Source organism: Erpetoichthys calabaricus, chromosome 11, assembly GCF_900747795.2.
Source record: "Erpetoichthys calabaricus chromosome 11, fErpCal1.3, whole genome shotgun sequence".
In the NCBI taxonomy this organism is placed as follows: Eukaryota; Metazoa; Chordata; class Cladistia; order Polypteriformes; family Polypteridae; genus Erpetoichthys; species Erpetoichthys calabaricus.
The window spans coordinates 67,561,859-67,633,947 of record NC_041404.2 but is presented as its reverse complement, the minus strand read 5'-3'; the positions used below and the strand labels follow the sequence as shown (position 1 = coordinate 67,633,947).

At 39.0% G+C, this 72,089-nt stretch overlaps 1 protein-coding gene across 2 annotated transcripts; it reads right to left on the bottom strand.

Annotated features, from left to right (window-relative positions):
• Positions 1-29,577: 29,577 nt before the first annotated feature.
• Positions 29,578-70,610, bottom strand: LOC114660528 (uncharacterized). 2 transcript variants are annotated; one of them, XM_028813276.2, is made up of 8 exons: positions 70,160-70,610; positions 64,861-65,196; positions 64,533-64,631; positions 56,357-56,475; positions 55,765-55,909; positions 53,039-53,131; positions 40,527-40,636; positions 29,578-30,599 (listed from the first exon to the last, which is right to left on the bottom strand). In XM_028813276.2, exons 1-8 carry the CDS (start codon positions 70,467-70,469, stop codon positions 30,516-30,518), a joined length of 1,296 nt encoding a protein of 431 aa, XP_028669109.1. In that variant the 5' UTR covers positions 70,470-70,610; the 3' UTR covers positions 29,578-30,515. The 2 variants fall into 2 exon arrangements, with proteins under 2 accessions (XP_028669109.1, XP_051789464.1); XM_051933504.1 differs by having other exon boundaries at positions 70,371-70,513.
• Between the last annotated feature and the right edge of the window lie 1,479 nt (positions 70,611-72,089).

Genomic DNA, 72,089 nt, shown 5'->3' with positions numbered 1-72,089 from the left:
GCGTCCGTTTTAATTGCAAATATTAAGTATTGTGGTATAATACTGTTTATATTCAGAAGAACAAGAAAAAAAGGGGTACGTGTTACAACAGCAACTGCACTTGCGTAACGGCCGTCCTGTGCCATTTAGTTGGACCATACTGCTCCTATGCACGGCGTGCTATGGAGTATGTGAAGGAACCTCGGTAACCTGTAACGCAAGGTATGACTCTGGCCCATGGGCACGTGCTACTGTCCCATGACACCGTTCCTGCGTGCGTGACAGACACTGGCCCGGAAAACATCACAGTACCGTACAGTCCGCTGCTGCAGTGGGAAATCGAATAACAAAGGAAAGACCAGCTACTGCAGCTTTTGTCTGTGTATATGAAATGAGGTTGTTTAATTAAAAATTAAACGGCTGTTATACTGAATGTAGAAATGTTCTGCAGGTTGTAAGGTGAAAAGCCAGTCATTTGAAAAGTGGAATAAAGAAGCGATTTGCAAAATACCTTAAAGCAAGCATCCAGTTTAGGAATTAATACCATTAATTAACATACGATCTTATTCTGAAGAATCTGACTTTGTCAGAGTTTCTGAGCTACGTAAAAATGATCCTTGTATTATTAAGCCCACTAACATTTTAAATTTGATATAAACATGTTCATGAGAAAAATAGAAAGCTTTGGATTTGTTAAGGTTCGCAGTGGATGCAGAGAATTAGAATTTATTCTGCAAAATTAAATTTCATAGCTCGATTAAACTAATATGCCCGATTGAAGGTTGTTATTTCAAAGATTACACTTAAGGTACTAAAATGAAGTGCACAGCACTGTACTTACCTTTGACCAGAAGGTTCTTTCATGATATTGTTGTTAACTTACGTTTTTGGTTGCTGAATGTGACTGCTACTGTTGGAAGACTCATGTTTGTGTCTTTTCCATATGCTTACAGAAACAGCTGTTCTGTTTACATTTACTAAGTTTAAAAGGCTGCTTTAAAATAGTGCTCTGCTGTATTTAGCAGTAGTGCAGTTTTTTTTAATCCTGATCATTTTGGATTCCTCACATTAGTTATTATTTAAATCTTGGACCATATTTCACATGACTAGGATAAGATGTGATTGTTTTAAAATTGTATTATTTGATAAAAGTATTCCATAATATGTGGATTTTATGAATGTGTATAATTACCTCTCATTTTATTGCAGAAATTCCCCATTCAGGGCTCTTTCAGTTAAAATATTTGTTAGATTTCATAGACTGCGAGGGTTCTTGCACGCTAAATGTACAGAGAAATTCACTCCTGTTCTGGGTCAGCTAAAAAATTTGTTCTTGTAGAAAATCCAAACTCGTCTTTATTGCCTTCAAAGTCTTGGTATAGCCCCTACTGACCTAGGTGAACTCCTTTACCCTCACCCGGTATTATCTGGCCCAGGACTACTAATGCTCCCAAATGAAACTCACTTTATCAGTGGGGCTGGATGGTCATTCAGTGCCATAGGCCCCACATTCTGGAACTCTTTATTACTGCTGTGCATTTGAAACGACCCCTCAATTTCTTCTTTTAAAAGTTCTAGGGGGCTTTGCCCCCTGCTCGTTTTGCTTACCCAAGCCTGCACCACGCACCAACCACTTCGCGTTTCTGCCACGCGTTGTGAAGAGGGGGGCTGAACGCACCCCAAGGAGATGTGATCGCTCCTCCGACACCCCCTCTTAAACGGTTATACAATGGGAAACACATAGTTTTTTTTTACCTCCTCTTTTCTCGATCAGCTGCTGGCTTGCTGCTGCTGCCATGCGCGTGATCTGCATCTCGCGTAGTGCACTTGTGTCATATCACCTATGTCTATATATTCAATCTCTTTTCGCTGGTACCTTTTCATCAATATCGCATTGAATTTTGATTCCATGTTTGGAATTACATCATGACAACGCAACATATAACTGCCTGTGAGTGAATATCATTTCTTTCTCTCTAAAAGAAATGTGTCTGACATAACCATGCAGGACTTTTCCAAATCTCTTTGCATAAGCTCTTGTCTCACGGGGCTTCCAGCCCCAGGCGTGGTTACATCACTTGGCACGAAGACTCGTCTCGTGGGACGTGAAAGTGTCTCTGAGACAATTGCGTCTTGTCTCCTTCCAAGATTTTTTTTTATAATAGAGAGAAATTGGCAATTTTTCTATGTTTTTTTTCTTTATTTTTTTTTCTGTACCGGTATTTTACTTCGGTTTCTACTGTTTATTTCAGCATTTTCACAATTTGTGTAATTTTGTTTTTGTTTGTTTGTTTTTTTGTTGCTTCATTGCTGGTTTTAATGTTTGTCACAATGTTTTAATATATATTATTATAAAGTGCATTGTGATGGTATACGTAAGTTACTTAAATGATAAGGATTAATTGATATATACATAGTATTTTAATTTTCATACATTATTTTTTGTTTCTGATTATTTGATCATGTATTGATCCAGTCAGTGATAACTGTTTAGAACAATTGAGATAGGAACTGGCCATTCAACCTAATTAGCGGGCCAAATAGTTACTTAGATTCTCCAAAATAGCATCAATTGGAAATTTGAAGGGCCACACTACTTAGTAATTTATGTGTATTTGGTTCTTTGTGTGAAGAATATATTTTAACTGTTGTGCACAATTTTCTTTTAACAAGTTTCCAACTATGTCCCGATCTTGCTTAATCTGAAATGATTCAGTATCAGAATCAGCCTATTGCTCTCCTCTGAACTTTCTCTAGTGTTTCTATGTCTTTTTTGCAACATGAAGACCAAAACTGTACACAGTACTCTGATTCCTCACTAGTGCATTACATAATTTAGCCATAGCCTCCTTTGACTTGTACTCCACACATTGTGCCGTATAATATAACATTATATTAGTTTTCATGATCACTTCTAGGCACTTTCTGGATGGAGATACTGATGAGTGTATTATGATTACTAGAACCTTCTCATAACGTGTACTTTCAAGTTTCAAACTCCCACTGTGTATTCAGGTCTAACATTTCCACTTCCTACATGTAACACTTCACTTTTACTTACATTAAATTTCATCACCTCCAAATCTGCCCAAGGTTGTATGCTGTAGACATTCCTTTTTAACAATTTATCTGATTTTGCATTACCTGTTCATCCACCAAGTGTGGTATCATCTGCCAATTTAACCAACTTGGTGTTTAAATTCTTATCTAGGTCACTTAAAGTAGGTATATTTAAAAGGACAGTGGTTCCAGCACTGATACTTTAGTGACACTACTTTAACATCACCTATTTCAGAAAAAGTTTCCCATAACACTTTTCCTTCTGTGTTTTAGTTAATTTTGTACCCAGCTATGCAGTGTAATTTGAAATCAGAATCTTTCAGTTTTATCAATAATCTTTTATGAGGTATCTTATCAAAAGCCTTCTAAAAATCAAGATAAATAAAATCAAATGTACCTTTCTAATACACCCTCTTCTAGATATATGTTGCTCGATCTTTTCCTTCATAATTTCTTCCATGAATTTACCCGTGATGTATTTTAAGCTTATAGTTACTTGATCAACCCAGTTCCTTTTTTATATGGTGGGATAATGTTTGCTAAGTAACTAGTTGTCCTTGGTACTTCTGTTTATGAGGTGGTATGTAAGTATGAACATATTCTGTATCTCAGTCAAGTGTTTTCACCTTGTTGTTTGTTTTCTGCTCCAACCGGACACCAGTTAAGACCGGATCTCCAGACTTTAAGTGAGTAATCCTCAAACTCTTTGTTATATGTGCCATATTTCTCTTTCTCTTCATTTGATCATCAACCTTTGCCCCATGCAACGTGCAGATTTGCAGATGAGCATAGAAAGGTGCACATAGTGTGTAGGTGTCGCCTTTGTGGAACACTGTGCATTGTCTTCTGCATACTGAGTGCCAGGTTTACAAGATTTGCTTACTTTATACTGAATTATTTCAGCTTCACTGTGTTCTATATTAGTTGCCTGTTGCTTGGTGGTGGATCTCCACTCCAAATTGTTAATTTCATCTCATCTCTGATGGAAGGGTATCTGTTGACTTGAGTTCAGAGTTTTGTTCCTGGAATCATTCCGGGACTTTCCTATCTTTATAGTGTGGTCCATTATGCTGATGAAAAGCCTGCTTACAGATGGGTACACTACTGCAACCTGATCAGAAATGATGTTCAGTGTTGAAGCAATCCAAATGAAGTAAAGATCACAGTATTCCTGGATAAATGTATAAACGAGTAAATCATGGTGCTCTTTTTGATTTATTTGTGAATGAACTGGATGACCGTGATATCAGTGAAGGTTATTTCCAGCAAGATGGAGCAACCTGTCACACGTCAGCTCACAGCATGGCACAAATGGAATTGTTTTTTTGGCAATTGGGTCATTTCAAAGGGACTATGGCCAACTCATTCACTGGGCCTGTCACCTTCAGATTTCTTGCTTTGGGGAGCGCTAAAAGGAAAGAACAAGCCTCACACGCTGGAACAATTACAGTGAAACATTGAACAGGAAATTGCTGCCATCATCCCTACAATGCTTGCAGATACATTTGCCAAAATGGAGCCCCATGTTGATCTGTGTTTGCAAGAACAAGGCAACCATTTCCAACACCAAATGTAATTGGATTGTTTACACATCAATCAAGGTATGCACTGTATTTATTTCATTTTTATCACTTCATTATTATGTGAGTAACACATCATAACTCGTGGCACCTTTAGAATCTCCCTGTACTTATATCAAGGAATACAATGTGTACTGTGAAAACATACCCCACACCTTTATATCACCAACAACTTACTTCTGTCACCACCAGAGTGTGTTGAGGTTTTCATCATATCCTGATCTTCCCTTCAAGTTGAATCAGCAGGAATTGGATATTTTAGACTAATATTTCTCTAATACTGTAGCATCTCTTTTGTATGTTCCATAGCTCACTGCAATTACACCTGCTTGTTTTTTACTAATAGAACTGGAAATACAGTAGTTTGGGTTATCATCTGCCACATATTACAGACTATTACCTGGTAGTTAATTTACAGGACTTTAAACCATAATGACTCTGGTTCAGCACCAGACTCTGACTCAGTATGACATCCTGAACAATGCACTCAAATTGCTTTGACCAATTTTTACAGTATCTTAATATTTGTAAAGTACTTTTTGATGGCAGTATAATTTTAATATGCTATAAATTATAAAATTTGTTCTTCCTAATGATGAGGAATTAAAGTGCCTTATGACTTTTAGTATGGTAGTGGTTCTGTGAACGATACTATATGTTAATTATCAGTTTATGGAAAACACGTGACATATTTTAAACTCATTCAAAAGCATATTAACATATCTTGATTAAAGCTGTAGAGCTTACAGAAATGGTTAATCTTTAAGTTTAAGTGAAGTAAGAACAATTATATATGACTCTGAGTAGTTTTAATTAAGTTTATTGCACACAGGTAAGTCATATCTAGATCAACATGTGGACACCTGAGGAAGGTAAATGCATTCTATATAAGGGGAGCTGACTACAAAAGTACAAGCACCACAACTAACAAAGATTTTCTATGTGTTAAAGATGACTGAAACCAATTTAAGACACAGCCTGAGAGGTCCACCCATTGTCTAAGGATATTTATAAGAATAATATGGTCTATGTCTAGTTTATTAGCTTACATAATAAGGTGGCAGTCACACGAGAGAGTTAAAAGCTGGCGGTTCCTTCAGTTGCATCCTTGAGTAGGTCTTATGTAGTGAAGTTATTGATTGTTAAGGTTTTCAATTTATGATAACACATTTTTGATTTTTATTTTTTTTTCTGGTTTTGATTGTGCTGTCATCCTTGTGTTTAAACTTGGAACATTTTGAGTAATTGTAAGAGGCATTGGAATTCTTTCTCTCATTTGCTTTTGCTCAAAGGTGTGCAATTTTTTGGCTTGCTAATTATTCTTAATTTTTGGGTGTTTTTATTGACATTTTCTTATTGTCTTGCTTTTGTTTGTCTCATTTCCCTCTTTAAATTTGACCTTCCTCACTATCAGTTTTTCAGTTTTTTTGTTTAGTTAGTCCTTGTTTAAAGTTTTTTTTGTCTTGATTTCTTTGTTAGATTGTTAAATACATTTTTCCATACTGTGTGAATTTGATTTTTTTAAATTTCTTGCCTCCCCTTGAGAGTAATGCATAGCAGAAGGTAAATAAATACAGAAGGGGTGGTAATAAGATTTGGAGAGCAGGGTGGGTATGAATCCACAGTTTTGCAAAGCAGCCTTTGTCTTTGAAGCAGAACGGGGATAGATGACCACTTTCCTTGACATGTTTCTCTGATTGGCTGCTGGAAATATTTAAGGAAATTGATATAATACTGACCAGTTTATATGGGCCTTTTCAGGCATGTAATAATCCAATTCTCAGTTGATTCAGGAATGTACACAACAGCTTTCATGAGGTTGCTCTGATGACATCACACACATTCTGGGTACAATCATCATAGCAACAAGCTATGCTAACACTATAAATTATTGCTGCCCATGACAAAACAAAGATGGCATCATGGAATAACATGAAATAATAATCATCTGCTCAAAAACTTATTTAGAGGAAAACAAATTAGAATCAGATTCGTCATTGTAAAAAAAAATCAAGTTAGATACATACTTTGTCTTAATAATTTAAAAGAAACTCACAAAAAAAATAAAGAACAGCACCGGTGATATTAGTATAAAGACTAGTCAAGGATGATTATCCCACTTACGGTCAAATAGAAGGCAAAAATCATTTAAGCACAAACATCCATGGAAGAGGAATACTTGAGTGTCACAGCTTACAAACAATCCCGCAGCAAGTTTCTGCAATTTTTTATCAGTTCAAGTGGTACATTAACCGCACCACAAGGAAATCAAAATACCTGGAAGTACTGAAAAAACCTCTTGCTGCTTAATTACTTGTGAATTGCTCTTTCATACTATGGCTTCAACCTAAAAAATCAATTTCCCAAAAATCAGAACTAGACTGCAGTGTTGTTGCCACAGCACAGGCTTGTTAAAAGAAAAACACTGCTTGAGCACCTGGTTAAAATGAAAACATCCATAGAGAATGACCAGTTAGACTTACATGCAGATTCAACAAAAAAACAGAACCACTGGTTGCAACAGCTAAGATGTTAAAAGCAGCATGATGAACATCTACTTTTGAACCACAAGATAACAACACACTTTTCCAGTTTTCTTGGTAAAATGGAAAATGAATCACTTATATTCAATACAGCAGGCACAAGGTGAAAAAACACATTTTTTACAGAAGTTGCTTTGTTATCATCCTTACATAACCTTTTGAATGAGAAATTTGTCAGTTTTTTATGAGAAATGTGCCAAATATATCTTGTAACAACTACTTTGTTAAAGTATTTTATAGACTCTTCTGTTCTTTTTTTTTATTTTATTATTCTATTTTTACTCTGTAGCACTTTGGGATTGCTAAAATATAAAGTGCAATATAAATAAAATTTATTATTATTATTATTAAGATAAAATAATAAATATGGATGTTAGAATCATCGGATGACAATGCAGGAAATATTATTGAGCTGTATCAACCCAGACTTTGAGTATTATTGTAACCTTAATTTAGAGAAAAGCCAAGCAAAATGACACCTTTTATTGGCTAACTAAAAAGATTACAATATGCAAGCTTTCGAGGCAACTCAGGCCCCTTCTTCAGGCAAGATGTAATACAGGAACTGGCGTTCCCTGCGTTTATATACACACTGTAGGACAAGAAACAACATTGGTAAATCTTTAAATGAGAAATTTTAAATGTAAAAAATTAATAGATTCATTCAGGCTAGGGTTAATTTAACAAGAGACAGAAGAACAATGTATGGTCAAGATCTTTGGATAACTGTCCAACAAAGTCTTTTGAAGTTTGTAATGAGTTTTTCAAAACAATGTGGATCTGTAGACAGGTTGCCTGTCATTCTGAGAGATGTAAACAATCCTCATATCTGGCCATAAAACTCTTGTCTTTATTCAAGCCATGTTGTAATGTATTCAATTTTAGCATGAGTTTAACTTTCCATTCTTTTCTCTGTTGCTGTGTTTTGAAGTTGCCTGTAAGCACTGTGACTTTAAAGTTCCTCTCACAGTGTCCATGGCTGTTGAAGTCGGCCGCTACAGGAACATCTGTGTTGCCATGTTTAATGTGGAACCTGTGTAAATTCATTCTCTGGCGGAGTGTTTGTCCAGTTTCTCCCACATAGAGTGCAGTGTCAGGACATTTCATGCAGAGAATTAGGTAGACTACATTAGATGATCTGCAGGAAAATGATCCCTTTACGTGATGTTCAAGTCGGCAGTGTGGTATAACTATATCGTCTTAACAGTTAATTGTAATTGTAACAGTTTGTTTCAGTAAGAACTATGGGTGATGATGAAATGGGATTGGGTAACATCCAGTAGCAGAATGGATCAACCCGGTTGGAAACCAAAGGGTGAACTGATTGTACTGTAGGCTGACAGGTGGTTGGTTCATCAAGAAAAGTCAGTCCAAGCAAATTTAACTTTTTATTGAAAGAGCTACATCAATATTACAGTCATTATTTTAAGGATTACACAGATAACACTCAATTGTTGTTTTATTTGCCTGCTTACATTCTGAACTTTATTTTGGAGATGTGATGTTATGTATTATGTAGGAAAAGCTTAATGTAGAAGTTTAAAAGTCACTGCAACTAGAAAGGTGTGATATATCAATATATCAAGAGAAAAACAATACATTATGGCATTGCTTTCATTATAAAGTTCTCAAGAGGTTCTCATTTTGTCTATTTACAAGGTCAGTATGTACTATACTTGCTTACCAAACTTATTTACCAGACAAGACTGTTTTTCACTTGTACTGAAGGTTTGAGTAGACTTCTTATCATTTTTATAGCTCTGTGCTCATCTTCTTTTTTTACTTTGTAACCTCCTGAGAGAACTACTTGCACTGGAGGATGCATTTTGTGCCCTGAGCTCCTCAGACCATGTGTTTAATAAACAGCACATGAATCTGTTGATCTCTCGGATATACTCCACAGCACATGCCCGTTTGTGAGTTTGTTTTTAGAATTTCCAGCATTTTGGATAGTCTTCTCACTGAAGGATATATGTTGCTAGACACGTGGTGCATACTCTACTTGATGTATTACATCCTGGTGTCCATGTTATAAAAGATAGCTATAACATAGTCACAATTTAAAGGAACAACTTCATATGATGAAGACCCTTGTATGGAATCTTTTGATTGCAAATGGTTATGGTAATTAATTTGAATGTAGCAGTCTCTCCAATTTGACATTTAGTGTTTATAACTTTGCTTATATCTGGCTTCCTATCTATATTATACTTAATTACATTTTATGGAAAGCAACTGGTGAAGAAAATAATTATCCATTTCTTGGGTCATATCAATTCATTATTTAAAATTTTAATGAAGTTTTTCTGTCAAAGAGTTTCAAAATCAATTTTTTTTTATTTTCAACCATTTCTGTATATTTTGTATGATACTCAAAAGATATTTACATTTTCATTGTAATTATTTTTTCTGTTAAAACATACTGTAAATCACCTGCATAACATAATTACTAGAAGAATCTAGGAGGTTAATATGGAGGATTGATGCTCGGAAAGATGACAAGCACTTTGGCAAAACACAAAGTACTATCAAAGAGAATAGATCACGTAACATTCATTTTGATTTGCTCTATAATTTAATGCCTGCTGTGATTATTTCCTTTGATCATCTTGCTGCTTTTGGCCAATATTACCATGAAATCATTTGTGGCGTTCAGCAGAAAGTGTAAGCAATCCTTCTTGCCAGCCCAAATTTGACCTTAAATGATAGTGTCAGTTTATCCAAGTTAACCTAATCTAAAAAAAATGAGAATTCTTTTTGATCAATCCATTTGATAAAAGACTGTAAAACGCATCTACATAGTACAAATTGTTTTGAGTACAAAACCAACTAAGTGAATGAAAAAGGTAAATCTCTCCATAGTGGATTAATATTGGCTAATTTTCAGTGGGGAATCTATTCTGCATGGGATATCATTGGGAACAGAGTAGTTGAAGTGATTAACGGCAGGATTAGCACGCATATTGCTACAGATATTTCCAGGCGACCTGACACACGGTGCATATTTTGGGTGTGATTTTTGTGGACCAATCTGCCATGGAATGGTCTGCCTACAACAATATGCTTCCTTCATTCTCTGAGTTGAATTGTGGATGGAATAGAATAAATTAACACGGCCAGAAGTGGACTGTCACTAGGCATACAATATTTAGGTCACTGCAATCAAATCAATGGACCAGGTTCTTCATACTCCAGAACATGCTTAGGCTGTATGTGAGGAAGATATATACCAGTGCTTTGAAAGACTGGTCTTCCTCAGGTTTGCCTTCACAATGATGAACTCTTGAGTTATACCCTTTTCTGCCATGGAATTCAAGCGTTCTAGCTGTAGAGGAGATTAAAGAGAGTCAACATAGCATATGATAAAGAAAGGAAAAATGCACTTACGATTTCTACATTTGATTCACTGATAACCTAATAAGGCAAAACAAGAGCAGTAGTCTTTGCTCATAGTTGTTTAAAACAACTGAAAGATTGCTATAAGAGGCAGTGTTCAAATTAGTTTTTGGGTTACTAATTAAGAGATTAAATCAAATATTCAATTAAGTTGGCAGGATAAAGCAAAAAAAAAAAAATCTAATTCCAATTAGGGGACATCCATTAGAATAATCATCTCTGAAAATGGTTGGTGAAATGGTAGCCTTGCAGTCCTGACATTTAAAAGTGAAAAACTATATATTTTTGAAAAGAGGAGAGTAACATAGTGCACAGCACATGTTAAGTACAAAATAAAGTCACTGATCCTTCTTAGAACCCACAGTTCTCAAGTTCCTTATGTGCAGACAAAGGCAGCTGCCTCCTCCTGCACTCACTTTGCTCACTAGACTCCCAAATGTATTCCCAAACAAGTGGCAAGCTGCCATGCAAGCTGGATTAAGGGATGTCTTTATTAAAATGGATTATAATGCAGAAATTACCTGTTTTATGACACATAGCTAATGAAAGTCATTAAAGGTTTCACTTCCCAGATAATCTTAAGCATAGATAAGCATATAGCTGAAGTTTCAACACTAATGTAATGATTCAATACTTGCATTCTAAAACCACTGGAAAATGATTATAGTGAAAGCTATATTGGCATTAAAAGACTATTTTTCACAATTTCCTTTTGGCACTTACATTTACTTTCCTTGCCAGCAAACAAGTTCCAGGCAACCATGCTGGAAGCAAAATGTTAGGGCCTGCTAGAATCATGTTTATATTATAAGGACCCTATAGAAGTGTACAGTATGTTATATTATAGTGTCCATTGACTCAAATGATTCATAAAACCAGCTGAAAAAAAAGCAACTGAATCACTATATCACCTCATATTGCTTTTGTAATCTCTTAAACAGTGCCTGATCCAAAGAAGTCTTTTTCTTTTCAAATTCTTCTTTTAATTTCTTCTTCAAGCGAACTTTCTCCAGCACCTTTTGTAACTCTGATACCTTCCGCATAGGCAGCCCCCTGAATAAATTTATCAAAAGAAAGAGTGAAAACGTGAAGGAGACAGAGAGAGAGACAACTGATCAAGTAGCTAAACAATGGCTCAGTGGTATCAGTTATCCTCAAAGACAAAAGACATCTTTCTTCCACATATGCAAATACCCATTAATAATTACAATGTTTTTTCTGTATTTTCTTTGTTTTCTTCTAGTATTTTCTTCTCTTAGTTACTATTTTTTCCAGACCATTACAACTATATCATTCAACTCTGCCATTCATCATGTACAATGTGTATTTATTTCTTTTTTTTAAGTTACTCAGTATGTGAAAGTGGTGCTTTAGTCTAGAATACTAGTCTAGAATACTATCAATTTAAAATAGATCTATGAAATAAGCCATTCACATTCTCCTCACACTGACTCTTAAAACCATGCGCAAGCACTTGGATCAAGAGTCCGATAGATTATTTTATCACAATGAATGTGACACGTATTTGCTGTTTTCTGTATATTCTTTCAAAGCTTATACATCAATAAAGAGTAACTCAGTTAATGTAGAATTTTCAAAAAGTTTGTGCATGAAACATTCTTTGCATCATAAATCACAAATATATTTACCCTTTTCAAAACAGACGGTAATTATTAGTTTTGGTAATTTTATGTTCTGTATTGTTATAATTTCACAAACTGGTACGAGGGACGTTCAAAAAGTTTCCGCACTTTTATATTTTCGTTGGAAACAGTGAAGACGGTAGAAAAGTGATGCAATTTGTTTTTGAAATTCTTAATAGTCAAAAAAAATTGCGGAAACTTTTTGAACATCCCTCGTACATGGAGAATATGATTATTAAATCTTGGTGTTGTTTTACATTGACTAGAATAAATGAGGTAATGCTAGCCAAATTACAATCAGAAAAGCAAGCATAGGTATTAAGAATCCATGTTGTGTCCTCATGAACACTTAATGTATTTTGGGTGCATTATTACTGTATGTATTATTGCTGTTATATATCTTTTTTTAACATGTGATACCATTTTCTGTATATTTTTCAACGGCACCATCATATTGTTGTTAGCTGGTCACATGACAAGACAACTTGACATTCCTTATGCACACTTTGGATCAAAGAACCTTTTTTAAAATCGCCTTTGCAATTAAATTCAATTAGGGAACTAATAACCAGTTAGTGTATAGGATTCTGGTTTTGCTTATTTTTGACTTCTCTTTCTGGTTTTGTTGTTTGGTTGTTTATTTTGGTAACTGTCTGCTTTAAATACTATATAGCATTAACCTCAGCTTGCCATAAAAATATTCTTTTAGTTATTCCTTAGAAGATATCGACATTTTTTTTCTTTTGTATATAACAATGGGTCAAGACTTTTATGTCAACACTGAGTTATAATATGGATTCATTTAAAAAAATATTCTCATTTTATTGAGCTCTGTTAGCTCAAATAAATAAATACAGGTTTTTAGGGCCATATTAACTCAACATTGGCAGTAGTTTTCTGATTGTAGTCAATAATAAAGTTTTTTTTTTTACAAGCCGTTTTGTTTGGGCATCACTGTTTTGAGTGTCAGTGTTTCAGTTTGGTATGGCAATGATATGAAACAGCCCTTAGAGGTGGGCTGTGCTGGCGTATTAACACAGTGGGATAAAAGGTGTGCACCATCATGTACTTATCGGACATCCCAGTTTGCAGCTACACTTAAAGATCGTGCTGTTTGATTGTTATTATTTTCCCTTTAGGATTGATGAAGAAAGGAGAGATTCTCAGTTATGATGTTTTTTGGCTTGTATTCTTTGATTTCTCTTCTCAAGGCCACCTCAATTTTTCTAAAAATCTGGCCTTTGCTTTGGCAGACTTAACATAAGAAGAAAACAACTCTATACAGTGGGTTGGAGGATGGTGCAGATCAAAAGGTATTACATTTTCCTAGTTAATTACTTTGCTTGAACTTGCAAAAAAAAGCAGCGTTTCATTTGTATACAAAGTTTAAACAAGGATCACACACACACAGCTCACAATTAAATAGCATGGCTGCTGTGATGTCACCCTGGAAGTTTTTAATTACAAAATCATACTGTATGTTACTCCAAAAGTGCAAAGTGACAATAAATCATAAAAATAATCAGATCATTTTTATTGTAAGAAACAATGTTAAAAATAAATAATTTTATGAAAGGGTCTGATCCAGATAGCAATTTAACAGACTCTATTTAACAAATAATTTTTATTTTCTTAGTTCACATAACTTATTCTTACTTTATCTGATGTGCTTAATTGCTTCATAAGCAGATCCAGTTTAGGGGGGATTTATCACTTATCGTACAATTTTCTACTTGTCAGCCATTAAAAACCCTGGACCTGGGTTTGCCCCATTAGAGGACCAACATGCAGTAGGGCTGCATTGGAGCTCTGATCTATATTAAGGTAATGTGACAGATTAAACAACCTAGCAATAGTGGTTCAGCCAATAGGAGAGTTGACTAGAAGGTTTACTGGGAGTTGAAGAAGCTCTGTACTAGTTTACTGATGAATCAGTAAGCTGCCAAACTGGGAGGTAGGAGTTCAAACTCCACTGTAAGTTGGCCCATAGAGGCAATTTTAATTTTCATCATTTCTACTTAATCTCCCCCAGATGTTATTTTTCTATCTCTGCCTTGTGTACAGTATTTTTAAAATCATTAACATACATTGTAGGTAATTTTGGTCATTTTTCAGTTTTGAAGCATCCACATACTTCAGTTTGGACTATTTTTCAGTATAGTCTCTAGTCCAGGCATCGTCAATCACGGTCCTGGAGGGCCGCAGTGGTTGCAGGTTTTTGCTGCAACCCAATTGCTTAATAAGAAGCACTTATTGTTCAAGTAACACTTCTGCATCATTTTAGTTGTCTCGCTTATTAAGATTTTGAACCCTTATTGCTTATTTTAGTCTTAAACAGCTGTATTCTTGATTTTTAATTGCTTCTTATTAGCAATAACATGCAAATGACAACAAAGAGCAGCATTTCTCCATTTAGCTTGTTACCATTTACACCTGTGTGTATTTATCATGCACTATTGGGTTTAATTAAATACTTGGAAGGAAAGTGAAGAGAAAAAAATGAAGGACCGAGAATTACTCATCCGTTTTAGACTTTAAATCATTTGGATGATATCCTTAGAAAGGGGAAGAAAATATAATTACTTGACATAGCAGAGTTAAATCACTAACAAGCCATGAAATTAAATTATTGGCAAGAATTGCTAATTAAGCAACCAGGTTAGAACAAAAACCTGCAGCCACAGCGGCCCCCAAGGACTGTGATTGAGGACCCCTGCTCATTTTGTTAACTTTTCTTTGTAATGCTATTAAGTGCTTTGTAAAACACTTTGAAACTAAGCTCACTTCCAGTTTTTCAATATAAAATAAACTTTGTGACTAAAATACAATGTAAATTTAGAGGATGTATGTAGCAATTTAACAAGGTGATGTCACTCCTTTGACACTCCCTTGAGCACAAACACACCTTCCCCAGAATCCTACCTCCTGTGCGTAAGAAGAAGCTCCCTGTGCAGCTCCTGCTGGGTCGGGTATATCTTAACAGGAATAACTGCTTTGGTGGGTGTAACTGGAATACTGGGTGTTGGAATTGTGTCGTCATTAACATTGTCTGATGCTGAAAAGAAAGGTATTTTAAAAATCTGCAGTGATGTTTTTCCATTCTTCTTATAGCAATGTGTGTGTCACATCTATTATGGCGGTCTCTTGTAGACTGCTGCCTTATACATTATTGGCAGTTGCTTTACTATGGGCTTACTGCACATCTCTGTGGACATCCATCCATCCATCCATTATCCAACCCGCTGAATCCAAACACAGGGTCACGGGGGTCGGCTGGAGCCAATCCCAGCCAACACAGGGCACAAGGCAGGAAACAATCCTGGGCAGGGTGCCAACCCACCGCAGGACACACACAAACACACCCACACACCAAGCACACACTAGGGCCAATTTTAGAATCGCCAATCCACCTAACCTGCATGTCTTTGGACTGTGGGAGGAAACCGGAGCGCCCGGAGGAAACCCACGCAGACACGGGGAGAACATGCAAACTCCACGCAGGGAGGACCCGGGAAGCGAACCCGGGTCCCCAGGTCCTCTGTGGACATTCACATTTAAATTTGAAGTTTTCTCCAACAATATCTTTGAATCTGATCTTTTTCAGAAACCTGCTTATCTACTTGGCCATAAAGTTTTAATGTCTGCAGCACAAGAGTTTTGGAGACAGTCTCTAACATTTTGTTTCTTTAGAGATGGATGGTACTGCTAATAAATATTGAGGTAGACATTCAAAACATAGGCACTGAGCAGAGGAAGCAAGGGCAAATTAAAAATGTAACCTGTTCTAGAGTGTCAAAAATAACCAAAGAAAAGGAATATTGTCTCATATTAAAAAAACACTTAAATTAAAATGGAAGCATTTCTTTTCACAAGTTAGTTGAAATGTAGTGCCTGGAAAGGAGAAAACCAGGTTATGGCTAAAGTTAATAGCTATTTTAACATTTGTAAAAGAGGAGGACATTACTTTTGATGGCCACTGGTTGATCAACTTCGGAGGAGATACTGATGTCTTGTACTTCATCTTCTATTGCAGGGGGAATACTGGTGTCTTCTTTTTTGTCCTCTGTTGCAGGGATGCTACTGTTACCTTCTTTTTCATCTTCTGTTTCAGGGGGGATAGTGTTGTTAATTTCTTCATCTTCTTTTGCAGGGGGAATACTGGTGTCTTCTATTTCTTCTGTTGTACAAATCTGTTGTTCTTCCATTGATCCTAAGTCCTGAGCTTTTTCTGACTCCCCTGGCTCCTGTGACATCATGGAACTGAAAAGGTCTAAAGTAGGCCTAATTAGGCAAGGGCATTTAAAAAAGTTAAGCATGTTCAAGAGAAAACAAGAGAGTATGCATTTTTGTCAGTCAAATCACAGCTTATACAAGCACTATTCTGTATGTATGTACCATACAGTGGGACACACACAAACAAAAAAATCTTTACGCTAATCTAGGATTCGCTACTTTATGAATTTAACAAATCAGCTTAACTTCAGCACAGGGTTATGGGTGGGCCAGAGTTAAATTTTTTTTAGCGTACTAAATATTATAATCCATGCTACCCAATTACAGTGGAGCAAAATTCTCTATGCTATATTCTCAGTAGATGTCTCTTATTGCCAGTGTAAACTGGAATTTGACTTTTTGTAGACTTTCCATTGACTTTATCTTTGGAAATTTAATTTGTGTTTCACCGTTCTAATTTTGTTTATTTTTGTTCATTTCATAAATCTGCTTAATTCAGTGTCTAAAGGAGACAAATGTAGAGCTGGCAGCATTAGATCTAAAGTAAAAAACCAGTCCATAGTAGAACACCAGTCCATCAAGACACTTTCACTCACCACTGAATGTAATCTGCTACAAAATCAAAGCATTGCCTGACCCCCACCAACATCTCCCACTGTAAAAAATGAGAAATTATCAGTTAACAGCATGTTGTTAGAGCCATCCTGGGCTATTAGTAACTTTAGGTAAATAAGCAATTGCAGTGCATGCACATTTAAATTGACTGTTCTTGGTTGAATTGTTATGGCTATACATTTTCCACACGTTTATAGCCCAGAATGTCGGTCATTTAAAAACCTCATTAATACCTTTGACCTTTGGAGTTCTCTGTGTCATGTGGCAAATGTCCATTAGACTTTGAAGACAGCCAGCACACAATGCTAAGTTGAACTGAGGGCATTTTTTTTCACAACCCATCATTTAGTGAAGCTGAAATCAAGCCCAACCACTTTTGAAATGTAAAGGGGGGTTTGGAGAAATGTGAGAGGCCATTATTGGGCCTTCATACAGTGAATGCTGTTCTACTCAACTCCACTGTTCAGGAACAATTTAAAGCTTTTTGTAGTCATTAAAAATTCTGGATTTATTTCTTTGAGAATAGGACTTTTGCAAAGGTTTTGTTTGCTGTTTTTAAGAATAATTATGGAGGGGTGAAAAGTTATTAAGAAAACAATGGTGCATACCTACTTATTAATTGTTTGAAACGGATATTTTCCTTGGATCATGACCTTTTCAGGATATTGTGACCCAATTAGCCTTAGAATATGCTGATCAGTCTTGTGCTATGATAGTATTACTGTTGAAAGATCTCTGTAAGGATAATAACCAGGTAAAGAATGATCCAAAAGTGAATTCTGGGTAGTGTCAAAAAGTTAAGTCAAGTCAAGTGGGCTTTACTGTCATACCATAGATACATATACATTATACAGTGATATGAAGTTATGTTTCCATGACCACAGTGCAATATTTAGGCAATGACATTATAATTATACAGAGGGGTGATTCATTTCACATAAGGGAATGTATAGCAAGAAACAACATCTGTACAGACCAACATCATATTGACAAACAGCATTCAATGATGATAGGTGATGTACAATGGACAAGGAATGCAGAACAGAACAGTAATTAGGTATTTGCCTATGATAAGGGTGCCAATGCAAGGACAGGGGTAATATTGTTTTCTGGACCCTGTGGGAAGAAGCTGTTGTTCAGGCCGGCAGTGTTGGTCTGCAGACTGGATACCTACTTCCTGATGGAAGAGTGTGGGAGAGGTGGGAGGGAAACCCCCCACAATGCTGGAGGCATTACAGAAAGGTGCACTTTGTGAACATGCTTATGACGGAAGGGACAGAAGTCCTGATGATGATCTCAGCAGTGCGCACTATCCATTGTATAGACCGGATGCATTACAGTTCCCATACTAAACAGTGATGCAACTAGTCAGGATACTGTCAACAGAGCTCCTATATAATGTAGTGAGGATATGGCATGGAAGGCTTGTCTTCTTGAGTCAGTGCAGAAAAGTGGAGTCACTACTGATCGTTCTTGGTCAAGGAGGAGGTATTGATAGACCCCGTCAAGTCCTCTGCCAAGTGCACATCAAGGAATCTGGTGCTTTTCACTTTCTCTACCACAGTCTTCTTGATGTAAAATGGAGCATGAGTAGGGTCCTTCCTGAAGTCAACGATCGTCTCTTTAGTTTTAACAGCATTGAGAGACAGGCTGTTGCACGTGCACAAGTCTACTAGCAGCTCCACTTACATTCTGTACTTTGTCTCATCATCATTGTTGATGAAATCGTTTACTGTCATTTCATTGCCAAACTTGATAATGCTTTTGAAGCTTTACATCACAGTACAGTCATGACTGAGCAAAGTGAACTGAAGCCCATTAGCACTCATTCCTGTAGTGCTCCAGTGCTCTACATTATGGTGACCACAGCCTGTCTTATTATCAGGAAGTCCAAAATCCAATTGCAAAGGGAAGAACTGAAGCCCAGGTTGTACTAAATGATTAAATATAGTCAATAAAGAACATTTTAATGTAGTCTTCTGGAGCAGTCCCATGTGCTCCCCACTTACAAGGCAGAGAGTGTGGGGGTCTGACAAAAATACCAGGACATATTTAGATGAGCTAGGTCATAGCAAAGACAGTTGGATGTTGGGATTTCGACTGTCACCCCACTGAGGTGGAAAAAGTCAAGAGATAAAAAGATCACGGCGACATAAAGGTATCAACAGTTCAGTGTACTACTATACAGTATATTGGTTTGGGAAGCAGACTTCTGGAACCCGGTGAAGGGCATTTTTTCTTTCTTACTTTTCTTGTATCCTGAAGGTGAAGCTTCTTTTGGGGGTACACTATACTTAGAAATTTGTAGCAGTGGATGTGAAGAGCATCTCAATGTAATTTTAAGTTCTAAAAAGGAAAATTTAATTGCGCTTTTGAACATTCAGTACACCTATCAGCTCTTCAGAGAACAGTGTAGAAAACAACCTGACAAAAATGAAGTCAGAACATGTTAAGACATGAAGTCAACTCTAGAACTCATAGGCAGATACCAATGACAAGGAAACCCTTAAAATTTAAGAAATCAGTGCTCCATTCAGTTTAGTCCCAGATTTAACCTAGTGACTGCAGCAAGGAAACAAACAGCTCTGAATTGACCAAAGCAAATGTCTCATCATAAACCCAACGAATGCACTCTTCACAGGGAAGCAAAGTGGAAAGCATCTTTTTATATTGGGATCATAGTATATTTGTTACTGATATGGGAAAAATTATTAGCTGCTGCAGTGGCAGATTAAATCTTGATGGAAATGCAGAGAAACCCAGATGCTGCAAGATTTTCCTAGTTAGGAAAACTTTTATATGATGATGATGCACTGTTGGCTTCTTCTGACTGTGATCTCTGCTCTTCAGTGGAGCAGTTGGCAGTCAGTCTAGAGCACTCTGGATGAGAATCTGAATTTCAGAATTTCTAATAGTCCTCTCCAGGAAAAGAAAAGTTTATGATAATGGAGCAATGCAATTTTGAAACTGGTAACAGATTTGTGGGCATGATCTAGATCAAGTGTAGCAACCTGTGGTGATTGAATTTACATAATAAGCAAAAAAATGAGACCAGGGTTACAAGCAGTACTGTAAGGAAATTCGTGTACATGACTTCTGTGACAGGGTAGGGAATTTGGGGATCTGGGAAGACCTTGGATGAAAGCTGACAGTTGTCCAGACTGACAGGCAGAAGGAGGGATAGTTTGGCCATCGGATGTGAATGCCTCATGGGTGTCTTCCACAGTGAGAGAGCCCTGCTAACCTGGAAGCTTATATTTCTTAGCTGGCCCAAGAAATTGTAGGATCAGTTGAAGACAGTTGCTGATCAAAATGATGTCTGTGGTGGACTTTGCTCAGACTGCTGCCATATTAGTTAACAAAAAAAAAAAACAAAACATAATTTCTGACAAAATAAATATACATCATTAAGCCAATCATAAGTTTTCACCTTAATTTATCAAAAAATGCCATTAATAAGCCATATCTGTTTATTAATATTTAAAAAACATTTTAGCTTTGTTGCTCTTCAAAAATGATTTTTTCTTGTGATGTGATTTAAATGTAAGAAACGACCTAGAGAGTAAAACACATTTGTTAAATTACACATAAAATTTTCTCTGTCTTTATATGAAAGCTTCATTTTTTGCCACTGTGACAGTACTGTTCTTTTTATTTATAGTTTGCTTCAGGACTAAAATTATAATTTTAATTCAGTTATTTTATATAGCGCTCCTTATTGAGTGCATGTTCAGAGCGCTGTTACAATTCCACAGGTAAAATGCAATTAACACTTTACAAATTACTGTACATAATGCAAATACATAAAGATACAGATGTACTTAAACACACAGTAAGCAAAGCAGTTGCAAACTAAATAACATACATGGAACCTAGCACTATCTCTCCAGAAACATTATTATTGAACTATGGAGGACCTGAAAATGGAGGAGAAGAAAATAAAAACTGCAGTTGTAGCATCTCTAGAGAAAATAAACCTCAGGGATGATGGGGGTTCATGTTCATATAACAGACTAAGTACCAGTAAATTCATTTGTCACAAAAATCTTTTTTTTTCCCTGGTAATCCCACAGATTCTGCCATGTTTTTTTTTATTGTCAACACATAATTAATGAAATCTACCCCTAAACCAAATAATTTCCATTTTGAATATATTACTAACTTCATATATAAGTACATGTATAAGTTCATGTATCCTGAATAATAATACTAAGTTCATGTCTCTGCACGTTTAGATTGAGTGCCAGTGTTTGTCCCATCTGTACAAGCTCAAATCGATGATTGATTTCAATATGTATGCTTTATGTTGGCCTGTTTTAAACTGTCCCACATCTATCATACAATCATGAATTTCATGCCAGTGAAAGAAATATACTTGTGTATTGAGTATTTATCTTGGAAGTATTCATCAATATTTATGTTTTGTGTATTTTATTCAGCATACACTTTTCTATAAAATTACTTTTCAGTAGCAAACGGAAGAACACTTAAAAATACAGCATCTAACCGTTTGAATTCAGAGAGGAAAGATCTGCAGGGTTCTTATAATGTGATTGAGCTTTTATAGCTCTTTACTAAATTAACAGAAATTGTTTACCACCTTCTGAAATGTTTTCCTTCTAAATAATTTACTTTTTTATTACAACCTAGTCCCAGGCAACATCCCATAATTTGATTGCACAGTGGTGAGTGTACACAGATTTGATCTTAAAACATTTTGGTATGCCATCTCTGACTCCGCTGCTTTTCTGCCTATTTACTATATTTACTCATTGAGAAGGATTTATTTTTCACTTACTAGACAGACGTATACATTGCTGAAACAAACACTGCATTTTTTTTCTCAACCTGTTGTGGAAATTCAGCTCCAAATATGGCAGTAAGGAGACTGTGGAAGATTGTGGGTTCGCTTCCCGGTTCCTCCCTGTGTGGATAGCGCTTTGAGTATTGAGAAAAGCGCTATATAAATGTAATGAATTATTATTATTATTATTATATGCCCCTAATTAATGACTTGTACGATTCCAAATATTTTTGACTTGCAAATTATTTTAATCTTATGTTTCCAAGACTGCAAATAAAACATACCTTTCAGGCCCACCGGTTCATTTTTATATCTGTATGTGTTTTGACACAAAAGTAAGTTATGTTGTAATAGGATAGAACTGTTCTGCTTAACCTCCATCAGAGCTATGGATAAAAATGTAAAATATTACCCCTCTATCTCCCTTTATTTAGCAAGGAATTGCAGCTTACTTAATTGTGAAGGTGATGTGAACAGTAGGGTATTAATGGCTACCAGGGAGGCATTCATTTCTTTTTTTGTGCTCTCATTATTATGTGTGTTTCCATGAAGTGTGAAAAATATCTATTGTGGTTGTCCTATCTGTCTACATAAAAGAACTCGGCTCTTGTGGACTAATTTTATTTAAATTTGGTAGTGTTACATATGAAGGAACCCTGGCTGGGGTTCAAATTCCTTTTTCAGGTATTTTTTGTTAATTTGTTATTCTTTTGTTTATGGTATTTTGTTGTTCAGGTGTTTTATTTGTATATTTATGTACTCTTCTTTAGTAATGTTGATTATTTAGTTTCTATGTGTCTATGTATGTTTAATCATCTTCTTTGTGTTTTGTAGATGGCTTCCCAAGAGGCAAGGATACCCGTCCATTACCATCAAGGAAACTGTTGCTGAGGAAATGGATAATCCCTTGCAGTTCAACATGCTGATGTTGGTGAATTCTCTGACAATTTATTACTTATTTCTGATTATACATTTGCTGAACTTTGATGTATGTGGTTTTTTGATCATTTTTGTGAATTGTGTATTGGGACTTGTTTGTCTCTGAAATCCCTAGTTATTTGAAGGTGACTCCTTCTGTGACTTTTGTGCTCCTCTAAGCTTTTTGTGCCACAGAGCATTTTGTGATAATCTTTTATTCATAAAGATCCTGTATTTGCTCTTTTGTAATAAGCCAGGGTCTGTAATCCACCCACCAAAGACCCCACTGGGCATTTTTAAGGTATTTTTGGAGTCTATTTGCTTTGTTAAAGGCTTAATCCAATTTCAATAAATTTGAAGGACAACAAGTAGATTAACTCTTCATGGAAATTGGTTATGGATGTTAAATTTTCATTGAGATATCTCACATATAGCATTCTGTAAACATTTCTGAGATCTGATAAACTCTTTTTTTAAAAAGCACTGGTGAATTTTCAAAATTGTCTTTCTTTAAATAGAGACACTGTAACAGATAGAGGGCGCTATCACTCCCTTGAACCCTTGTTCCAGACACCAGATAAATGTCCAATTATTATTTATTTTATAATAATAATGTGCATCAAGCACCCTTCTCTCCACAATCCTCATTAACTAATCAATAAACAATCAATACAGAATCCTCCACTCCCAGTCGCTTAGCCACCCTGCTTCCCAACTCAGCTCGCTGTCTGGGATTTCCCATGGTCCTTTTATAGTTTCCAACCCCTAAGTCCATGTGACTTTCCATCACTTCCGGGTCAGATAAAAAGTTCTCTTCTTCTTCATCCCGGAAGCATGTCATTCCTCCTGTCGCTGTGACTAAGACATACTTCCGGGGCGTAGGCCACGTAATAATCCTTGGGCCTCCCTGCAGCGTCCTCTAGCGGCCCCCATGGTATCCAGCAGGGCTGTGGATAAAAACCCAATTGTCCCATTCCCTGCTGGCCTTTGGGGCACCTCCATGCTGCAGGGAGAGCTCCACCTGGCGGTTTGGGGGTATTGGCCGGGATGAACGGCTGGCCATATTCCACAACACATTCAATGTTACATCAGCTAATGGCTAATTTATTCATTCATATTTACCCTGACAGACGTTATCTTAACTTGTATATTTCCTCTTTTGCATGTCCAATACTTGCTATTGACAGTAAAACAGATCCCCAGTACAAATGATTAAAATACCAGCAGCGTTTTACCTTCACATCAACAGCTCGTTTGCGCCTCTGCAACACCAGCGCACTGCTCCTACTGCTTGATTTTGTCCAGGTAAAGTTAAATGATTATCATAACTATTAAAATAAAACATTGTACTCAACTTACATTATCTAGAAATCTATGGAAGACAAAAGACAGTATTTCAGCGAAGCTCTGTAAGCTTTCATGCATACAGCGAATAATCGTGTACTAAGTATTTACATTTCACTAAAACAATCTCATAGTGGCATTATCGTCAAATTTTCAGTGAAACTGTAATTTACCGGCACAGCATCACAATGACCTGACATTTTTACCTAAATGATATTGTAAAATGCTATTAAAACATATACAGTACTTAATGTACTCAACCAATACATTCTGGTATCAATTATTTATGAATAAGACTTAGTTTATTAAAATTTTATAAATGAAAGACCTGTGTGTGTGTGTGTGTGTGTGTGGCGCAGTCTGCTTTGCTCATGCTCAACCACAGCCACGGGAGTTGGTGTGAATACTACAGAATATTCCCTTTTTAGTGTGATTTGCACTTGGTGAGATGGCACATGCATGCACTTTTACATTTTTTCGGCACTTGCATGCAATTTTACTTCTCATTCAACCCAAGCAGACAAACTCAGCTTTGTAGTACATGCAAGTTGTACATTCACACAATGAGCTGCCATAAGTTTGCCTGAGACAGGGTCCAGCCTCTCCCGCTCAAATTGTGCCACAGCTGCACTTGACTACACGTCCGTCTTGGACAAGAAATGACCTGTTCTGGCCCACTTCGTTCTCGCCTTTGCAAGTTCATCAATATAATAAAACTGCTGGGGAGTCTTTGGGTTGTTTTTTGTCCCGAAGACCACACACAGCTAGTTACAAATATTTAATAAACAATACCTGAATCTTTGATTACATAAATCAACAAAAATTTAAATGCTTTGACTTTCAAAAAAGTTAATTAAATCTCTAAACATACTGTACTTGAATGTGTAAATTTCTGAAGTTGTTAACTTTATAATAAACAAAGACCAAGAAGAAATTTGTAATTCTGCATTGCTGTGCATTAAGGCTTCTGAGTTAATGACAAGCAATTGACCTGTTGATCGCATGATATGTAAAGTTAAAGTTCTTATGACAGACTTTGAAAACACTTTCACATGTAGAGTAGGAAGAGTGTCCTTTATCAAATCTGAAAGATGCTGTTTTTAAAGTTTTTTATTCAGCTATGGATATGAAGAATGGCAATAGTCATGCATATATCCTCAGTTAAAGACAGGGAAAATGCCAACATGCTTTAATTGAACGTTAAGTGTATATTTAAAATGAAAGAATTAGAGGCTATTGTTTTTATAGTGTCAAACACGTGTGTTTAGGAGACAACTAAAGGGCTTGAATAGATGTAATTCCACGCTGGGCCAGGGGGTGGCGAAGTGTACTAATTCTCTCTTTCAATCCCTTGCAGACCATTCTCGGGAAATCCTACCTGTTTCTGGGGCAGCCAATGACGTCGCTTCCGGTTCCGGACCTGATAACATCACTTCCTTTACTGGCCTTTAAAGCCGCCATCTTGCTTCCAGTATATCAGTTCTGTTTTGGACTCAGTTGTGTGAATATGTCTGTTGATGCTAATCATTTTTGCAGCCAGGAAATATTATATGGGTGGCTGCCCCAAACCTTCGCAATGTCTTTTTGTCATTCTTTGAGCAGAGGTGAGAGGATGCTGGCGTTGATTGTTCGCCGCTTCTCCCTCTGACTCTGAGTTTGAGTTTAATGTTTTTACTATTATTTATATTTTACTAATATTATTAATTTACTATTTTTCTTTTAGTTTTCATTAGAAAGTTTCATATTTTTTCTCAAAGCTTTCTTGTACTGTTTTATCGTCTGCCGTGGATTTTACAGATTTTATCAAGTGTTTATCAAGGTTTTGTTGCCTACTCACTTGCTGCCTGGATATACTGTTCTACCGTTTCCTGTAGACTTTATGGATTTTATTAAGTTATGTTAAGTTAAGCTTTTTGTTGTCTACTTACTTGTTGCCCGGATATACTGCTTTAGATTTTATGGCGCTGTCTGGATAGCACTCCTCCCTACCTCTTCAGTCTGAATGGCATTCAGTTATTCCAACTCACAACTCCGTCGACTTAATCCCGCAACCACTCCTGAAATTAACATCTCCATCATTAAAGAACTGGGACTTCTTCGCGATCCTCGTTACATTCACAGAGGCTCCAGTCGAAAGTTCATCTTCCATAACCAGGCAAAGTGCTCTGCTACCAACATTCCATCTTTCTAGTCATCTGTTGCACGTTTGACGCGTCATCAGAGCACAGTCGCTCCAATTACTATCAACACTGGAAGTATTGTGAGATCTCTGCACTCTAGCATGCGATACACCCGAGCCACTGACAGAAATATCGCGAGGTCTTCACATCCCCGGCTGGATTTATTTTTTGGAGTGGATTCTAAGCTGCGTAGAGTGGATTTTAATGTTTTGCGTCCTGTACAGAGATTTACTTCACAGTCATTGGTTAAATTTGAACTATTTAATTCTCAATCTATCAGCAATAAATCCACACTGATTGAAGAACACACCAGGGAGAAAGGACTTGACTTCATGTGTCTGACAGAAACCTGGCACCAGTCAGAGGTTTACTCTGCCTTAAATGAAGCCTGTCCACTTGGCTACAGTTACTTGGAGGCAGCTCACAGCACTGGGCGTGGTGGTGGACTAGCTATTATCCACCGTCAGGACCTGGGGTTGTCCCCTATCTCGATACCTGCAATATCTTCTTGCGAGTGCCTTGCATTTAAATGTAAGCCCCCGTTTCCCATGACTGTTCTCCTTATCTATCGACCTCCAAAACCCAACTCTGCCTTTATTCCGGAAATGACTGATCTTCTCACAACACTCTGTGCTACTTCTGCCAACATCATAATCTTAGGAGATATAAATATTCATGTTGACAATCCCACAGGTTATCTCACTGTTGATTTCCTTCAGCCTCTAGATTCTCTCAACCTACAACAACCTGTTGATGTTCCCACACATTCTAGGGGTCACACTCTTGACTTGGTCATTTCAAACTGTGCCCCAATCAGAAATCTACAGGTATATGATCTTGGTATTTCAGACCACAAAGTAGTGTCAATGGAGCTGCCCTTTTTCTCCCACCGTATCAAACCAAAACAACAGATCTATTTCAGAAATCTGAAGAATATCAATGTGGATGCCTTGGCCTTGGACCTTACATTTCTCTCCTCTGACTTTATCAGCTCCCTCTCTGTTGCTGACCTCGTGGATTTTTACAACCAGTCCCTGAGCAGTCTCCTGGACTTCCACGCCCCTTTAACCTCCAGGTCCGTCTCATTCTCGTGCTCAGCACCTTAGTATACCTGCGAGCTGCGAAAAATGAAGGCGGCTGGGCATGTCCTTGAGCGGCGGCTCAAGGCCTCTGGGCTGACTGTCCATATACAGGCGTACAGGGAACACATGAGGGCGTATGCAGAAGCTCTGAAGGTTGCACGGTCCAAGTTTTATTCCACCATCATCAGAAATGGCTCCAGGAACCCTAAAAAACTTTTTTCAACTATAAATCATCTTCTCAAACCTCCTTTACCTGCCCATTCTGAGACCACCGATGAGAGGTGCAACATGTATATCAACTTTTTTAAACAAAAAGTTGATAATATCCGTTTACACCTCTCTACCAAGGATATCTTGCCCTTTCCAACTGTTGACTCATTGTCTGAGACTCTCCAGCCTCTTTGCTGTTTCTCTGTTGCCACACGGGAAGAGGTGGAGGATGGCATCAGGAAAATGAAACTGTCTACTAGTTCCCTGGACCTTTTCCCCTCACCCTTGTTGAGGGCCAACATTTCTGCCGTCTCTCCACTTATCACCAGGATCATAAATCAGTCCCTCCTGGCTGGCCATATTCCTTCTGCACTAAAAACTGCTGTCATCAGACCTCTACTGAAAAAATCCACCTTGGATCCTGAAGTTCTCTCTAACTATAGGCCCATCTCCAATCTTCCATTTCTCTCTAAAGTTCTGGAAAAAATAGTTGCAGCACAACTTCATGATCATCTCAAACTGAATAACCTGTTTGAAAAGTTTCAGTCTGGTTTTCGCCCTGGCCATAGCACCGAAACAGCCCTGGTCAGGGTCACCAATGATCTTCTGATGACGGCAGATACTGGTTCTCCTTCACTACTTATCCTCCTTGACCTGACAGCTGCTTTTGACACAACAGACCATAACATCCTTCACCGCCTGCAATACACTATTGGACTCTCAGGAAATGTTCTAAATTGGTTTACATCATACCTGACTGGCAGAACTGAGCATGTCACCCTTGGCAGCGCAAAGTCCCACACCCACAACGTCACCTGTGGTGTTCCACAGGGCTCTGTGCTGGGCCCTATCCTTTTTACCATCTACATGCTCCCCCTTGGAATTGTCATTGGCAGACATGGTTTATCTTTCCATTGCTATGCCGATGACACTCAGCTTTACCTCAGGACTACTCCTACCTCCTCTACTGCTCCTCTGCCAACATCTACATTGACTACCTGCCTGGAGAAGATAGAGGCATGGATGAGGCTCAATTTTCTTCAGTTGAATAGATCCAAAAAAGAAGCCATCTTAGTTGGTACATCACATCATCTCTGCTCTTCTACCATCACCAGTATTACTCTCTCTGGTCAAAATATTCCTCTTTCCACATCTGTTACTAATTTGGGTGTTAGAATGGACTCCCAGCTTACTTTTGACACCCACATCAAATATCTCTGTAAGTCATCTTTTTACCATCTCAAGAACATCGCCAAACTCCGCCCATTACTCACCCTGGCAGATGCAGAGAAGCTCGTCCATGCCTTTGTCTCTTCCAGGCTGGATTACTGTAATGCGCTCCTCATTGGGATTCCTGGCAAGAGTATCCAGAGACTCCAGTATATTCAGAACAGCGCTGCCAGGATCCTGATGAGGGTGCAAAAGCATGATCACATCACCCCAATCCTGAAAACCCTTCACTGGCTCCCTGTTTCATTCAGAATAGAGTATAAGGTCTCCCTTCTTACCCATCAGTGCATTTATGGACATGCCCCTCTTTATCTACAGGAACTCCTTACCCCTCACACCTCCTTATGCTCCCTCCACTCTGTACACACTAACACCCTTCAAGTCCCCAGAACTAAGCTCAGCAGCATGGGTGACAGGGCGTTTTCATCTGTGGCGCCGAGGCTGTGGAATGCCCTCCCTGATTACCTGAGAGCCCCACAGTCGACTGAGGCCTTTAAGCGAAACCTAAAAACTCATCTTTTTACATTTACATTTACATTTACAACATTTAGCAGACGCTCTTATCCAGAGCGACTTACAACAGTGCTTAGTAGTCTACGACTGTTCTTCAGTCTTTTTAGGCTAGGATTTTTAGGAAGACATTTTGTTAAAGTACTTTATAGATTCTTCTGTTTTTTATTATTCTATTTTTACTCTGTAGCACTTTGGGATTGCTAAAATATAAAGTGCAATATAAATAAAATTTATTATTCTTGTGACAAGAGGTATCAAAGAAATCTTACCTTTGTTATTGAAAACTGAATCACAAAATTTGTCAGACTCTAAACTGTGAACTAGAATGAAAGTCAAACTGCAAAGCCATATCCACTTCTCATGACTTTCTTTGGAACTGTCTCTTGATCCTAAACCCAAATCAAGTACCCTTTTTAAAATTTGTTTCTCACATTAGTTTAATATAATAATGGTTAGCTTGCTAGCTTAGTGTTTTAATTGATAACTTTATTTTTAATATTCTCCCTGTTGATTGTCCTAGGAAAGCTCAATCTCTAATGTGACTAAACATCTGTGATAACCAGAACTGAAAATGGATGTTTTTACATTAAAACAATCGCAAAACTATTGCAATTCTGCTGAATATGACATTTTCTTTTACCTTTGAAAGAAGGGTGAGATCATCATAAATAGTATAATACAATATTCTAAATACATAGGGAAAAAAATCAACATTCTCATTGTCTAACTCAAACCAAAAATTGTATTTAAAACACCATCCCCTTTGAATAATCATAACCATACATTTAAGGATTCATGCTCCATAATATGTAATTCATAGACTGGTCAATCTGGAAATGTTCAACAGTAAATGCAAATATAAGCATATAATGCTTTTTTAGTATTAATTCAGTACACAGTAAACATACTTACTGTAATTTTCTACTTAATACATGACAAGACTGCATTTCTTGATTCTCCTGCTGAAATTGATAGCCCCAGTGACTGCAAAGTTCTTGTTACCTCATATGCATTCCAGGGTTCTTTTACTGGTTTCAAATCACACAGGAAAGGGAATTCTGTACTGGGCTCCACAACTGTTCAAGTCTGACATTGGAAAGCTGATGCTAGCTTGGAGTTCATCACCAGATATGAAAGCCTCCTGCGTATGTGAAAAATTCAAGCTGCTTCCAGAAACTATCACCTTTAAAGAAGGTCTGCCAAATCCTCACGTTTCATACTGATCATGTAATCAAAGAGCTTCCCTACTGTGGCTTCACTAATTTTATTCTGCAACAGAAAAGAAGACCAGGGAAAAGAATGACTCAAAGAAGTCTGACATTCATGTATATTATAAAGTACTCTTCAGATTAATATAGCAGATCTCAGGTTGCTCATGGTAATAATATAGCCCTAAATATTCTAAAAGCACTGATAAACAGGGGGTAATACACAGTAATAAATGGTGCTTTGTAACAAAGCAACAGACAAAAAGTTATTTTCTGTTAATCTGATGCTAGCAGCACACATTTCCCATTCCTTCACATAGAAATACAGTTCTATAAAATATCAGACTACACATTCACACATCCGTCCATTTTTAACTCACTTTATCCAGGTCAGGGTCATGGAGCTAAAGAATATCCTAGCAGCAGTGAATGGAACAAAAACGTGTGTCTGTACCTTTCCTTCAACATGAAATTCTCTAGGAAAAGACACTTCCATACTAAAACGTATGTGCAGTAGGAGCTGTAAAATGACTGTATAAAACTTATCTCTCATGAATGTTAAATATAAATATTTAGTTGATCACATTGCTGCTGCTGTATGGTAAGATATTTTACAGCAAATACTGAATAATGAGTATAATGTTTTAATTTACTCATTATATTCATTTCTTACTGCCTTAGTTCTCTCTTGCCAATTGATGTTTGCAGTGCAATAATCTTCCAAATGTTGAGAATTTATAAAGCCTTTGTTCTGTCAAACTAAGGATTATATAACTTCAAAAACCAAACAGTAACTGACTTTATTATCAAAGGATGTGGTTTAACTTAATAACAATCATGTAGTTCTTAGGCAAAATCTTTTAAATATTGCTGCCTGCTTGACTAAAACAGGGTACTTCTTTGCATATAGCTAACATTTTGGGACCTTTTTTCTTTTTCAAGAATGAAATAAAGTTTGGTGGGCTCAGGATTGGGTCACTGCTTTTTGCAGATGATGTTGTCCTGTTTGCTTCATCAGGCCGTGATCTTCAGCTCTCTCTGGATCGGTTCGCAGCCAAGTGTGAAGCGGCTGGGATGAGAATCAGCACCTCCAAATCCGAGACCATGGTCCTCAGTCGGAAAAGGGTGGAGTGCCCTCTCAGGGTTGGTAGCGAGATCCTGCCCCAAGTGGAGGAGTTCAAGTATCTCGGGGTCTTGTTCACGAGTGAGGGAAGAATGGAGCGTGAGATCGACAGGCGGATCGGTGCGGCATCCGCAGTAATGCGGGCATTGCATCGGTCTGTCGTGGTGAAAAAGGAGCTGAGCCGCAAGGCAAAGCTCTCAATTTAACAGTCGATCTATGTTCCTACCCTCACCTATGGTCATGAGCTATGGGTAGTGACCGAAAGAACGAGATCGCGAATACAAGCGGCTGAAATGAGTTTCCTCCGCAGGGTGTCTGGGCTCTCCCTTAAAGATAGGGTGAGAAGCTCAGTCATCCGGGAGGGGCTCAGAGTAGAGCCGCTGCTCCTCCGCATCGAGAGGAGTCAGATGAGGTGGCTCGGGCATCTGATCAGGATGCCTCCTGGACGCCTCCCTGGTGAGGTGTTCCGGGCACGTCCAACCGGGAGGAGGCCCCGGGGAAGACCCAGGACACGCTGGAGGGACTATGTCTCTCGACTGGCCTGGGAACGCCTTGGGATTCTCCCGGAAGAGCTAGAAGAAGTGGCCGGGGAGAGGGAAGTCTGGGCATCTCTGCTCAAGCTGCTGCCCCCGCGACCCGACCTCGGATAAGCGGGAGACAATGGATGGATGGATGAAATAAAGTCAATGGACAGCTAAGACATTATTTTACTACTAGCACTTTTGGTGTGAAAGCAAAGTATTTACCTCTTCAATAATATCATAAATGGCTGTCTAAATAAAGCACTAATTTTACCAAACAATATCACTAAAAACATTAAAAGAAACTTTTCTGTTTTTAACAAAATTTCACTGTACTCTGTACAAGTTGTAATACTGCTGCTGTTACTGCTAATCTATATATCCATCCATCCATCCATCCTCTTCCACTTATGCGAGATCAGGTCGCAGGGGCAGCAGCTTGAGCAGAGATGCCAAGACTTCCCTCTCCCCGGCCACTTCTTCTAGCTCTTCCGGGAGAATCCCAAGGCATTCCCAGGCCAGCCGAGAGGCATAGTCCCTCCAGCGTGTCCTGGGTCTTCTCCGGGGCCTCCTCTCGGTTAGACGTGCCCAGAACACCTCACCAGGGAGGCGTCCATGAGGCATCCTGATCAGATGCCCAAGCCACCTAATGTGACTCCTCTCAATGCGGAGGAGCAGTGGCTCTACTCTGAGTCCCTCCCGGATGACTGAGCTTCTCACCCTATCTTTAAGGGAAAGCCCAGACACCCTACGGAGGAAACTCATTTCAGCCGCTTGTTTTCGCGATCTCGTTCTTTCAGTCACTACCCATAGCTCATGACCATTGGTGAGGGTAGGAACGTAGATCGACTGGTAAATTGAGAGCTTTGCCTTGCAGCTCAGCTCCTTTTTCACCATGACAGACCGATGCAAAGCCCGCATCACTGCGGATGCCGCACCAATCCACCTGTCGATCTCACGCTCCATTCTTCCCTCATTCGTGAACAAGATCCCAAGATACTTGAACTCCTCCACTTGGGGCAGGATCTCGCTCCCAACCTTGAGAGGGCATTCCACCCTTTTAATGCTGAGGACCATGGTCTCAGATTTGGAGGTGCTGATTCCCATCCCAGCCGCTTCACACTCAGCTGCGAACAATTCCAGAGAGAGCTGAAGATCATGGCCTGATGAAGCAAACAGGACAATATCATCTGCAAAAAGCAGTGACCCAATCCTGAGTCCACCAAACCGGACCCTCTCAACACCCTGGCTGCGCCTAGAAATTCTGTCCATAAAAGTTATGAACAGAATCGGTGACAAAGGGCAGCCCTGGCGGAGTTCAACTCTCACTGGAAACGGGTTCGACTTACTGCCGGCAATGCGGACCAGGCTCTGGCACCGATCGTACAGGGACCGAACAGCCCTTATCTGGGGGGCTGGTACCCCATACTCTCGGAGTACCCCCCACAGGATTCCCCGAGGGACATGGTCGAATGCCTTTTCCAAGTCCACAAAACACATGTAGACTGGTTGGGCAAACTCCCATGCACCCTCCAGGACCCTGCTAAGGGTGTACAGCTGGTCCACTGCTCCACGACCAGGACGAAAACCACACGGTTCCTCCTGAATCCAAGGTTCAACTATCCTACAGACCCTCCTCTCCAGGACCCCCGAATAGACTTTTCCAGGGAGGCTGAGGAGTGTGATCCCTCTGTAGTTGGAACACACCCTCCGGTCCCCCTTCTTAAAAAGGTGGACCACCACCCCAGTCTGCCAATCCAGAGGCACTGTCCCCGATGTCCATGCGATGTTGCAGAGACGTGTCAACCAAGACAGTCCTACAACATCCAGAGCCTTGAAGCACTCCGGGCGTATCTTATCCACCCCCGGGGCTCTGCCACCAAGGAGTTTTTTGACCACCTCGGTGACCTCAGTCCCAGAGATGGGGGAGCCCACCTCCGAGTCTCCAGGCTCTGCTTCCTCATTGGAAGGCATGTTAGTGGGATTGAGGAGGTCTTCGAAGTACTCCCCCCACCGACCCACAACATCCCGAGTCAAGGTCAGCAGCGCACCATCCCCACCATATACAGTGTTGACACTGCACTGCTTCCCCCTCCTGAGACGCCAGATGGTGGACCAGAATCTCCTCGAAGCCGTCCGAAAGCCGTTCTCCATGGCCTCCCCAAACTCCTACCACATCCAAGTTTTTGCCTCAGCAACCACCAAAGCCGCATTTTGCTTGGCCTGCCTTGGCGGTACCTATCAGCTACCTCCAGAGTCCCACAGGACAAAAAGGTCCTGTAGGACTCCTTCCTCAGCTTGACGGCATCCCTCACCGCCGGTGTCCACCAACGGGTTCGGGGATTGCCGCCACGACAGGCACCGACCACCTTATGGCCACAGCTCCGGTCAGCCGCCTCAACAGTAGAGGCATGGAACATGGCCCATTCGGACTCAATGTCCCCCACCTCCCTCGGGATGTGGTCGAAGTTCTGCCAGAGGTGGGAGTTGAAGCTACTTCTGACAGGGGACTCTGCCAGATGTTCCCAGCAGACCCTCACAACACGTTTGGGCCTACCAGGCCTGACCGGCATCCTCCCCCACCATCAAAGCCAACTCGCCACCAGGTGGTGATCAGTTGACAGCTCTGCCCCTCTCTTCACCCGAGTGTCCGAGACATGTGGCCGCAGGTCCGATGACACAACCACAAAGTCGATCATCGAACTGAGGCCTAGGGTGTCCTGGTGCCAAGTGCACATATGAACACCCCTATGCTTGAACATGGTGTTCGTTATGGACAATCCACGATGAGCACAGAAGTCCAATAACAAAACACTGCTCGGGTTCAGATCGGGGGGGGGGGCATTCCTCCCAATCATGCCCTTCCAGGTCTCACTGTCATTGCCCATGTGAGCATTGAAGTCTCCCAGCAGAACGAGGGAGTCTCCAGAAGATATGCCCTTTAGCACCCCCTCCAGGGACTCCAAAAAGGGTGGGTATTCCAAACTGCTGTTCGGTGCATACGCACATACAACAGTTAGGACCCGTCCCCCCTCTCAAAGGCGGAGGGAGGCTACCCTCTCGTCCTCCGGGGTAAACCCCAATGAACAGGCTCCAAGTCAGGGGGCAATAAGTATGCCCACACCCATTCACCGCCTCTCACCCGGGGCAACTCCAGAGTGGTAGAGAGTCCAGCCCCTGTCAAGGAGATTGGTTCCAGAGTTCAAGCTGTGCGTTGATGTGAGCCCGACTATATCTAGCCAGAATCTCTCAACCTCATGCACTAGCTCAGGCTCCTTCCCCTTCAGAGAGGTGACATTCCACGTCCCAAGAGCCAGTTTCTGTAGCCGAGAATCAGACTGCCAAGGTCCCCGCCTTCGGCCACCACCCAACTCACACTGCACCCGACCTCCTTGGCCCCTCCCATAGGTGGTGAGCCCATGGGAAGGGGGACCCATGTTACTTCTTCGGGCTGTGCCTGGCCAAGCCCCATGGGTGTAGGCCCAGCCACCAGGCGCTCGCCATCGAGCCTCACCTCCAGGCCTGGCTCCAGAGGGTGGCACCGGTGACCCATGTCCAGGCAAGGGAAAACGTCGTCCAAAGTTTTGATTCATCATTGGAGGTTTGTTAATCTATATATACTGAATATAATGCAACGTTGACTGACTCATTCACTCACACATCAAAAAGAACACTATTTCCCATTTAGTTAAAAAGATGAAATTTGACATATGGTACATCTAGGACAGTAGGTATCCACTAAAAAGGACATTCTGACAAAAAACTAAATACCCCAAAATCTAAAAAAATGCGTTGATGAATCTGAAATTTGGTGGCATCATAGAAAAAAGAAATTTAGCTGACCTGAGATTTTGTAGTACGCTATGCTAACATGCTGTGCAGCCCTAACAGAAGTCTGTTTGAGGTGTGCCGGTGTATGAAATGAAGGTCTCCAACAGATGAGTGGTGTAGATCAGTTGTTTCCAAACTCGGTCCTGGAGGCCCACTGTGGCTGCAGGTTTTTGTTCCAACCGGATTCCTAATCAGTGACAACACCTGATAACACTGATCTCATTTAATTAGCTGGTATTTCTTCTTTTATTCTAAATTCAGAAAAGCACATCAGCATGAATTTTACATTTATAAGACATTTTGAAATATTTCTGCTTTTGCTATAGATTTAAATGCTTAACTCTCTTTTGTTGATTTCACTATATTTTGCCCTTTCTCTGTGCAGTTTTCCCCCTTCATTGTATCGTATTAATGACAATTAAAAACAAGCAAAGCAGATAATCCATTTAGTAAATAATGGATTAATTAAACAATTAGAACACCTGGAAAAGTTGAATGAAAATCAAGATGAAAATATTGTTAAATAGACAAAAATACATTTTTCCCATATAACTACTTGGTAAATTTTAATATATATAATATATTTTTACCAAACTTAGTTTTTTCATTTCTATATTAATACCAAAACACAGAGCTTGGGAAATAACAGTTCACTTAATTATCCTAGGAGTCCAATTAAAAACTGAAGCTGGTTGGAACAAAAACCTGCAAGCACAGTGGGTCTCCAGGACCGAGTTTGGGAAGTACTGGTGTAGATGAACAGCACCTCTGAGCAGTAGGGTGGACTAACAAGACAAAACGGGGAAGTGTCTTAGACAGGAAAAAGATGGCACTGACATATGTCGTACAGAAGGAACTGTGAATTGGAAAGAAGGAGGAAAGTTCTGCTAAAAAACTGTTCTTTCCATACACAACACATATTTCAATTTATATATTGATCTCCATCAATTAAAATGGAATCCCTTATGAACCTGCGGTGGGTTGGCACCCTGCCCAGGATTGTTTCCTGCCTTGTGCCCTGTGTTGGCTGGGATTGGCTCCAGCAGACCCCCGTGACCCTGTGTTCGGATTCAGCGGGTTGGAAACTGGATGGATGGATCCCTTATGAACATAATCTACCTATTCCACACCATATAATATGTGTAAAGGCAGATTGAAATTGTTTATTTTACTGTCTATTATTGTAGGAATATGATATGGATGTCTTAGGTTTGGAAATTTGGCAACACATTTTCCAATCTGTGGTAAGACACTGGGTATGATACACAGTTTTATAATACAACAAAAATGTTGACAATTAACAATGATGTTGCAAATTGTTAGCTACATCTAAATTTTTTACAAGCGCATTTGAAGTTTACAGAAATGGTGTATTATTTGCTAAATTTGGGGTAAACAGTCAGGAAATTAAAAGACTGCTTCACAGGAGCTTTATACAGAGTTCATTTTGATGTTTACAAACCTATTACTAGTATTGATCTTACTCAGACTCAAAATTGGTTATACCAAACATTGCAATCAAGTACATTTTCTTACTTATCTGATGTGAACCAATTATCTCAATACTATACTAATAGAATCTGTGGCTACATATGCACAAAAAATCTGATGAGCATCAGGTTTGCAGTTGTTACATTTACACAAAAAAGTTCAGAAGTGAACAGACTTGCAGTTAGTAAATATATACCCTAAGTTCTTGTCTATAAGCCGGACTCATGTATTAGCCGGAGACCAAAAATCATACGAATTTTTAAAATAAAATCGTATCATAGATAAGCCGGACTCATGGATAAGCCGAACGTACTATAACCTATAACTAATAGAAGGGAGGGAGGTCAGTGGTCTCACTCGCGCCCATTTAATTTCTTTAAGGGGGGAGAGAGTGTGAGATATTGGCGTCTCTCTCACTCCCCGCATGGCGCGGTTGGAGTGGCCGGAGCGCGTTCTTTCTGCTCTGGGCGTCGCCGAGTCAACACGAGCGCGTAGCGGTCATTTAAATTGTGATTTTATATGTAAGCATATTTAAATATATATCACGGATTTCTGCGGACAATGGGTCTTTTAATTTCTGGTACATGCTTCCTCAGTTGGTTTGCCCAGTTGATTTCATACAAGGGACGCTATTGCCAGATGGCTGAGAAGCTACCCGGCTTACTTTTCTGTCTCTCTTGCGCTGACTATCTGTGATCCTGACGTATGGGGATTGAGCAGGGGGGCTGTTTGCACACCTAGACGATACGGACGCTCGTCTAAAAATGCTGAAAGATTATCTTCACGTTGCTATCTTTTGTAAAGCTGATTCCTGAAAAGACATGCTGCACAGTGCTTTGCATACTTAAAAGCTCGAAGGGCACGTATTGATTTTTGACTGAAAAACAAACTCTCCCTCTCTCTCTCTTTGTCTGTTCCTGACGGAGGGGGTGTGAGCTGCCGCCTTCAACAGCTTTGTGCCGCGGTGCTTCGCATACTTAAAAGCCAAACAGACATATTGATTTGTTTGCTTCACTCCTTTGAAGAGGAAGATATGTTTGCATTCTTTTAATTGTGAGACGGAACTGTCATCTCTGTCTTGTCATGGAGCACAGTTTAAACTTTTGAAAAAGAGACAAATGTTTGTTTGCAGTGTTTGAATAACGTTCCTGTCTCTCTACAACCTCCTGTGTTTCTGCGCAAATCTGTGACCCAAGCATGACAATATAAAAATAACCATATAAACATATGGTTTCTACTTCGCGGATATTCTTATTTCGCGGGTGGCTCTGGAACGCAACCCCCGCGATGGATGTATAAGCCGGACTTATGTATAAGCCGATATTCTATTTTTTCATTTTCACAAGTTTTTTCCTTAGATAAGCCGCGGCTTATTGACAAGAACTTAGGGTACAAAAATCCTAAAGTGAATTTACAAATAAATAAATACAGTAATCCCTCGCTATATCGCGCTTCGACTTTCGCGGCTTCACTCTATTGTGGATTTTATATGTAAGCATATTTAAATATATATCACGGATTTTTCTCTGGTTCATGGGTTTCAGTGGACAATGGGTCTTTTAATTTCTGGTACATGCTTCCTCAGTTGGTTTGCTCAGTTGATTTCATACAAGGGACACTATTGGCAGATGGCATGGAAGCTACCCAATCAGAGCACGTATTATGTAAACTCCTCAAATATATTGTGAGCACGTGTGCTGTTCGCACCCCTAGAGGATACAACCGCTCCTCAAAAAACGCTGAAAGATTACCTTCACATTGCTCCCTTCCTTGCTGGGCTTACTTGTGGCTGCTTTGTCAAGCGATATGCTTCCTGCACGGTGCTTTGCATACTTAAAAGATCAAATAGCACCTATTGATTTTTGATTGTTTGCTTTTCTCTCTCTCTCACTCTTGCACTGACATTCTCTGCTCCTGACGGAGAGGGTATGAGCAGGGGGGCTGTTCGCACACTGGCCTAGAGGATACGGATGCTCATCTAAAAATGCTGAAAGACTACCTTCACATTGCTCCCTTCCTTGCAGCTGCTTTGTCAAGCGACATGCTTCCCGCACGGTGCTTCGCATACTTAAAAGCTCGAACGGCACCTATTGGTTTTTGATTGTTTGCTCTTCTCTCTCTCTCTGACATTCTCTGCTCCTGACGCGCACTCCTTTGAAGAGGAAGATATATTTGCATTCTTTTAATTGTGAGACGGAACTGTCATCTCTGTCTTGTCATGGAGCACGTTTAAACTTTTGAAAAAGAGATAAATGTTTGTTTGCAGTGTTTGAATAAAGTTCCTGTCTCTCTACAACCTCCTGTTTTTCTGTGCAAATCTGTAACCCAAGCATGACAATATAAAAATAACCATATAAACATATGGTTTCTACTTCACGGATTTTCACCTTTCGCAGGGGGTTCTGGAACACAACCCCTGCGATCGAGAATGGATTACTGTAATAGCAATAAAAATAGGTGTAAAAACAGTGCGCTTCTCTCTAAAAACTGACATCTCATCTGCTTACCCCAAAAGGGTTTCCGCAGATAGAGAAGACATCTCCCGATAGGTACAGTCAACTCTTCACAGGCTTGAGTCCCCGCAGCCAGGCCCTCTGCATCTGCAGGCTGTTGTGCTCAGCCATCTTCCCTGTCTCCAGTCTTCACTTTCCCTTGGCCTTCCTGGCAAGAGCCCAGTGTGAGCTCAGCAGGAGAGACCCCCCAGCACCCTTTGAGTGTTGGCCACATGCTACTCTTCAAGGGCTCAGATCTCCCCCATAAGTTGCCAACTGTACTGATGGGATGATCAGTAAGAACACACAGTGCAACTAGTGGCCAAGGCCTGTGGTGTGGCCTTCTTGCACTGCACTAAAATTACTAATAAAAGTGGAAGAAAGCATGTGGTGATATAGGGATAACATGCAAAATCTGGATATGAACTGGATAAGCAAGTTAGAAAATAGATGGTTTATAAGACAAAATAACCCCATTCTTCTGAATAAACAAACACTTATATCAACCATAATGAAACATCCAGACTCACTTTCCAGGAATTTAGCACTTCCTCTGCAGGATTTTTGCTTTTCTGTCTCCAAAGCTGTGTACAGAACTGAGGAATATCCAACTTCTCTGCCAGCCACCTCCAGTCTAGACCTGCTTGGGTACAAGTTGTTTAAAGTAACAATTTGTTAATGTAAACATGATACTGTACTTTAAATTCTGTCCGACTCTCTAAACCACAATAAATAGACTGACAGAACTTTTATATGGATGGTAAGAGCAGACACAAATATCACCAATTACTGTACAGTACATAGTGCAGAAAATCTAGTTAGAAATAATGTCATAATGTTCACTGTTTTAAGAACGGAAACAATAAATTTTCTTTAGTTAGCTTTTGAGAACATGGCCCACATTAAAGAAGTTGTTTATTTATTTTCCTTATATTAACCAATGATTTTGTTTCATTTCATTTAGCATATCCTGACTAGAGCTGCTGATTAACTGTACAGACTGCATCTCTGTTGTTAGTCATTAGCACTTAAACATAAGTAACATGACAGTTATAATTGTATAATAACCCTCACTTATTCTGTTTTTCTTTTCAGTACTCAAATGTGGCACTTGGTGCCACGGCCCACCTGCCAAGTTGTTTTGCCTGCCTAAGGAAAAGTCATCCCAGATGGAGGATCGCAGGAATCGTGGGAAAGAGGGGTCCTTTCATCTGATTGGCTGGCCCAGCACTGTTTCAGCCGTGGAATGGCTAAATGGGGGAGGCAGCTTGAAGGATGAGGTCTCCAGGACTCTATACACAAATCCAAATCTTATTATGGGATATATCATCTACTGTTAAATTCTGCTCTGTACTTCTAAAATTTATATTTTTTATTTCTTACTATATTGAGAAATTGTTCTGTTCTGTGTACTGCATTGTATTGTATTGACCCCCTTCTTTTGACACCCACTGCACACCCAACCTACCTGGAAAGGGGTCTCTCTTTGAACTGCCTTTCCCAAGGTTTCTTCCATTTTTTCCCTACAAGGTTTTTTTGGGAGTTTTTCCTTGTCTTCTTAGAGAGTCAAGGCTGGGGGCTGTCAAGAGGCAGGGCCTGTTAAAGCCCATTGCGGCACTTCCTGTGTGATTTTGGGCTATACAAAAATAAACTGCATTGTATTGTATTGTATTTCTTACTTCTTATCTGCTGCTACATGTCTTTTGACTCCAACATAATATAACAAGTTAAAAATGTATACACATGGTGTAACATTCAGGAGCATTTGACAACTAACTAATAGGAAAGTTGAAGTATTTCACAGTTTTCATTTATTTCATTTAAGAGTCACATTTTTTATTAATCATTTTTGGAACAGTGAGTCATATTCAAAAGAACAGTGATAATATAATGGAAATACATGTGTTAGTAGACTATATTAAATACATTCCTTTTAACAGTACTTTACAATGTCATGTACTTAAAAATGTAGCTTAAGGTTGCAATGTGGTGGCTCAGTAGCTTTAATACACAGCAGATAACAAGTCAAGTGATGTAACAATGGCATGGATTGATGTTTTAGTGTTGGAGGGTCTGTGGCTAACTTTTCTTCCGTTTTCTTAAACATAACATTTTTGAAAGCATGCCCAATAGAATAGTACATTAAAATTACCAAAAGAAAAATAACTATTATTATACAACCAGTAACAGTGCACTGCACGATAACGTGCAGTGAATACACTTGACTTGAGCATTCATAGTTTTCATCCTCTTTCTCTGTACGTTTAGCATTCGTTTGCTCAGAGGTTGATGCATTTGCTGCTTCCTGAGCAGCTCTTCTTTTCTCCACCCTAGCGGACCACTTCTTTTCATTTGTTGGCATCTTTTCGCATTAAAACTGATTAGTGTTTGTGCTGCAATTACTTAGTACGTTTTCTTTAATTTTTCACTTAAGCTGGCACTTAGGTGTTCAATCTGCCTCAATAATAATTTTAGATATGAAGAGATAGGGGAAGTGACGGCGAAAGTGGTAGGGATGAGAACGGCGCCCGTACACATGCGCCGCATGGCGGCCCTGCTGGCCGCTACTGAGAGTTGATTCTACAATAAAATAAAAATAAAAAGAGGAATAACCTTGGAGGTCAATCATCACTCCGAAAGCTGATAGTAGACGTCACGTAGTATACGTGTACCAAATTTCAATAGGTCAATAGGTCAAATGGTTTGCAAGCTACAGGTGATTTAAAATCCTGAACAGACAAATGAACAGCCACGGTAGTGTATTATATACAGTATAAAGATTACCAGTACTTTGTATACAAAGAGGATGTGCTGCCTGTACTGAACTTTCTATCTGTATTTCATTGTGAACTTTCCCTACTTACAAATAATAAGTTTACCGTATAACATATTATGCTTTGAATCGTAGATAGCATCATCCAGTCTTGCATTTTGTGCGTCACTGGAGTGTTGGAGCGTTATTTCTCTGGATTTAGTCCAAACAGGTAGACTACAATATCCCATATAGCTTTGTTATGTATTGTATATAATATGGTGTTCACACAACATCCAAACGAATGTTTCAGGAACATAACTATATAATGTGAATATGAAGGGTGGCAATTATTTTAAAGATTTTAATTCCAGTATGAAGATATATGAAAGCAAAACAAACTCCTCTGGCATAGATAAAATGTAACCCACGCTTAGTCTGTTATATGTTTTACCAGTAGTGTGGTGCAAACTGTAAGCCTGCCTTGTCTTTGCTCTTTGGGACAAAAGCAGACTCTACATCACCACAGAAACTGTATATCACAGTGTGGTTCCTGTTGCATGCTCCTCAGCACATCAACTGCAGTTCTCTTTCATGGTATGTTTATATTACTTAGAGGAGCTCTATCTTTCTTGTGTAATAATCTGTTCAAACTCCATAGGAGCAGTTTGATAACTTTATTTCTTTACAATAATAAGCTGCAGATTATATTAGTACAGTCAATTCAATCTTATATATGCTTACATAATTTCTTTCCCTTCCCATTAATTTCCAGAGGAGCATTTTTATATACTTTTATGGTTAATTTACCTAAAGCAGCAGGAAAAGGATACTGCTGAATGAGCTATTTACGTGCAGCCCTCCCCGGTGTCTGACTCACTTGCATTGGGCATCAGTGGCTGTCAGACGAGTAAAAGAGGAAAATATACTATATATATATATATATATATATATATATATTGTCACACACGTGCGCATGGGAGGCAGCTAAAGGGCTTGAGTGAAGGCAGTTCTGAGGCATGCCGGGATGTGGCAGAGTGCACTGACTCTTTTTCTCCCTTTCCTATACACCATTCACGGGAGATTCCACCTGGCTCTCTTGATGTCACTTCCGGGACCGAGCCAATGGAAGGAGACCTTACCGGCTCCGGCCCCTGTGATGTCACGTCCGGGCTCGAACCAATGGTTGAAGAACATGGGCCCGATCCTTATGACTTCACTTCCTGTCTTCCCCTTTAAAAGCCTGCCCCTTTTCCCTATTCCCTCTGTCTTGTTTTGGACTCTGTTGTGAGCACATCAGTGCTATATTTCAAAAGAAAGCAACTTTGCAGCCTGGAGAACAAATTATACGGGTGGCTGCTCCAAACCTTTATGTGACTATGTCTCATTTTTGTGACAATATATATAAAGTTGGTACATCTGCTCTCAAGGTAGATTTGAAATGGTAGCATAGACAACTTCATCAATTCACCTGTGCTTTTCAATGGGAGATTTTAAAATTTTAAAACTTTGTACAGTGTGATCTGCTTGAGTTCAGCATGTCTCAATGATAATTGATCAGTCTCAGCAAATATGTTTGAAAAATATGTGTGCCAAATTTCAACAAAATTGGTCCATGGCAGGCTAAGTTATTTCATACAAAAGACAGACAGAGAAACAGACAGACATGGCTAATGCAGTAGGTGCTTCTCACATCATATAAGGCGGCACCTAACAAAGTGTTATCTAAATACAAAATATAGCAAATAATTCCCTGCAGTGAGTTCAGGGATACTATATTAAGTGTTGAGTAAATAATGTCTTAGACAACACATCCATGCTTTTTTATATCTTACTGAAGCTGTGACAGTAGCGCCTTCTCACCCTAGAGGTCCATCTTGCCTGGTACCACTGCTGATGACGATGTGCTTAGACAAAAAATCAAATTCATCAGATTTCATCACTTGTAGTTTTGGTTATTTGCAGTGGCGGCTCATAGCTAAAATTAGTGGGGGTGTTGCTCCAGAAAATTTTTAGCCTTTGTTTTAAAATTGTGTAAAAGGAAACAAACATGTATAAAAAGAAAATTTATTCAGAAACCGAAAAAAAAATCAGGGTTCCCACTCTTTTTAAGGAATCATTTTCCAGGACATTTCCAGGACGTTTCCAGGAGCTTTTTCCGGAAATTCATGACAGGATCTGGTCATACAGTCATACACTTTAGTCGCAGGCTTAACACCATTTTAAATTCTCTTTGATTATGCACGGACTTCGTGTCACCGATATGCTAAATTACATAAAGGCAACACCAATTAATGCACTGATGTATAATGGAGTTGTTTGACCTCTTTTTGTTACACACTGTTTTAAACTGCAAAACTCTTTTAAAGAAATAAATGCCTCTTGGATTGTGGAAAACTATCCAAACACTGACATATACTGAGCAATTCCATAATGTTCAGTATAGAGCTGTTGATCACACCATGAAATAGGCTACCATAGTGACCTAATTTCAGTAAAAGTTACTTGCATATTACATATTATGTCATTGTTTGTATCAAATAAATTTATGTACAATGTTTGTATTAAACAAAACTGCATAAAGCCAATTTATTGCCTATATCATGTGTATGATGCCTATAACACTAATATATGCAACAATTGGCACGCGACAAAACAAAGTCAGAGTTAACTTTCAACTGGTAGCTTTACTGGGAATACAGCAGCTGTAGAATTTGCATAAGTCAATGACAAAGATTATAATAAAGAACTTATCTTTGTGGGAAAAGAAGCAAAATACATCCATTTTAAATCATGATAGCCTTGCCATCAATTCCTGAGTTGAAAACTTGGTTAAACTAGAAAGAATACTAGGAACAAAAGATAAGAGCCTGAACTCCAGTATATTGGAAAAAAAACAATCTATAAGTCACTGTAGTGTAACCTATGAAAAAGGCATCTGATGTAGGCCTAGGTTTAGAAACAATGCTGGTGTTGCTCCTTGAGGTCTGATAAAACTGCATCCAGACCGATGACCTCTTTCTTTTTTTCAGCAACACTTTTACAATAGGCATTAGATTTTGTGAGCAGTGTAAAGTCCTGTTTTCTCTCAGCCTTCTCTGCCATTGCATCTGCTTCTTCTTGCATTGCCTCAAAGCTAGTGATTATTTTCTGTCTCTTTGCTGCCACTTTTGTGATTTCAGAGCGGAGCTCTTCTCTTTGCTTGTCATTTTCAGTTTCCTTTTCCTTCTTTTTTTCATCATCAAGGTATTGGACATACCGCATCCTGGCATTTCTGCAATGCTGCAAGAGGGGCTTTGGCAATACTCCATCAAATTAGCCACCAGTCAAAGAATCTTGGATTAGGCGAAGAGACATCAGAGTCCTTCTTTTCAGATTTGTAACCAGCATGTCCTTATTCACAGAGTACCCTCTTTCGACCGCTGCTTGCCCATGTGACAATGTGAACAGGTCTTTCATTGATTTCCACAGAATTGCGTACTCTGCTTTGTCACCATCAAATCTTCCCATGAATGTGTCCAGCCGACAGGAGCTACTTCTATACCCTTGAAATTCCTCCTTATGGTGCTGCACCATTTCAGTGAGGAACATCTTGTACTCACTCAGGATTTGGTCACAGTCCTCTGCTGTATGCCATTTGGCGTTAAGAAGCAACTGTAAGAGCTTCTCAAACATGGAGATGGCACGCCTTTCATCGCTGATCATAGTTACTGGATCTAGGCATGCCATGTGCCTTACTGCTGCATAATTCAAAGGGCATTTGTCCAGCAGTTTCTTTGCTGTTGCGGACAGGAAGGCTACACATTCTCTCCGGAATTGTTAACCTGGCAGCAGTTTTTCAAGCAGCTTCTCTGAGGCTTTCTCAAGAGCTTGTTTGGTGGCAAAGCCAAGATCCACCTCTTTCAGTGGCAAATTGAGTGTTTTGTCCAGTACATCAATTTTAAGCATTTGGACAGGTGTTTTGATGTTATCCAGTACCTCCCTCTTCATAAAGCATGAAATCAAACTCTTCAGAAGGGCCTGAAGGTCTTTTGCCAAAAATGGCATCATGGGGGCATCAGTCTGGAAAGTCTCAAGAAAGGGTTTCAGCTGCCTTGCCACATAGGCAAAAAACTGTAATTTTGCCTCAAAAAGGGGGTCACCAACAGCCTCTCTGACCACAGTGTATGATGTTGACGTTGGCATTTTACTCTTTGGCAGTTTCTTGTAATTGTCGACAAATATTTCAACATGTGGCCACATCTTAAGTGCTCTCTCTGCCACTGGCAAGTCCTCCACCCACCTGTGAGCACAGAATTTTAGAGGGAATGTTGATGTTTTGGTAATTTCAATAAAGTCATCCCGTCTGGCTGGTGTGTCATGAAAAAGCTGCCAAAGGGCTCTTAGTTTGTCACCTATCTTCCATCCACTTTCCTTCTCGCCTTGTTGGAAGCTTCCATGAACTGTATGAAGACCACAGGTTCCTAGGTTTATCAAGCTTCTAATATCTGGGGCCTCCTTAGACCTGTCTTCTTCGAATAATATGCTAACACCTAATGGGAATTGCCATTAACAGGCTAACAGAAATTAGCATCGCCGATTTACTTGACATGTTTAATATGCAACCTGGGTCCACATCAGACGGTATGAAGTAACAAAACTGTCAGTTGCACCATATGCACTGTGGTCATACTTACAGTCATGCACTCAGCAGAAATTTCAAGTGATGAACCGATGTTCTGTTGTTCTCCTGTCAGCTACTGACAAGCTAGAGGAACGAGGGTCAAAACTCAAATATAATTGCCTATACATGTCTCAGTAGGTGGAGACATTGCGCAGCAGAGGCCATGACCTAGCTCAGCTGTCATCATATCTAGACTTACGAACAGCAAGCTGTTTCAAACAGAAAAATTAAAAAGCGAAAACAGAAATAAAATTCCAGGACAAGAAAGATTATTTCCAGGACATTTGGCCATTTCGATCAGTTTCCAGGTCATTTCAATGACTGGAAAATAACCCTCAAAATTTTCAGGTTTTCCAGGACGCGTGGGAACCCTGAAAATGAATCAAATAGAATAGCTGGAAGCAGGATAATAATCTAATTCTACACTTTATCACATTCAAGAATATGGTACACGGTTTTTAAGCACAACACACGCGGAGTAAAAAAAAAAACACTACCTTCCACCAGCACGCCAGGGTCGGCACTGCGGGAGCGACAGTGCTCTCTCTCCCTCACAGCCTCACGTACAGCTTCCTGTTTGCACATGTGCACAACAGCCAAACACCACGCCGCTGGAACTGTGAAGTGCACAGTTCCATACAATGATTTTTGTATCTTTTTCATAAACTGGGGGATGGCTACTGACATTAAGCTTAAGGATTGTATATTGTACAAGTATAAAGAAAGAATTAAAGAAAAAAGGACTCATTATATTAAATGTTATCGATAATATCAAGTGGAAATAGGGGGTGCTGCAGTTCCACAGTGCCTATACGCGAGCCGCCACTGGTTATTTGCAAAACTGAAGACTGCATTAAAAGGCTACATTTTAAAGACATTTCCAACATTCAGGGACTTACAGTGGGGGAAATAAGTATTTGATCCCCTGCTGAATTTGTAAGTTTGCTCACTTACAAAGAAATGAACAGTCTCTAATTTTTATGGTAATTTCATTTTAATGGAAAGAGACAGAATATCAACCAAAAATACAGAAAAATACACATTAAACTAAAGTTATAAATTGATTTGGATATCATTGAGAGAAATAAGTATTTGATCCCCTACAACCCAGCCAGAATGCTGGCTCCCACAGATTGGCTGTGTGCCCATGTGGCACACAGATTGCAATCAATCAATCAATCACAGATACTACTGATCTCAACTCGTTATGTGTATGAAGCACACCTGTCCACAGAATCAATTTCTTTCATTCCAACCTCTCCACTACCATGAGCAACAACAAACAGCTGTCAAAGGACATCAGGGACAAGATTGTAGACCTACACAAGGCTGGAATGGGCTACAAGACCATCAGCAAGAAGCTTGGTGAGGACATGACAACTGTTGCTGTGATTATTCGGAAATGGAAGAAACATAAAATGACCATCAATCACCCTTGGTCTGGATCTGCATGCAAGATCTTGCCTCTACCAAAGTCGCCAAGAACACCATTGATAACACAATAATGGATTGACATCTTGCAGTGCCCACAAGTTTCCCCTGCTGAAGAAGGCACATGTACAGGCCTGGATGTTCACTGGCAAACTTAAGACGGACCTGTACATGTGCCTTCTTGAGCAAGGGGACAATCTTGTCCCTGACGTCCTCTGACAGCTCTTTGGTCTAGCCCATGGTGATGGAGAGACTGCAATGGAAGAAACTGATTGTGTGTACAGGTGTGTTTCATACACATAATGACAGCCAATCTGTGTGGGCCAGAATTCTGAATGCGTTGTAGGGGATCAACTACTTATTTCTCTCAATGACATTCAAATCAATTTATAAATTTTATGTTATATGTTTTTTCTGGATGTTTGGTTGATATTCTGTCTCTCTCCATTAAAATGAAACTACCATAAAAATTCACTTTGCAAACTTACAAATTCAGCAGGGGATCAAATACTTATTTCCTCCACTGTATGCCACTCATCATAAACAGCATTCACAAGGTAAGATCTAAATAGTGTTTCATCAGCAAAGCCATTGCCTCTCCAACTGTAGTTCTCCTCAAGGAAGCTACTTAGAAGAGAAATGCATACTCAGGTGAAAAAGTATTATTACATACTTTAGGTGACACCTGTACTCAAGGTGACTTACAAAATCCTGATGCAGATGGAGCACAGGCATCAGGGACTGGCATAATGTGATGATAAAACACACCCAGACTCACAGATGGCAGGAAAGGGTTCCTATATGAGATATATGGAGCTTTATTGCCTATTACTAAGATGAAGCAGCCAGTGAGATACCAATGACACCTGGATATTTACTAAAGAGTATTTTGAAGATCAAGGATAAGAAAAAGATGTGGTTGGATAACTCCATACTTTCAGAGGGGGTTTCTGAAAATGGCCATAACCACTGAGTTGGTTTTAAAGGCACTTTCATACTGCAAGCCTACTCAATTTGGAAATGAAAGCTGAATAAAGACAGGATGTTACTGTAATCAAGGATTGAGAGAAATGGGGTGGGTGAGCAAGTGTTTTGTTATTTTTATTGAACAATTTACTTTGTCCTTTTGATAATTCTTTCCATGTGTTTTTTGAGTCAATAAAGCATTTTTTCATACATCTGTATTTATGGCATGTCTTAGGTTAGGGTGGTACAGTGCATCCGGAAAAGTATTCACAGCACATAACTTTTTCCACATTTTGTTATGTTACAGCCTTATTCCAAAACGGAGTAAATTAATTTTTTTCCTCAGAATTCTACACACAACACCCCATAATGACAACATGAAAAAAGTTTACTTGAGGTTTTTGCAAATTTATTAAAAATAAAAAAAATGAGAAAGCACATGTACATAAGTATTCACAGCCTTTGCCATGAAGCTCAAAATTGAGCTCAGTTGCATCCTGTTTCCCCTGATCATCCTTGAGATGTTTCTGCAGCTTAATTGGAGTCCACCTGTGGTAAATTCAGCTGATTGGACATGATTTGGAAAGGCACACACCTGTCTATATAAGGTCCCACAGTTGACAGTTCATGTCAGAGCACAAACCAAGCTTGAAGTCAAAGGAATTGTCTGTAGACCTCCGAGACAGGATTGTCTCAAGGCACAAATCTGGGGAAGGTTACAGAAAAATTTCTGCTGCTTTGAAGGTCCCAATGAGCACAGTAGCTTCCATCATCCGAATGTGGAAGAAGTTCAAAACCACCAGGACTCTTCCTAGAGCTGGCCGGCCATTTAAACTGAGCGATCAGGGGAGAAGGGCCTTAGTCAGGGAGGTGACCAAGAACCCGATGGTCACTCTGTCAGAGCTCCACAGGTCCTCTGTGGAGAGAGGAGAACCTTCCAGAAGGACAACCATCTCTGCAGCAATCCACCAATCAGGCCTGTATGGTAGAATGGCCAGACGGAAGCCACTCCTTAGTAAAAGGCACATGGCAGCCCGCCTGGAGTTTGCCAAAAGGCACCTGAAATGACTCTCAGACCATGAGAAAGAAAATTCTCTGGTCTGATGAGACAAAGATTGAACCCCTTGGTGTGAATGCCAGGCGTCACGTTTGGAGGAAACCAGGCACCGCTCATCACCAGGCCAATACCATCCCTACAGTGAAGCATGGTGGTGGCAGCATCATGCTGTGGGGATGTTTTTCAGCGGCAGGGACTGAGAGACTAGTCAGGATAAAGGGAAAGATGACTGCAGCAATGTACAGAGACATCCTGGATGAAAACCTGCTCCAGAGCGCTCTTGACCTCAGACTGGGGCGACGGTTCATCTTTCAGCAGGACAACGACCCTAAGCACACAGCCAAGATATCAAAGGAGTGGCTTCAGGACAACTCTGTGAATGTCCTTGAGTGGCCCAGCCAGAGCCCAGACTTGAATCCGATTGAACATCTCTGGAGAGATCTTAAAATGGCTGTGCACCGACGCTTCCCATCCAACCTGATGGAGCTTAAGAGGTGCTGCAAAGAGGAATGGGCGAAACTGGCCAAGGATAGGTGTGACAAGCTTGTGGCATCAAATTCTAAAAGACTTGAGGCTGTAATTGCTGCCAAAGGTGCATCGACAAAGTATTGAGCAAAGGCTGTGAATACTTATGTACATGTGATTTCTCAGTTTTTTTATTTTTAATAAATTTGCAAAAACCTCAGGTAAACCTTTTTCACGTTGTCATTATGGGGTGTGGTGTGTAGAATTTAATCTATTTTGGAATAAGGCTGTAACATAACAAAATGTGGAAAAAGTGATGCGCTGTGAATACTTCCCGGATGCACTGTATATGGATTTGCTTTCTCTCCTATCATAAAGCGCAGCTTTGTCTATGCTTATAATGTAAGACAGTGGATAATTTTGATGATTACACATAGGGAAAGAACAAGACTTGTTAAAATCATTAAGTTTCTGACTTATTTCATAAAGCAGTCCTTCTTCACATTAAAATGCTTTTATAATTTTTCTAACCAGATACTATATTTTCATTACTGTAAAGAAAGTGCTCTTTTGATTCATGCATTTGAAACCTGTCTGAGCACTATTTAACATATGTCATGTTATACAAAGGCCTTAAGAAATCTTTGCCATGCTTTATTTCACATATTGCTATATATGACTTCTGTCCACTTCCAAATGCTTACAAATTGCTGAACTTTTTTTTTCTTCTAGAGCAGCTTTCTTGAAAACTGTACAGAGTATTTTAACACAATATTCTAAAGAAATATGCATGCATGTCAAAAGACATAACATCTAGTAGAAAGACGGACAGATATTAATATGCATATAGTCCTGAGTCTCATATCAGAACTCTAGTATGTCTCTTTATTTTCATGAGAAGATGCCGTTATCTTAAAGGACCTGGACTTTTAACCACCACCTCAACTGTCTAGTGGTTCACTAGAATTTCCCAACAATTTTTCTCTCTAACTCCAAACTACTGTATTTTCCAAAATATATACTCAATGATGTACTGCCTGACTGGAAATGTCTTGCAAGGAACATTGATACAAACAAGATGGACAGTCCTATAGAAAACGTTCAAAGATAAGAGAGGCTAATAATGGTAAGAAAACACCTCTAGGAAGACAGGAGGCAACACATTCTATCCAGAGAACTAGAATTCTTGGAATAAAAATGAGAAGGCAGCACACTCTCAATGTGTTGGACAGAGAGGACTGTGTTGCCCCTTCAAGCAGACAGGTCAGCTACTTTACTCTCAGTACTACATGACAAAAAGATTTGTTCTAAACATGTTGATGTTTCTTATTTTAGACAACTTAGTATTCATTCTGAGCATGGGGAAATGTCAAGAGAACATGTGGAGTGAAATATTATTGGAATACTTTATGAACAAAAAAATCTATATAAAATTAAGCAGCACAATTAAAGAGCTGTAGTTTATGCTCAGAAAATGGTAACATTTCTGGGTTTTATTTCATTGTAATAAGAAATAGTTTTCCCTCAAAAACAAAAAATCCCATTATTTATCAGCCCCCAAAGAGTAGAGGAAATGAGTAACTTGCATGAGAAAATATTTTATGTGTCTCCATATAGTAGGGACAGCTGAAGAAATAGCAAGACAAAATAAACATGGCTGTTGAACTTACAAAAATGTGCTATCTTAATAAAAAAATGCTCACCACACCTTGCTCATGCTCAACACTCAAGGCCATAGTAAACACATGCCACACTGTAAACTTCATTTCCCCAATTTTCAGCTCTTCCTTTTGCTTTGGTCCTGCAATAAAAAAGAAAGTACAAATGGAACAAATTCTGAGATCTGTGACACCTCAGATTTTTTTCAGAAACCCAAACCAGTATTAACAGGGTCTCCTCCAAGTGGCAAATCTATACATTTCTTGTTTCCTAAATGATAATCGAAAAGAAACAATAACCCACTTCAAGTATTGTGGAAAGCTCAGAATTGAATTATGTACTTTCCTTTTAGTTTACCCATCAACAACATTTATTTATATAGCACATTTTCATACAAAAAGTAGCTCAAAGTGCTTTACATAATGAAGAGAAGAAAAATAAAAGACAAAATAAGAAATTAAAATAAGACAACATTAATTAACATAGGCACTCTTTATGTTGACAGATGTGCAAAAATGGACTAAATTAAAACCTGACATCAATGCCAGCTCAAATGTTTATGTGTTAATACTTTGGGGCTGGCTTAAATATACTGATGCACACAAAGTATTAAATATGCTAATTAGACCACTCAAAGGTGTTATTACTTACCTATAAACCTCTCGTTAGTACTGTATATACAGTCTTTTATCAAAAGGTGACATCATTAAAAATGGGTGGATATTATGACTCAAAATGACAAGAACATAAAACAAACAAGACAATTTAGCCCTACAAGGTTGTTTTACTAGCTAATAGATGCGCTGTACTGATAACGTATTTTTTCAGCTAATAGGGATATCCAAACCTCACCCCCTTACAGAGCCAGTATATACAGTTACTACCACACTACCTGCTGCACTATCTTTCCAATCTAGAACCAGTATATAAAATACATACTTTTACCAGACATACATGTAAAAAAGTGCTATATGTAAAAAATAATTTGAAACTGTTTGAAAAAAAATGTTTATCCATCCCTTTCCAACCCAGCTTCATCTATCACAGTGTCACCAACATTTATCTCAAGCAGAATCCAGGCCAGAATCTATAAAAGTTACACTTGGGTTCTCTAGTTGTTAGAAACCATAATTGAAGACAAACCATAAAAGGTGATCAAATGACAGAATTTTTTTTAAAAAGAAACCAAATCACAATAGTCAAGACCACAAAGAACTACAGAGCGTGCTGAAGTCGAGGCACAATATTACTAATACACAGCTTGTTTCTATCAAGAATATAAATGACCCACATATATACAATAATAAATTGATACATTTTAACATTTTTGCCAATCAATCTACATTCAATAACCCATAATGACAAAGTCAAAACATGTTTTCAGAAAGGTTTGCAAATTTATTAAAAATCAAAAACTGAAATCTCTCATTCATACAACATATACATATTCAGACCCTTAATTCAGTACTTACTTTGGATGGGAGCTCCACATCTCCACACATGTTCTATTGTGTTTAAGTGTGGAGTTTGGCTGTGCCACTCAAGGACAGTCAGAGACTTACTCAAAGCCACTCAAGCATTGTCTTCACTGTGTATGCTTTGGGTCTTTGCCACGGGGAAAGGTGAACTTTCACCTCAATTTGTAATTGTATGCACTCTTGTGCAGGTTTCCTTCATGGACCTCTCTGTATATGGCTGCATTCACCCTTCCCCCAATACTGACCAGTCTCCCCTTCCCTTCTGCTGTAAAGCACTCCCAAACCACGATGCTGACATCATCATACTTCATAGTAGGAATTTGCCAGACATGGTGCTTGGAGGTCTGCCCAAAGCATTCAATGTTTTTTCATAAGACTATAGAATCTTTTCCCTCATACTCTTGAAGTCCTTTAAAAGCTATTTGGCAATCTCTTAATGTGAGTTAGCCACTCTATCATAAAGTCTGATTGATTGAAGGAGTGATGCTGTCATGGTTGATCTTATGACAGGTTTTCCCATTTCAGCAGAGAACTTCTGAAGCTATGTGCCAATCTATGCATCGTCACAATTTGATTGCAGGGGTCTATAGAGAGTTCCTTGGACTTAATTACTTGTTTTTTTCCTGGAATGCAGTGTGAATTGTGGCACCTTACTTAACGCAGGTGTTTGTCTTTCTAAATGAGGCCCAGTCATTTCAGTTTGCCAGAAGTGGATTTTAATCAAGTTCTAGACACATCTCAAGAAGAATTAAAGCAAACAGGATGCATCTGACCACAATTTGGATGTACCAAAAGAAAGGTTCTGAATATTTATATGAAGGTGAGATTTCAGTTTTTTGTTTTTTAATAAATGAGCAGACCTTTCTGAGAACATGTTTTCACTTTGTCATTACGAGTTATTGAGTATACATTTATAGGTAAAAATGGAAAATGTATTTATTCAAGAATAAATCTACAACATAATGAAGAGTGCAGAAAATGAAGAGGTCTGAATATGTTTTGAATCCACTATACAGTATATATTCTATTTATAATTAATGTTTTCAACTATCTAATCCATTTACCATTTAAAGTGGGGCAATGTTTAGATAGATAGATAGATAGATAGATAGATAGATAGATAGATAGATAGATAGATAGATAGATAGATAGATAGATAGATAGATAGATAGATAGATAGATAGATAGATAGATAGATAGATAGATAGATAGATAGATACTTTATTAACCCCAAGGGGAAATTCACATACTCCAGCAGCACATTACGTTTAACCTCTTCAAACAGCACTTCACTCACCAAGCTGAGGCAGAATTGACTTCTGATAATGTAGTGCAATGACTACATCATCACGTTTCAAGTTCTTCATCTCTTCACATAGCTGTCTAAGATGAGGACTATTGTAGTAAGACACTAAAAATTCACGTACACCAACACCTCTGACCTACAGGATGACATAAGAATAGACACACTGTCAATGCAGAATAACCTTATCCATAAATTAAGTCAGAATATACAAGAAAGAAAAAAGTGCCATTTCCATAGGGAATATTATTAGGGCTAGATTTCCACTGCCGTAGCAATGGGCTGTTGCAGAGTTGTTAGTTTTCAACTACCACTTCTTGACCCCAGTAACACACAGTTGATATGCAGATAAGAAAATAGGTTGATCAACTTTCTTAGATATTTTTCCCATATTAAGAAGCTTCATGCTCAAGGTTATAGTTCCAGCCGATTCCATTATGAAACAAGAGCAAGCAGGTCCAGGAGTTGGCCAATAATAGGGATTGCATACTCTTACACTGTATATTTCAGTCAAGCGGCCACTATACATTCGGGGCAGAGTTGAGAAAAAAAACATAGGAAACAAAAAGATGATACTACATCCTACCACATTCTGCCATGTGCAATCCAAGCCCATTATACACTGTAATGCTTGCACTTCTTCCGGTGAAAAATCCTGCAGTTTGTCAAATTCTTGCAGGACACATGGTTTCCATAATGAATTACCTGAACAATAATTTTAAAAATGATAAGTTACAGAAATGTTATCATACCTTCACATACCTCTGACTTTCTTCTAGTTTTGGGAAATATACTCTCACAGTGTAAGCCTTGTCAATACCTATGCTAACCTGCCATGTTCTATCTGCTCTGGCATAAAGGGTAATAATAATGATAATAATAAATTTTATTTACAATACAGTTTTGTTAAACATAAAGCATTTAAAATACTATAACTTAGTTGCAGATGACAAAGGAAAACAGAACAAAAGATACAACATGAAAGACTGCCAATGAAATCTGATAGTGGCAGACCTCAAAAGATGTTAGAATCCTAAAAAGCTAGTTTGTGAAACTGAGTTGTAAGTAGCTTCTTAAAGCAGTCAAGAATGGGTTTGGTTTCTGGCAAGTCATTACTCAGCCAAGGGAAAGCATTTCTGGAAAAAGCCCTTTCACCTTTGATCTAAAGTTTGCAAAAATGCTGCTTAAGAGTGAATGAGTAAGTGGAATGGATGGAGTGTAGGAGTGGAGGGAGTGTAGATAGGGCATGACTAGGGAACAGATATAGTGAGGAACTGCCATGGACTGTTTTGCATGTATGAATAAGAATTCTGATAGATAGATAGATAGATAGATAGATAGATAGATAGATAGATAGATAGATAGATAGATAGATAGATAGATAGATAGATAGATAGATAGATAGATAGATAGATAGATAGATAGATAGATAGATAGATAGAAAAAAAAGTATTCACAGCGCATCACTTTTTCCACATTTTGTTAGGTTACAGCGTTATTCCAAAATGGATTAAATTCATTTTTTTCCTCAGAATTCTACATACAACACCCCATAATGACAACGTGAAAAAAGTTTACTTGAGGTTTTTGCAAATTTATTAAAAATAAAAAACCTGAGAAATCACATGTACATAAGTATTCACAGCCTTTGCTCAATACTTTGTCGATGCACCTTTGGCAGCAATTACTGCCTCAAGTCTTTTTGAATATGATGCCACAAGCTTGGCACACCTATCCTTGGCCAGTTTCGCCCATTCCTCTTTGCAGCACCTCTCAAGCTCCATCAGGTTGGATGGGAAGCATCGGTGCACAGCCATTTTAAGATCTCTCCAGAGATGTTCAATCGGATTCAAGTCTGGGCTCTAGCTGGGCCACTCAAGGACATTCACAGAGTTGTCCTGAAGCCACTCCTTTGATATCTTGGCTGTGTGCTTAGGGTCGTTGTCCTGCTGAAAGATGAACCGTCGCCCCAGTCTGAGGTCAAGAGCGCTCTGGAGCAGGTTTACATCCAGGATGTCTCTGTACATTGCTGCAGTCATCTTTCCCTTTATCCTGACTAGTCTCCCAGTCCCTGCCGCTGAAAAACATCCCCACAGCATGATGCTGCCACCACCACGCTTCACTGTAGGAATGGTATTGGCCTGGTGATGAGTGGTGCCTGGTTTCCTCCAAATGTGACGCCTGGCATTCACACCAAAGAGTTCAATCTTTGTCTCATCAGACCAGAGAATTTTCTTTCTCATGGTCTGAGAGTCCTTCAGGTGCCTTTTGGCAAACTCCAGGCGGGCTGCCATGTGCCTTTTACTAAGGAGTGGCTTCCGTCTGGCCATTCTACCATACAGGCCTGATTGGTGGATTGCTGCAGAGATGGTTGTCCTTCTGGAAGGTTCTCCTCTCTCCACAGAGGACCTGTGGAGCTCTGACAGAATGACCATCGGGTTCTTGGTCACCTCCCTGACTAAGGCCCTTCTCCCCTGATCGTTCAGTTTAGATGGCCGGCCAGCTCTAGGAAGAGTTCTGGTGGTTTTGAACTTCTTCCACTTACGGATGATTGAGGCCACTGTGCTCATTGGGACCTTCAAAGCAGCAGAAATTTTTCTGTAACCTTTTCCAGATTTGTGCCTCAAGACAATCCTGTCTCGGAGGTCTACAGACAATTCCTTTAACTTCATGCTTGATTTGTGTTCTGACATGAACTGTCAACTGTGGGACTTTATATAGACAGGTGTGTGCCTTTCCAAATCATGTCCAATCAACTGAATTTACCACAGGTGGACTCCAATTAAGCTGCAGAAACATCTCAAGGATGATCAGGGGAAACAGGATGCAACTGAGCTCAATTTTGAGCTTCATGGCAAAGGCTGTGAATACTTATGTACATGTGCTTTCTCAATTTGTTTATTTTTAATAAATTTGCAAAAACCTCAAGTAAACTTTTTTCATATTGTCATTATGAGGTGTTGTGTGTAGAAATCTGAGGGGAAAAATTAATTTAATCCATTTTGGAATAAGGCTGTAACATAACAAAATGTGGAATAAGTGATGTGCTGTAAATACTTTCCGGATGCACTGTAGATAGATAGTAATAAAATAGTACTTAAAGTAATAAAAGTACTTTAAAAAATATACAAATTGCACTTGTTATATATACAAACCGCACTGGTTAAATGCACAATTTGCACTGGTTGACTTAAGGTCTATATTGCGCATTGGGAGAATGATATGGAGCAGTTTTAGGTGTAATGCGTAAATGAATAGGGAGGCAGTGTAGGTGTGACAGTTACAGGAGTATGATGATGCAATGAGGTTCGACCAGCACAGTTTGCACCTAATGAAGCTTCTTTATAGATTCTGCACATTTTAGATAGATAGATAGAGTTATACATGGAGCTGCTGGAAAGGCTGCCACTTGCGGCGGCGCCTGAGTCATCAAAAAGTAGAAGCAGTGAAGGTGTATTATTAGTCTTTCAGGAACAAACTGTTAACAGCAATGGCCTAATTCTGTAATTTTTGCAAAAGTGATAGAATTAAACAGAATTTTTTTTAGTCAGCTGGCTGTTAAAAATAACTCCAAGGTTATATACAAAAGTTGTGAGTGATACATAATTATTACAATCTGAGAGACTGAAATGACTAACTTTGTGCATAGATGAAATGGCGCCTATTAGTGTGACATCAGTCTTAGAACAGTTTAATGTAAGGAAATTTTGCTGCATGCATTACTTTATTTCTTAGAAGCAACTTATAAGGACAGCAATGGTAGAAGTACATTTGGGTTTGATGTTAATACATATTTAAGCGTCATCTGCATACAAATAATAATCCAAACTGTATTTCCTTTTGAAATTTCCTAAAAGCAACACGTGGATGCAAAACAGAATAGACTGCAGAGCTAAAACCTGAGGTACACTATAACATACTAGGCCAGAATTAATTATTACCCCAGAGAACAAAACTGAAACTGCCTGATAAAGAAGACTTATGCCAGTCAAGCTCAGTGTCCAGTAACCCAAGCTACTTTTCCATACTATCTATCTATCTATCTATCTATATAGTCAATTAGGAGGGCAAGATAGACTGTGCCAAAGTCAACACTGAAGGTTAAAAAGTACTAATGTTAATTACACTGGAGTGTCATGGTTTTGTATGGATCTCATCCCTAGATTTTGTCTTTTTTATCTACTATGTGTTGTTACAGTGGGCTGAAGGTCAAAGAACAAAACAAAAACAAAGGAAGTGCAAAAAAAAAAAAAACCACACAAATGCACAAACCATTAAAGGCCAAATAGAAAAAGGGAAAAATGGAAGTGCAAACAACAAAAATGAAAGCACAAACTTAAAATCAAAGCAGAAAAGTTATCACTGGAATACGGGGAATTTGGTGGATTAATGACGAGATACAGGGAAATCTATTTCCTGTATTATTTAGAACCAGTAACGGCGCACTGCACGATAACGTGCAGTGAATACACTTGACTTGAGCATTCATAGTTTTCATACTCTCTCTCTGTACGTTTAGCATTCGTTTGCTCAGAGGTTGATGCATTTGCTGCTTCCTGAGCAGCTCTTCTTTTCTCCACCCTAGCGGACCACTTCTTTTCATTTGTTGGCATCTTTTCGCATTAAAACTGATTAGTGTTTGTGCTGCAATTACTTAGTACGTTTTCTTTAATTTTTCACTTAAGCTGGCACTAAAGTCTTCAATCTGCCTCAAGAATGATTTAAGATATGAAGAGATAGGGGAAGTGACGGCGAAGGTGGTAGGGATGAGAACGGCGCCCGTACACATGCGCCGCATGGCGGCCCTGCTGCCCACTGCTGAGAGTTGATTCTACAATAAAATAAAAATAAAAAGAGGAGTAACCTTGGAGGTCAATCATCACCCCAAAAGCGGACAGTAGATGTCACGTAGTATATGTGTACCAAATTTCAGGTCAATAGGTCAAACGGTTTGTGAGCTACAGGTAATTTAAAATCCTGGACAGACAAACGGACAGCCACGGTAGCGTATTATATAAGAAGATTTAATAAAAAAAGGAAAATCTCAGTAAGGTGTTTCCTTCAACTGAACTAGTCTTTTAAAAACATTTCCCCCACTTTTCCAGGTTGCAGCTTGAACTTTAGGCAGTAGCAATCCTTGTTCGCAGGCAGACATTAATGTAAGTCTGTAGGCACACCCCGTTCCATAAGCCAGCAGCACTGGTCACCAGTCTATTGCAAAGTACGCTCATTCAAACACTCATAATCATGGACACGGAGTAAGTTTTTCGTTGACAACACATGTCCTGCACTAGAGGAAAACTAATGCACACAAAAGGAGACTGTGGAAACTGCATTTCAGCAGAGCCAGTGACTGAATTCAAACACTGGATTATGGAGCTCTTAGGTAGCATCACTTAATACTGTGCTATTGCATTTTAATTTCTCTTACTGCCATTTGCAGAGTGCGACTATGTAAACTTGACTTTAAAGATCAAGCATTGTCTCACTAATCTGAAAAATCAGACATCAATTGAACATAAATAACAAAAGCTATATGTTAGATAGATAAATGTAATCCAATCCCCTGCCATCTATACCTTGAAGTTGCCCTGTCACGAGTGATCACCCATTTCTAACCACAATGGTTTGTTTGTGATACTCTCATTAGATGCTGCTTTTTATCTGTTAGTGTTATGAAAAGCATGTGTACAGATTGCAGTGGCAGCTTTAACTTTTCAAAATGACACTGTCGTAAGTAGAGATTCTTGTAAGCCTGGATGCAGAAGATCAGCACATCTACTCTCAAGCATACTTGAGGCAGGACTGGAATGTGCAGTGTTTTCAGACTTACACAAATGTCTGCCTCTGAAACAGTAGCACAAACTGGAATAGTAGGGGAAAATGTTTTATAGAAGACTAGTCCAGTCCAATAAAACAACTTCATGGAATTTTCCTGCTTCTCACCACTAATCCACCAGATTCCCTGTTCCCTATTGACATCATCTCTGTTATGTTTTTTGCTTCTGTTTTCATCTCTTCTTTAGTTTGTACTTTCATGTTATTTTGATTGTGCTTTAACTTCTTTTGTTTGAGCTTTCAATTTTGCTTGGATTCAGCTTTGCCTTCCAGGGGCACTGTAAGTATTAGGTCCAAAATGACTTCATACATTAGCACACTTTTATTGTTCAAAGCATGTGTATTTAAATGAGCATACAGTATAGTATGATCCTTGTACCCTGTATAAAGGACAGCCGGGTCCCATGCCCGGCAGGGACGCCCCTGATGCATTTGTTCTGGGGGAGCAGCCATGGACACTTCAATACCTCCCCCGGGACGCTTGGTGGCAGCCTCCCTGGCGGATGATGATTCTCCAACCTGGCGCATGGCTCCATGGGAGATGGAGTCTTCCACAGCCTGGCTGGGGGCTCGGATGGCCGCTAGGGGGAGCTGCATGGAGTCTGCAGCCCGGCTGGTCGACTCTGCAGCCCCACCCGGAAATGCAATTAGGACCAGGTGGTCAAGCACCTGGAACGCTTCCGGGTGGGGTATAAAAAGGGCCAGCCACCACCACTCAAGGAGCCAGAGTTGGGAGTAAGGAGATGAAGCTTGCGGAGGAGTGGTGGGAGAGAAGAGTGTGTTATTGTGTGGTGTAGAAAGAGGTGCTTTTGGGACTGTGTATTGCCTGTGGGTCACGGGGAAGACGTGCGCCCACGGGTGAAGAAGAAAATAAAGCCCTTGTGTTTTATACGTGCCTCTGTGTCATTCTGTGCCGGGTCGGGTGCTATATAGCGCCTTTTCTACACCTAAGAAATAATAACGCTTTGAGGGTGACTCAAGTTACTGTAGTTGTACTAAGATTCTGTTTTTTATGATTCAGAGTGCCTATAAAACAAAATAGAAGAAATCACAGTGGCAGAAGAACAATGTAAATTCCAGTAATATCAGTGAGGAGTATAATGAGAGCAACAAATATTTCCACATGCCATACATGAATCCAGCATCCTCGAGGGGATCCTGAGAACCCTCAGGATGTCCCACAGGGCAGCTCAATCAACTGAGTTGAACGCTTTGTGAAAATCGACAAAGGCTGCAAAGAAACTCTGCTGATATTCGCGTTTGCGCTCCATGAGAACCTTCAGTGCCAAGATGCGGTTGATGGTAGACTTCTTAGGCGTAAAACCAGACTGTTCCGGTCGCTGGTAGGTGAGCAAGTGATCACAGATCCTATTAAGGACGACCCTAGCAAGGATCTTACCCAGCACAGAGAGCAGTGTTATCCCCCTGTAGTTGCTACAATCCAAGCGATTGCCCTTCCCTTTCCAGATAGGGACGTCAAGTCCCGTTTTCCAGTCAGTTGGGATGATGCCAGTCTCCCAAATGGAAGCAAAGATTGCTTGCAATGCCAGGAGGACAGCCTTACCACCAACCTGGAGAAGGACCTCTATGTTTTTCCCAGTTGATTCTGGGGTTCGTCAGGGGTGTGTTCTTGCTCCTATTCTGTTCAATGCTTGTATGGACTGGGTGCTGGGCAAGATCGTGGGGTCCAGTGGCTGTGGGGCATCTGTTGTTGAAGAAAGATTCATGGATCTTAACTTTGCTGATGATGCTGTGATCTTCGCAGGAGTCAATGGAGGCATTGATTGGGGCGCTTGAGAGACTGAGTGAGGAGTCTGAGTGTCTGGGCTTGTGAGTGTCCTGGATAAAAACCAAGATCCAGGCCTTTAATGACCTCTTGGGCACAGCCATCAGCAGTGTGTCTGTTTGCGGAGAGAGTTTCGACCTTGTCGAGAAGTTTACTTACCTTGGCAGTGACATTCACGTCTCTGGGGACTCTTCCTATTAAGTCAGTAGACAGATTTGAGAGCATGCGGGGTCATGAGGTTGCTGGAAAGGGGTGTGTGGCACTCCTGATATCTATGCAAAAGGATGAAGGTCCAAGTCTTTAGAGTCCTGGTGCTTCCTGTCTTGCTATATGGTTGTGAGACATGGACTCTATCCAGTGACCTGAGACGAAGACTGGACTCTTTTGGTACTGTGTCTCTTCTGAGAATCCTTGGGTACCGTTGGTTTGACTTTGTGTCGAATGAGCGGTTGCTCATGGAGTCCTGAATGAGGCACATTACCTGCATTGTGAGGGAGCGTCAGTTACAGCACTATGGCCATGTGGTGCATTTCACCAAAGGTAATCCTGCTCATAAGATCCTCATTGTTGGGGACCCGAATGGCTGGACCAGGCCAAGGGGTCGCCCACATAACACCTGGCTGTGACGGATAGAGGGTCATTTCCGGAGGGTGGGACTGGACCGCGTGTTTGCCTGGGCGGTTGCAAACTGGGATCCCGAGTTATTTCGTCGTGTAGTGGGTGCAGCAACGCACTGTACCAGTGCATGCTCCCCAACTTGACTTGACTTGATACATGAGTCTTATGTTGCAGGGTATAGACAGCGGTGAAAAGTTCAAACCACAAGACTCTGATGGTTAATATTTGATCTCTATGACAGGAATTGTAATACTAAATTCAAATAAATACTGTACTTTGGAAGAACAAGATCTGAGGTTTGATTCCCACAAAATGCCGAACCGTTTATCACGAAGCAATCCCAAAGAAAGTTCTTGAATGTTTCCAGGAGCAAACAAACCTAGCCACAGCACCAAATCATCACTAACACCATCTTAGCCAGAGCCCTACAAGCCTACCAGTTAACTGAGAGGAACTTGACAAACCCACCAAATGGAAAATAGTCAGTTACAACTAAATGAGAAAATGGACAGGCACTCACCGGCTGTTCTTAAAGGACAAGACATGTTCGGAATGGAAGCATGGAGGGCAGGTGAAGTATAGCGTTGTATCAGAGAAGTGTCAAGAACTCCAACTTCAGCTAAAAAAGAAAATAAAAAAACTTTATCACACCGCAAGCTTTGTTAGTTCAGAGAGAATCTGTTTTTCACACTTATTTGTGTTATTAACAAAGACAAAAAGCACCATGTTTTGTTAAGGTCAAACCGCTTCTGATAATTTCTAGTGAAACCATTAAAAGAATCGCAAATGTCTTCTCATATTTACCACTTTAACATTACACCACTTAGAAGTTCACTAGCAGCTCTTACTTTCTGGATTCCTGGTCTGGTTAGAAGTCTGTGTGGTCAATGAACAGGATAACTGGGTATCTCCTGGCAGAAAATTAGTTTCTGTTCCATTCTGTGATACAGAGGACAAGGTGGGGGTTGTGTTTCGCATTAGCCCACTTAATTGTGTGCAGAACTGCTGCTCATCACACTCTTCTGGTTCATTATGATGACAAGCAGCACCCTCCTTTGAATGTGAACCATGGAGAGCATTTGACTCCATCACTGGAAAGTGGGCGTCAACATATCCATCCTGACTGCAAGCTTTTGTCTCATTCTCAGTTCCTGGAAGAGGACTGTTTGAGGTGGTAGGGAAAGCTGCAATGAAAGATACTTTCTGAAAATCATAAAAACATTTAAATCAGGTGAAGACCAGAAAAGATCAAAATATTACATTTATAAAAACAATAAAAATGAAAGAAAGCAATTCATGCCTACATGGTATATTAGTTTCTATTTATATAGAATTCAAGACTTAATGGCCTGCAGGGTATTATTCTCAACACGTATTAATGAGGAAGTAATTTCTCAAAAGTAATTTGTAATGTCAATAAGTTCAAGGTTCTTTGGTGGCCCCTCCAGTCGCCGGATCTAAATCCAGTAGAACACCCTTGCGATGTGGTAGAATGGGAGATTCACAGCATGAAAGTGCAGCTGACAAATCAACAGAAACTGTGTGATGCAATCATGTCAATATGGAACATAATCTCAAAGAAATGTTTCCAACATCTTATGTAAACCATGCCATGAAGAACTGAGGCTGTTTTGAGTGCAAAAGGAGGTCCTCACCATTATTTGTATAGTGGTCTTAATGAGTGTATATTGTATAAATTTTCAGGTACAACACATTGTTAGAAAAAATCTAAATTACGAATCATCTCCCAAAAAAGTGATAATTTTTTTGCACTCTTAACAAATATAAGATGAACAATGAAACCTTTACCTAGCCCCAGTAATGTAAACATTAAGATGCTAAAGATGCTATGCTAAAAGCTCCAAGAGCTAGGCTTTACTCTTTAACTATTAGTTCAAGGAAAAGGTTGACTGTTTCATTGCCAGAGCAATGCTCCTGTCAGAAATAAGGATCCACAATTAGCCAAAGTTTTTATTCCAGATGCTCAGCATAGACCTTATGGTTGAGCGATACAGCAGTAACAGAATCACTCCTTCTTCTTGACTCTTGCATTCAAACTGCCCTGATGGAATGTCCAGTTAGTCTCAATGTTGCTGTGTGTAGCATTAAAGATAACCAGAGTCAGTAGAAGGGTATGTTACAAAAGTTTATTTTGAGTTTGTTACTGAAACTAAAATGCTAACCAAATCATAAGTCAAACCAAACATGAATTCTAAAAAATAAGATCTTGCTAAATGTTTTTTTATTTGATTTTGTAGCAGTCTTTTCCAAGTCTTTCATAAGTTTTACTAAATTTTGGATGTTGGCCTGATGCGAACAGCCTCAGTATATCATGGCTGCCACAATATCATAGGTCACAGGTGATATAAATTCTATTCCTAGTAACCATACAGCATCACACCAAATGGCCAGATGGATGAAAAACAAAACACACAACATAGCAACATGAAAACTTCACCACGATAATTAAAAAAATTAAAAACAAAAAGAACTGTTCAAAAATCAAGTACAACAGAACAAAACTGGTTCTTCTAATGATTTTTTTTTAACATTTACTATTTTACAAGTGAGAACCACAACCTTTGTCTAATAATTCTGAGGTACTATGTTCACCTTATACAGTACCTAAATTTCAAGAGACACCTTAAACAAGATAAACCAAAAATATTCTGTGATTTCTCCATTTCAGGCAGATCTCTTCCAACCTTGTCACCTCAGCTTTTCATTCACCATTGTGATAAAGAAACTCTTCACTTCAAACACTGCTTTCTAGGAGGAGGCTACCTGCACTGGGGACAGGAGCTACTCAAAGGGCTATTTGTACTTCTGAAGTCAAGGTCGCAATTTCTCCCTCCTTGCTGAGAACTTCCTGGGTGACACTGCATGTATCTTTGCAAGTCATCTACTGATTTATCAAAATCGCTGAAGCCACACATTATGTCATTCATTACCCAGTACCTTGCCTATCTATGGTCCTTCAGCAATTTGAACTTCACTGCAGCAGCTGTCTGCTTTCTTTCAATCATATCAGGAGATGTAACAGTTAAAAATTTCCAGTCTCTTCTTTTACATTTCTTTTTCAGGTTTAAATGGTTGAAAATTAAATGTGCATTATGGTATGTTTAATAAATTCCTTTCTTATTCTTCTCACAAATTTTGCCTTCTTATTCCAAACACAGGATTTGCTCCCAGTCTATAGCTGCTAATCAAGAAACACATTCTGATTTATTCACTGTGCATGAACACTGACTGTTAATCTAAAAGTGTCCTTTTTTATTGTGTAATCCAAATTTTCACATCCTGATTGTTGGTACAAATATAAATATACAGCTTTTTCTGGCTGGCTTGACAGAATGAAAAATATTTTGCTAATTGATGACACCAGATATTAATTACCATTGCATCCTTTATTCCTATCTTATAAAACACAAGAAAAGAAAATACACAATCAAAGTGATTAGAAATATTCAACCCAACAAATTATTAAAACTAAGTAAACCAAAAAATGCATTTTGAATAACTAAAATAAGGCATAATCCTAACTTGGTTGTCAAGATATAGCTAAAAAAAATTCTTTACTCTGTTGAGACTATCTTCCTTTTTAATATGTTCACTGTTAGCTTAGAATTAAATATTATTTGTTCATATTTTGTTTTTCTTGATATATGTTGCTAGCATTGGCATCTTTACATTAGGGCAAGTGGAGCAAATGGTGATACTTTGCAAAAAATTTAATAAAAAGAAAACTCTTCTCAATAAGTTAACATATCATTAAAATATTTATTAGCAAACTCAACTTAGTCATCATCATTTTTTTCCAATTAACAAAAGTGCTTTGCAAAAAATTTAATAAGAAAACTCTTCTCAATAAGTTAACATATCATTAAAATGTTTATTAGCAAACTCAACTTAGTCGTCATAATCATTTTTTTCCAGTTTCTATCATGTGCCTAATGCAATTTCTTAGCCATAAAAATATTTCCTTTTGGAGTGTGAGGCATTTTCTTTGTGCCTAGTACAGTATGCTAGATTATTTCTGGGTTGCTTGGACAGGCCTTTCAATCCCACTGTGTTTCAGCAGCAGACGTTTTCAGTCCTGCTTCAGGGCTTGAAGAATTGCCTGTTCAATCAGCCTTTGTTTGAACTTTTTGTGACACAATTTAAAGGCTGTGAAAACTTCTAAATCTCACTGCATTGGAATAATCATCATCAACATTATCATAAATCACTTCAGTTTTTATGTACAACAAAATTTAGCACTTTGCCCATTGAACAAAATTAGATATTAAATGTTTGGGACTATATTGCCCTGAACAATCAGTAATTATAACTAGTGATTTTCATGAACTTCACAATCACTTTTTTAATATATAAAAATAACATTATTATGATACATAAATGTATATTTTAAAGAAAATCTTGGTAGATTATTGGTACTGCTTTTTATTGCTAGTAGAGATCTGGTTATACTATTTATGTTATACTAGTTATGTTGGATAAATGTAAAAAGGGAGAAATCTGGATATTTAAACATCAGGAGTTTTTGACTTAAAATTGTATATAATTTGAATCACCTGTTACATATTACTTTTTAGTAATCATTGTGTTCATAAGAATTACTTATGAATGCTTTGAAATCACTTTAGTTTTTTTCTTTGGTGCCTCCTGATTCATTGATATGAGAAAACCCCCACAATATGATAGACCGTTCTAGATGTTTTGATGTCTAGTTATGCGAGATGTGAACCTTTTTGGGGTTGCCGCCTATTTTTGGAAGATAATTGTACAGGAAATTATACCCTTATGATAAAGAGTAAACCAATAGGTGTCTTCAGCAAAAATAATCAGATGAACTTGAAGTTGTGCATCAGCTGACCCCAGGGGTTCACCCCATAATGGGATTTAAGGTGTCAGAGTTACTTCTTTTCACAAAACTTTGAAAAAACGGGGATCAGTAATATGCTATTTCGAGGTTGCCAACCATGAATTTGATAATAATTTTGACATTTTGTTCTTTACCTTTGGTTCTAGCTCATCTAACAGTTCCCAGATGGTTAAAAATGGCAAATATAAAACATAAGCATTGTGGGGTATATTTCAAGGTCACAGATCATGATTATGTTGTTTGATATTTGATCCTTTACTAGGGATTGAGCCCTCAATGGACATCTTTGAGAGGCTGAAAAATGAAAAATTTCTATTGCAATCAAGAATATTTAGACTTCAGACATTAAAACTGAAGCACACATTTTAATATTAAAAAAAATTCACACCCCTTTTCTTGTTTATTATGTACTTCTACCTCAGAAAGTAAATTATTGTACTTCTTATGAACACCCTGTATTAGGGCAGCATATGCTAATTCTGACTTTTTATACTGTATATTATTATTTTACAAAAACAGATTTAAAGAGTTTTTGTCAATGAAAGTATCCTAAATAACCTTAGTCTTTAGTAATTCATGTGGCACTGATATAATAATTTTTAATTATTTATATATATTTGTTTTAAGATTAATCTACTTTTCATTTACCAGAGTATCAGTGGATATACTTGATATGTGCAAATTGTAAGATAAGTTTGGTCGTTCTTTTTTAAATGTACAGTATAAAACTTGCTGTAGGCTGAAATTGAACCCTCCCACCCAGGCTATAAGGCATGGAGGTAAATCCCTCCATCCATCTGAAATTCAGACTTTTGAGTGGTGTACTGAATGGCATATCCAAAACACATCGGACGGTCACGTGGAAGGTCTCCTACTGTTGAAAACCGACCATTTCGGCGACAAAATGGAACATGGGACTTTAGGGGGTATGCGATCACCAAAACTTGATGAATGATGATTGGAAAATGTCCCCTGGTCCGACTACTTGCGATTTCTGCTAAATAAATAAACTAAAAACTGAGACAGTTTGGCGTAAACAGCCCGACGCCATATTGATCGATCTTACTTATGTCAACTTTACTGGCAGATGGAAGTGTGCCGGTGTGCAGAATTGTTTAATTATGCTAATGAGTCCAGTGAGCAACATCCAATTTGTAAGCACAGCGTTAAAAAAGAAAAAAGAAGAAGAGAAGCGCTAAATCTAAAAGTTTTTACAGTGGTTGGTTTTCATGTTCAAACCATAGTGCAGCCTCTATACTTACCTATTCTCTGGACATTGGCTTCATACCGCAAGCACATCTGAACCATGCTGCACAGCCCTAGTATGGACAGTTGTCTTTTGACAACACCAAGATCGGTAAGTGACACATGGCCGGCTTCCAACAAAATCAATAACAGCTCACGAACGTCGAGGACACAATCGAGTTTACTTTTGGGAATGACCTCAGCCCAGAAAGCTTTAAACGACCTTACTGTCTTCTCATCCTGTAGATTCTGAGATAGGATGGTTGCCAGGCGGTTGAATTCAGACCGAAGGAGTGTTTGGCAATTGGACGACGAGACCGCTTCCATCCCTTTTGAACAAAGAAAGCTTCGATGCGCTATTTTCTTGGTGAAGTCAAGTAGAATCAGTACTGATCAAGGCCTATGAAGTTAGCAAAACGAAAACGTACTCGCGCTCCCTGGGAGCAAAGCGAAATTAAAAGCATAAGTAAGACGTAATAGGAAGTAATGACGGTGCGCCGGTCGCCAAGCCCCGGCAAAAGCAACAGCCGGTAGGAATTAAAATGCAATACAAAAAAAAAAAAAACTGAGAAAGAAAGCACGATTCTACAAACTTCAATAATATTTACTGCAATCAGCTTGCTGCAATGCTCCGTTTAAGTACAGACCGACACCGAAATGACGCTAAAGTGACTTTTTAATGATCTTATTGTTTGCTTGCCTTACATTTCCCTCCATCGCACACTCAGCCCTATTACGGATGTTTGGTTTAACAAAGATGTGAAATGCATTTCGAGATATCTTGAATAAATTTTGTGCAGTTCAAGAAATCTGAAATGTGTCAAGAAATCCTACAATGACAGGAAGCACCATTTAAAACATAGTTCAATTTACAGAAAATAATTTTAAACTGAACTGAATTTACCTATCTTAAAATTTTTAAGGACTCGTTTTAAGCGGTCTCAAAACGTGAGATGTCTCAACATTCACAGGCGGTCACTTTGAGACAAACAGGGAACACCGGAGAGCAGACGGTGATTGCAAGGTGGGCGTTTTGCAAGGCCTTATTATTTCTATGCGTGAATACCTGACATCAAAAATGAAAGGGTTAATGGTGTTATTATTTCCACAGGTCTATTAAGATTAAATAAAAAATAACACATTTTATTGATATATAGCGCCATTCCTATGCTCAAAATGCTTCACAGAAATTCAAAGTGAACAAGGGAAAATCAGAAAAAGATCAAATACATAACGTTGGACACAAAAAATATCAGCAGAGAGCACTAATTAAACATAAATACAGGGAAAACATTTGAATTAGAATAAGAGGCAATAAACCAGAATAAAAAAGAAAAAAAATTGGAAAAAAGGCGACTTCACCTTTTATTTATGCAATATGCTCGACGTATTTCATTAACGTCGGTTGTTTTTAAAATGGTTTTAATCAAATTTCACATTGGCGGAGATCATTTATTTATTTATTTGCACAAGGGCCCATAAAACTCTACATACACCACCATTTTGAGATATGTCACTGTGCTTTAGATGCACTATGCAAAGTACAATTCAGATATCGGAAAGTGACCAGAGTTTCATTTTAAAATATCTTGCAATATATTTGAGATAATCCTTCAGATACCATTAGTTAACTTGTTTGTATATGAATGTTTTATGTATAATAGTTTCACCAACTCAAATTCCATTCAAGTCATGTTGTTATGACAATAAAGTAATTTTTAAGAAGGTCCTATGGGAATATTGACCTGTACTATGTATTGCTTATTAGCATTTAGTTCTCAATGTAATAAAAATGGACATAAATACAAATGAGGAAGAGAGGGTATTGAAAAGCACAACAACAAACATCAATGGACAAATTATGTTGTGCACAGTGTAGTATTATTTGACTTGGGACAGCTGATGTGTCATCATTTCCCATTATTCACAACATTTAATGATTATGGA

Coding starts and splice junctions, on each gene's coding strand:
- LOC114660528 (XM_028813276.2), bottom strand. CDS start 70,469: ATGGAAGCGGTCTCGTCGTCCAATTGCCAAACACTCCTTCGGTCTGAA. Junction 40,637..53,038: donor GAGTGTTGAGCATGAGCAAG/GTGTGGTGAGCA, acceptor GTACCCAAGCAG/GTCTAGACTGGAGGTGGCTG. Junction 30,600..40,526: donor AAGTGCTAAATTCCTGGAAA/GTGAGTCTGGAT, acceptor TTTCTGTTGCAG/AATAAAATTAGTGAAGCCAC.